Raw genomic sequence first — 56,759 nt, 5'->3', positions numbered from 1 at the left:
TATCCCACCCTTCCTCCCAAAAGGAGCAAGGTCTCTACTTTAAGGGCTTGTTGAAAGAGGAAAATCTTTACTAGGTGCCGAAAAGACAACAGAGACAGCACCTGTCTGATCTTTAAGGGGAGGGAATTCCAAAGGGTTGGTGCCACTACTCTAAAGGTCCGCTTCCTATGTTGTGCTAAATGGACCTCGTGATGAGATGGTACCTGCAGGAGCTCCTCACCTGCAGAGTGCAGTGACCAGCTGGGTATATTAAAGGGTGAGGCAATCTCAAGATATGATGCAGGTGGGGTGGAAGAAACATGGCCACTAGTCTGTGCTCCATGAGCAGCGTACAGCTGAAATGAAATAAAGGTCTAGAATGCCAGGGGCTGTTTAAATCACCGAGAAACAGTGCATTAGTACAAGAGGGGGTGAAAAAGGATATCCTCCCTTCAGAATGAGACAAGAGAACAATGTCACAATGAGTAGGGCTCACTTGTTTGCTGATAACAGCACTTGCTTCAGGGTGATTCCTCTTGCTCCTTTGACTTGGCCTTTTCATGAACACTAAATTAAGAGGCCTACATCACAATGGGTGGGAACTTTTGCTTCAGGTTATAGGCTTAGCATAACACAATTTTCAGTATCTCACATCAGCTGAGGTTTTGGTAACGCACAAATTTGCACTGATTATTTACTTGGTCGAAAGCTAGGTAGTTAATTTACCGAGAGGTGCATCTCTTAGCTGCCACTTTCCTTCATCCTCCCAGCTCCTCCCTTCACCGCCCCACCAGGGACAGTCACTCCAGTCAACACGGCAGGTATGTGGACATATTGAGATGGGGTCCATCACTCAAGAGTTGAGCCCACTGGGAGGTGAAGATGGGAGGGAGCTCTATCCTGCTCGAAACTGGACATCCCCTCAACCTGCTGAGGGATGGGCCATCTGTTGCCCGGGGAAAGGGGAATCTTCTTAACTGGGAGGTCTCCAGAGCAGCCGTATCCTCTTCCCAGGTGGGTCCATGCAGTCCAGAGGGAGGGGGCGGACAAGGGTCTTCTGCTGGCGGGAGGGGAGAGAGAAGCTTGCAGCAGGACAGAATGATGCAGAGGGGACCCCCTTCCTCCATGGCTTATGGGCTTCCCCTCCAGGGTTTGGCTGCCAGTGGCCCTCAAGCCTCTGATGATCAGGAGTGGTTCTTCAGCCCAGGGAAGGGTGCCACACAGACTGCCTTTGGCCCATTGCATGCAGCAGCTGGAACCCTCCTGGACCCACTGGAGTGAGCCTTCCAAGGATGCACACCAACCATTCCCGTTTTGCCTTCTCAGATCCCACTGGCCACTGTGATTTCTCTTGCTCCTTTGATGAGGACTTCTGCTCCTGGAGGCAGATGGCCTCTGACAAGTTTGACTGGACACGACAGAAAGGCCAGACCCCCTCACCGAACACAGGACCGTCGTACGACCACACCTCAGGAGGTGAGAAAGGGATCGAAGTGTCTCCACTAAGGGAAGGAGGGCAGAAAGTCATGTTGGCTCCTTGATCTCTCAATGAAACGCTTGACCCAAACAGCCTTAGAGATCCCTGGCTGTGGACCAGGGATTGCAGTGAGCAGCAGCCGTGGAAACTATTATTTATATATATTATAATAATAATAGTAGTAGTAGTAGTAATAATAATAATAGTAATAATAAAGTTATATTTCTTTGATTTAGGACATTTATATCCTGCTTCTATTTAAGTGAAACTCTAAGCGGTGTACAACAAGGTTAAACATCTGAACAGGAAATACAACCCTACACAATCTATAAAACAGAATTGATAACAGAACATCCTCTTTCGTATCAACATAATTTAAACATCGCATATAAAAATGAACTACAAAAAAATACAAGAAAAATCATAGCAAACATAGTAGGCAGAACAAAATATCCCCTAGGCCTCAACAAAAAATGAACAAAACTCACGTTAAGAAAGATCAACCTTATTTTTAAATATGGTAAATTGGAAAAGAAAATGAAATCATTTCTTAATGAATATATATTATTAAAATTGCCAGCCCGCCTTACAATAGCAAACAGAATTTCATCTAACTACAGTTGAAAGTAGATACTACTCAGTTTACTCAATCCTACGCTTACAAGATCAACACTCACATTAATCAAACATATAGACATTGTAAACCAGTGCACTCAAGCTTACTGTTTTAACAGGCCTCAAATCACACTCTGCAAGCACTCACATAAATTCAGCCTCACATCTTAAAAATAACATCCACAATCAACCCTTCATCAAGAGACCCCAGGGTGGTTTGTAGCATACAATATAACAAGCAATATATACCAATACTTAATATAATATCTATACCATACAAAAATTAAAGTAATTAAATAAGAGAAAATATATAATAAAATACAAAATCTTAGATACCACTGTAAAACACAGTACATATATGATAGCAACAACCTAAGGAATAAGGGAGGGGGAAATTAGGAGCAGGGTGCATCAATACCAAAAACTATGTGCAAATACGTAACCTATTCTCAGTCTAGACAAAGGCAGTGCTTGATTCCCTGTTCCTGCCCTCACAGAATATGTCAGATCCTCCCAGCTGTCCCAGGAATCTTTCCTTTCTGCTTCCAGTCTCTCGCCCTGGAGATCTCCACTTGCCTGCTTCTCACACATGGACCTTCCTCCCTCTATCTGCCACTTTCATGTGGCCCCCCAAGACACCTTCTAGGCACCTTATTCTACATGCAATGATGGCAGCCGGCCAGATTAGGGTGCTGGTGGCCTGTTTCCTGCTGCAGATGGCCCAAGGATGGCATTGCAAACACCAGCTCGCAGCGATCAGGTGACAGAAAAGTCCGTCACTAACACACACGTTTCTCTTTTGCAGAGGGCTATTACATCTACCTAGACGGCAATGCTGCCAATAGAGGGGATGCAACACACCTGGCCAGCCCCATCTGCACCTCCCCCACACCCCACTGTTTCCGCTTCTGGTATCACATGTACGGCGTGGCCCAAACAATGGCGCTGCGTGTATATGCGGTCTTTGATCGTGCATCCCCTGAGCTGATCTGGACTCAGTCCGGGAACAAGGGAAACAAGTGGCTCAGAGCTGAAGTCAGCGTGCCTCACAGAGAAGACGTGCAGGTAATGGAGACCAGTCGGGCGACACACCTGCAGGTGTGGACAGCAGCGCCTGAGTCTTGTCCAGCCATGAAACTGACTGGAGATGCTTCTTCTCCCTAGATAATCCTTGAAGGCGTGCGGGGGGAAGACTTCCGCAGCGACGTGGCTGTGGATGACATCACCATAGAAGAGGGATATTGCCCAGGTAAGGACCCACCACCACCACCAATAAAGCTTCTCAGTGAGACCTGCGTGGGATGGCGTGGGAACCAGGGAGATCATCAACAGAACCTTGAGTTTTCCCAGAGTGGCTTATATTTTTGATGGTGCTGTGGTATTTGTCTGCGAGAGAGAAACACCCGTGGTAATTTAATTGTGAATGTTTATATTTTAATGGTTGCATAACTGGTTTTTATATTTGTACTCAGGGCTGCAACCCCTGCTCCCTTTGCTCGCCAGCCCTGCCTACACCCCACTCTACAGCACCCCCAAGGTCTCCACCCACCTCCTCTGCCAAGGCCCTTAGCCATCTCTCCATCCCCTCTTCCATGCTACCCCCTACCATTTGACCCACTTCCTCTGCCAGGTGCCCCTAGCCATTCCCCACCCCCTCACCAACCCCACCCCAATCCCACCACACATGGGTTGCCAGAGCCACCCTGCGCATGCATACTGGTCTCCGAAGCCCCGTCCCCCTCCCTGGATCGCCAAACTTCCCCCTTCCCAGGGTCTCCAAATCTATCCTATCTATGGGTTCCCAAGCCTCCCCTACCCGCCACAGGACTCCAAAACTCCCCTTGCCCCTTCCAAGTGTCTGCAGACCTCCCCCTTCAAGGGTCTCCAAATCAACCCCATGTACGGGTCTCCAAACCTTTCTCCTCCTCTTCCAAGGCTCCCCTCCCCCTCCAGAGGTCTCCAAACCTACCCCTTTGAATCCATCTCCAAGGGTCCCCCACACCCCACAGGTCTGAAAACCTCCCCCTAGGTCTCCGAACCTCCCCTGTCTGCCACGGGTCTCCAAACCTCCCCCCTCCCTCTTCATGGGTCTCCAAACCACCCCCACCACCCCCACAGGTCTCCAAACCACCCCTTCCTCTCCAGGGGTCTCCAACCCCCCTCCATTTACCTTATGGCCTTGCTGCTGCTGCTGCTGCTGCTGCTGCCTCACTTGCTCACTCACTTGCCTGCTAGGCCCGCCCACTAGGCCTGCTGCCCCTCTTGTCATTGTCGCTGCCTCCTCCTCCTTGCCTCACCATTGCAGGCAAGGTTTGCCTCTCCTGGCTGGTAAGAAACATGCTACCTGCGAACACTTCAGTGCAGGCAGAAGTATTCACAGGTAGCATGACACTTACAAAAATATAGTACAGAAAGAAACTACTTAGAAGCCTATTTTGGCATTAAGTCATATATATAAATTAGTAGATGCTGATGCTGATGATGCTGATGATGCTGTCAGTTCTTCAGAGCCCGCCCTGGGTTGTGATGTGGTGTCCATCTCCCAAAGATGCCTCCACCTCTTCCTCCTCCTTCGTCCCATCATGCATGACCAGCCATGTACAAGACTGAGAATTGGGGCATCTCACAAGGCATAGGGTGCTGGCTTCTCTTACAAGCCTCCCACATCCCTCACCTGAACATGTTTGGAAACTAAGGGTTGCATTCGATCCAGAGTAGTGCGGAGGTGAATGTTCTCCCCCTCTCCTCCCCTGCACTCCCAATCTCTTCTAGGGATTGCCCTCAACCTCCAGAGCAGATGTGGGGGTGGGGCGCATCCAGGGGGGAAAGAAGGGGGAAGCCTGTTGTGCGAGTGTGAATATTTTATTGAATACTACCCTAAGCGTCTTCAGTCTGGCTGTGTGCGTGCAAATGCAACATGTATCTCTGAGGTTCAGATGAGTAATGATTCATTCTCCCCTGAACCTCAGACTAGTATGGGATTTAAGCTTAAAGAATGACTGCTGTTTCTCATCACAGGGTATACTCCTCCACCACCCACAACTGTGAGCTCTGCTGCCACCACTAGCACAAGCAGCCCAACCCCTCCCAGCAAAGGTGAGAATAAAGAGGCTTTTAGGGGACTACCCCTTCTCCTGGAGATCTGCTATGTGTCTAGTCTGAACGCCTTTGGGAAAAAAGTGGTATAAAACTAAGGTCATCCGGAGATTTGAGGCGAGGTGTCAGCAGTATGCTGATGATACCCAGCTCTATTTCTCTGTAACATCTGAATCGGGAGAGGCCGTGCAACCAAGGGACCTCTGCCTGGACTTGGTGGTGGACTGGATGAGGGCCAATAAACTGTCTGAATCCTAGCAAGACAGAGGTGATATGAGTTGGTGGGTCCTGAGTTTGGATAATTGGTCAGTTGCCTGCTTTGGATGGGGTCATACTCCCTCTGGGAGATCAGGTCCATAGTCTGGGGATGCTCCTGGATCCATCTTTGTCGCTAGAAGGCCAGGTGACCTCAGTGGCTAGGAGTGCCTTTTACCAGGTTCGGCTCTTAAGACAGCTGTGACCATTTGTAGACAGGGATAGCCTGACCACTGTTATCAGTGCACTGGTAACCTCCAGGCTTGATTACTGTAATGTGCTCTATATTGGGCTGCCCTTGAGTTTGGTCCAGATCCTGCAGCTGGTGCAAAATGCAGCAGCGAGACTGCTCACTGGGAAAGGGTATTGCTCATCCCTGCAGCCAAAGATTAAATGCCGTTTCTCATCATAGAAGAAACAACAGCATCATCCACACTGCTGAGCTCCATCCCCACCACCATCCCCACCAGCAGCCCAGCCCCTCCCACCACAGGTGAGTTTCCGAGAATCAAGATCTCCTTGATTTAGCTGAGTGCCTTTTGCTGGCATTTCAGTTCTCTGCTGCATCTCCTGAAGTTTCAAATGCACAGAAATAACTGGTCTGTTACGACTGGTAGTTGAAAGAATCAGGAAACGTAAGGTTTATTGTTACAAAGAGGTAAAGTCAGACATGCTGAAAGAGCCATGAGGCCAGTACTCAGGAAGGCATTATTTATTTGTTTATTAATTAATTTAATTTAATTTATATGCCACCTTTCCTCCCAGAAGGAGCCCAGGACGGCAAACAAAACATTAAAAGCACTTTAAAACATCTTAAAAACAAAAGACTTTAAAACATATTAAAACAAGACATCTTTGAAAACATATTTTTTTTAAAAAACAGTCTTAAAAACATTTTGAAAAGCAATTCCAGCACAGATGCAGACTGGGATAAGGTCTTTACTTAAAAGGCTTGTTGAAAGAGGAAAGCATTCACTAGGCGCCGAAAAGATAACAGAGATGGTGCCTGTCTAATATGAGGGGAGGGAATTTCACAGGGTAGGTGCCGCTACACTAAAGGTCTGCTTCCTATGTTGTGTGGAATGGACCTCCTGCTAAGATGATATGTGCAGGAGCCCCTCATCTGCAGAGCACAGTGATCTACTGTGTATATAAGGGGTAAGACAATCTTTGTGGTATCCTGGTCCTGAGCTCTTTAGGGCTTTGTATACCAAAACTAGAACCTTGAACTTAGCCTTACTAACTGAGAAGAAAGACAGGAAGAGAAAGGAGGAAGGGGAGGAGCAAAGCCCACAAATACAACAAACACTTTAGAGGAGGAATCATCAGAGGGAAGAATAGATCGCCTTTCTAGCTGTCTCCCCCCCCCCTCGCGGTTCAGGTCACTTGTAACGTAATATCCTTGATATATAACATGGGCTGTGAGTATTGCTTGTTAAGGGGAGTGTCCTGAGTCCCCAGATAGTATGTGATATAAGCATAGAGTAAAGATTAAATGCCGTTTCTCATCATAGAAGAAACAACAGCATCATCCACACTGCTGAGCTCCATCCCCACCACCATCCGCACCAGCAGCCCAGCCCCTCCCACCACAGGTGAGTTTCCGAGAATCAAGATCTCCTTGATTTAGCTGAGTGCCTTTTGCTGGCATTTCAGTTCTCTGCTGCATCTCCTGAAGTTTCAAATGCACAGAAATAACTGGTCTGTTACGACTGGTAGTTGAAAGAATCAGGAAACGTAAGGTTTATTGTTACAAAGAGGTAAAGTCAGACATGCTGAAAGAGCCATGAGGCCAGTACTCAGGAAGGCATTATTTATTTGTTTATTAATTAATTTAATTTAATTTATATGCCATCTTTCCTCCCAGAAGGAGCCCAGGACGGCAAACAAAACATTAAAAGCACTTTAAAACATCTTAAAAACAAAAGACAATTCCAGCACAGATGCAGATTGGGATAAGGTCTCTACTTAAAAGGCTTGTTGAAAGAGGAAGGTCTTCAGTTGGTGCCAAAAAGATAACAGAGATGGCGCCTGTCTACTATTTAAGGGGAGGGAATTCCACAGGGTAGTTGCCGCCTGTTGCGTGTGCATGTATAGATCATACAAGGATGGAATCCAAGAGTCGCATAGAACAGGAATAAGACAGGCCAGGCAAGTTTCTTGTAAGAGTCTTTACTAGGCAAAGACATTAGACACAGTTCTCTTCACAGACAGCTTTTCCCCCCACACTGAGCTTTTCCAAACATCCCACCTTATCAGGCTTCCCAGCCAGCTACTGACCTTGGCAAACCTGGCGCTCTGTTCTCACAGCTTAACCCTTCTGCTTCAGGTTTCACTCTCCTTGCTAAAAACCCTGTCTGTGAGTCTCACAGCCTGCTTCACTGACCAACAGCCCCCACCTGAGACTCACAGATTACAAAACTTCATTGTTCATTATTACATTTCTACAATATTAACTTTTCATTACAATACATATCAGTACATGGTTTGTTTTCTTACAGTTTCTATTTACATTTTTCAATTCAGTTCTTGTTTCTTTATTTCTTTATTCACACAAGTTTTACAGAGTCATTTTTGTTCACTTTTATTTGATAATACATTTATATTTTATTCCTCAACACAAAACTTCCACATGAGATCCATTGTTTCTTTATCTATTGGTCCTTCTTTTTCCCATTCTACTGGATATTCATCTGTTTCATTATTCTGTTGTGTTACATTAAATGTGAATCTCTGAGGTGGTTGACCTTTCGTTTTTCTTTCTGATCTCCTAACATTATCTATTTCCATTTCTTCCTCACTTTCAATTTTACTTGGACCTGCACCTGTGTCTGCACTTGTACTTGGCATTTCTGTATCTTGCATTGCCATGTCTTCACTTCTCAGCCTTTTTACAGTACGTTTGCCACCGTGTATTAGATCAGTCAATGCAGTTCTTAATGGAATTTGCTGCCCAAAAGAAACATTTGCTGCTTCCTGCTTGCTTGCACTATCTAGGATAACTGTTTGACTGTCTCTCCAAGGTTTATCTATCACCTTTATGCTTCTGCTTAACACTACTTGTTGTTTCTCAGGCAACCAAACTCTATAATATGAATTCTGAAATCCCAAAATGCGTCCTGCCTGAGCTCTTGAGCCTAATTTACCATGCCTTTTCTGTTTTTCAACATGTACCCAGCATTTTGCCCCAAAACGTTCTATGTGTTTCACCCTGGGCTTTCTTCCAGTCAGTTTCTCATAGGGAGACATGCCTATTGTTCTGTGCATGAGACGGTTCTGAATATAAACAGTGTACAGAATACATTCACCCCAATAAGTGTTATTCATATCAGCATCTGCTAGCATGGCTCTCATTGAATCCTGCAATGACCGGTTCCTCCTCTCTGCAGTTCCGTTGGAGGATGGGCTGAAGGGAGCAGTGAGACTCTGTATTATTCCCTTCTTTTCCAAATATGTTTTAAATGAATTACTGGTAAATTCCCCACCTTGATCTGATTTGATATTTTTGATAACAACCCCATATTGTGTCTCTGTCCTCTGTATAAATGCCTTCAATTTCTCTTCTGCTTCACTTTTCTTTTTCAATAAGAACACATGTGTAAATCTGGAGAAGTCATCCACAATCACTAAATAAAACCTTGCTCCACCTTTTGAGCACTGGAAAGGTCCAGCCAAATCCACATGTATGAGCTGATAGGGTTCAGTGGTCGTGCTTTCACAGCTCTTATTTACCGGAGTCACAGTCATTTTTGTTTTATAGCATACTTCACACTCATCCACATGCTCACAATGTGTTAATTTCAAATCTTGACTATGCTTTGGGGTGTTTTGTACCTTTTCGAAATGTGCGTGTGCTAATTTTCTGTGCCATTCATGTAAACAATTATCATGTTTATCTTTATTAACTCCTATCCAAGCACACGTGGGTTTATCAAGATTGCACTCAACCATAAACATCTGGTTCTGTAATTTCCCTTGCATGCATATTTCACCATCCTTTCTCACAAAACATCTATCCCCTTCAAATGTAACTTTACAACCTATTTGAGCCAATTTTCTTACTGATAGAATGTTATATTTTAAACCAGAAACCAATAACACATCTGTTAATATAGTTCCCAAATTACTCAACCTGAGCGTGCCTTTTGCAATCGCGTCCTGAGTCGATCCGTCAGCCAGATAAATCTTCTCCTGCGCCAGCTTTGAAGTGTAAAATAAACTAGAGTCTGTGATTAGGCAATTAGACGCTCCACTGTCGAGAAGCCACTTAGAGTTAATGAGTTTATTGTCCTCCTTAGTAACAAAGTTCACGCTTGTTCTCTGACTTCCAAAGTCCCCTGTTATTCCTCTTCTTTAAACAATGTCTCTGTATATGTCCACGGGACCCACAAAAGTAACATATTTTATTCTCTTGCCTGCTTCTTTGATTTTGTTGTTGTTGTACAGCCACAGTCTCTTTTAACTCTGTTTTCTTATTCTCTTGTCTTCTATTCCACTCTTGTTGAAGTTTCTGTTCTACAAAGTCCAAATTCAGATGTCCGTCGGGTAAAGTTTCCAGACTAGAGACCATGACCTCCCATTTTTGATCAAATGAAGATAACAGTATATAGACCATCTGAATGTCACTATGATGCACTCCTCTATCTTGCAGCTCAGCATTTAATCTACGAAATTCAGCCAGATGCTCTGTCATAGTCACTTCATCTGTAAAACGCATCTGATAAAGTTTCCGTGCTAAACACAGCCTGCTCCCAGCAGTTTGCTGCACATGAGCGGCTCTTAGCTTCTCCCACATCTGATTAGCTGTCGGCTCATTACTCACCAGCAACAGTTGAGAATCAGACAGCCCCAGAGTAATAAAAGCCTTCGCTTTCTCATCTTTCTTCAACCACGCTGCTGAAGGAGCTGCCGGAGGGGGGTTTTCTACGACATCATTAAAATCTTCTTTAATCAGAACTGCTCTCATTCTCCATTTCCAGCTGGAGTAGTTTACAGCATTCAGCCTCTCCATCGGCATCCCGGATGACAGGTTTACAGCCATGTTGCCCACTCTTACTTGCCTCTTACTTGCACTTTGTTTCTCTCTGCACCAACGTCACGTCAACTGCTCTCGAACCCGCTACCTTGTATGATAAGCTGGGCCCATAACCCCTGTTGCGTGTGCGTGTATAGATCATACAAGGATGGAATCCAAGAGTCGCATAGAACAGGAATAAGACAGGCCAGGCAAGTTTCTTGTAAGAGTCTTTACTAGGCAAAGACATTAGACACAGTTCTCTTCACAGACAGCTTTTCCCCCACACTGAGCTTTTCCAAGCATCCCACCTTATCAGGCTTCCCAGCCAGCTGCTGACCTTGGCAAACCTGGCGCTCTGTTCTCACAGCTTAACCCTTCTGCTTCAGGTTTCACTCTCTTTGCTAAAAACCCTGTCTGTGAGTCTCACAGCCTGCTTCACTGACCAACATTATAAGTCCGCTTCCTATGTTGTGCGGAACGGACCTCCTGATAAGATGGTATGTGCAGGAGGTCCTCACCTGCAGAGGTCAGTGCTCAACTGGGTATATAAGTGGTAAGACGGTCTTTCAGGTATTGTGGTCCCAAGCTCTATAGGGCTTTGTACACCAAAACCAGAACCTTGAACTTAGCATTACTAACTGAGAAGAAAGACAGGAAGAGAAAGGAGGAAGGGGAGGAGCAAAGCCCACAAATACAACAAACACTTTAGAGGAGGAATCATCAGAGGGAAGAATAGATCGCCTTTCTGTCTCCCCCCCCCCCGGTTCAGGTCACTTGTAACGTAATATCCTTGGCATATAACATTGGCTGCGAGTATTGCTTGTTAAGGGGAGTGTCCTGAGTCCCCAGATAGTATGTGATATAAGCATAGAGTAAAGATTAAATGCCGTTTCTCATCATAGAAGAAACAACAGCATCACCCACACTGCTGAGCTCCATCCCCACCACCATCCCCACCAGCAGCCCAGCCCCTCCCACCACAGGTGAGTTTCCGAGAATCAAGATCTCCTTGATTTAGCTGAGTGCCTTTTGCTGGCATTTCAGTTCTCTGCTGCATCTCCTGAAGTTTCAAATGCACAGAAATAACTGGTCTGTTACGACTGGTAGTTGAAAGAATCAAGAAACGTAAGGTTTATTGTTACAAAGAGGTAAAGTCAGACATGCTGAAAGAGCCATGAGGCCAGTACTCAGGAAGGCATTATTTATTTGTTTATTAATTAATTAAATTTAATTTATATCCCACCTTTCCACCCAGAAGGAGCCCAGGACGGCAAACAAAACATTAAAAGCACTTTAAAACATCTTAAAAACAAAAGACAATTCCAGCACAGATGCAGATTGGGATAAGGTCTCTACTTAAAAGGCTTGTTGAAAGAGGAAGGTCTTCAGTTGGTGCCAAAAAGATAACAGAGATGGTGCCTGTCTACTATTTAAGGGGAGGGAATTCCACAGGGTAGGTGCCGCCACATTATAAGTCCGCTTCCTATGTTGTGTGGAACGGACCTCCTGATAAGATGGTATGTGCAGGAGGTCCTCACCTGCAGAGGTCAGTGCTCAACTGGGTATATAAGTGGTAAGACGGTCTTTCAGGTATTGTGGTCCCAAGCTCTATAGGGCTTTGTACACCAAAACCAGAACCTTGCACTTAGCATTACTAACTGAGAAGAAAGACAGGAAGAGAAAGGAGGAAGGGGAGGAGCAAAGCCCACAAATACAACAAACACTTTAGAGGAGGAATCATCAGAGGGAAGAATAGATCGCCTTTCTTGCTGTCTCCCCCCCCCCTCGCGGTTCAGGTCACTTGTAACATAATTTCCTTGGCATATAACATTGGCTGCGAGTATTGCTTCTTAAGGGGAGTGTCCTGAGTCCCCAGATAGTATGTGATATAAGCATAGAGTAAAGATTAAATGCCGTTTCTCATCATAGAAGAAACAACAGCATCATCCACACTGCTGAGCTCCATCCCCACCACCATCCCCACCAGCAGCCCAGCCCCTCCCACCACAGGTGAGTTTCCGAGAATCAAGATCTCCTTGATTTAGCTGAGTGCCTTTTGCTGGCATTTCAGTTCTCTGCTGCATCTCCTGAAGTTTCAAATGCACAGAAATAACTGGTCTGTTACGACTGGTAGTTGAAAGAATCAGGAAACGTAAGGTTTATTGTTACAAAGAGGTAAAGTCCTGAGGTTTCCCCTGCACATTAGATTGGCTTCAAGTATTGATTGTTAAGAGGGGTGCAATTGGGGTGGGGGGTGGAGGTGAGGATGCGGAGAGGTCCAGGGGTTTGTCTCTGACATCAAGAGATGAGGAGCACAAAGGTGGGAGGAGGGCTGTAACCTGCTCGAAACCGGACATCCTCTCAACCTGCTTGTCATGCTGAGGGATGGGCCATCAGTTGCCTGGGGAAATGGGAATCTTCCTAACTGGGAGGTCCCCAGAGCAGCCCTATCCCCTTCCCAGGTGGGTCCATACAGTCCAGAGGGAGATGGAGATGGACAAGGGGTCTTCTGCTGGTGGGAGGGGAGAGAGAAGCTTGCAGCAGGACAGAATGATGCAGAGGGGACCCCCCCTCCCTCCTCGGCTCATGGGCTTCTCCTCCAGGGTTTGGCTACCAGTGGCCCTCAAGCCTGTGATGGATCAGGAGTGGCCCTTCAGTCTCAGGAAGGCTCAGGAATGGGTCTTGGCCCGTTACATCCCCCCAACCCTGGTCCCACTTGAGTGAGCCTTCCAAGGATGCCCATCAACCTTTCCCCTCTTGCTTTCTCAGATTCCTCTGGTCACTGCGATTTCTCTTGCTCCTTTGACGTGGACTTCTGCTCCTGGACACAATCGATCTTCGACAGATTTGACTGGATACGACACAAAGGCCCGACATCCACGTCGGAAACGGGACCATCCTCTGACCACACCTCAGGAGGTGATGTAGGGACCAAATCATCTCCACCAAGGGAAGCTGGGCAGATAGGAGACCTACCTGCCCTCACTGAAATGTGTGAACCAGCCAGCCTAAGGCATTCCAAGGGCTTCCGCCAGGGATTGCCGCCACACTGGTGGAAACTCTAGCCTTGTTCTCCATGCAGCGATAGGAACTGGCCAGATGAGGGCGCTGATGGCCTGTTTCCTCCTGCACTGCAGCACCACCACTGCAGACGGCCCAGGGGTAGCATTGCACCTGCCAACTCTGCAGGGATGGCGGGATGCTCACTTACACATGTGTCTCTGTTTTTCAGAGGGCTACTACATCTACGTGGAAGGTGACAGCAGCACCCCAGGGGAGGTGGCACACCTGGTCAGCCCCTCGTGCAACGCCACTGGGCCCCAATGCTTCCACTTCTGGTATCACATGTACGGTGTAGCCAAGAGAATGGCACTGCGTGTTTACGTGGTCTCAAAGGGTACACCACCTGCAGTGGTCTGGACTCAGACGGGAAATAAGGGCAACCAGTGGCACCGAGCTGATGTGAACATGGATTATAAAGGAAAACTGCAGGTAATGGAGGCACTGCTGGGTGATGCACCTGCAAGCGTGGACAGCAGCACCTGCGCCTTCTCCATCTGGGACGCTCACTGTGAAATGCTTCTTCTCCCTAGATAATCTTCGAAGGCGTGAGGGGGGAAGACTTCCGCAATGACCTGGCTGTGGATGACGTCTCCATAGAACAGGGACGCTGTCCAGGTAAACTCCCCAGTCAAGATGTCTCAGAGCTTATCAGTTTGGCTGCACCAAAATGGATGACAATCCGTTGCTTTTCAGGCCATGGGGTGGGGAAAGGGAGAAGGAAATGCCCATGTCTTATTATGGCTTCATTTAGCTTCAATTAGTGCCGAATGTTGCTGTCCTGCTGTTGATGGGTTCAAGGCGAACAGATCATATAACATCAGTATGTTTACAATTACACTGGCTGCTGCTAAGCTTCTGAGCCCATTTCAAAGTGCTGGGTTTGACCTATAAAGCTCTTTATGGCTCCACAACATCTTCTGGAACACCTCTCCTCATATGAACCTACTCAGACCCTTAGATCTTCTTTTTGAGGCCCTTCTCTGCCCCCCTGAGGGTGGCTCAGCAGGTAGTGACAAGGGAGAGGGCCTTTTCAGTTGTGGCTCTCCATCTGTTGAATGTGCTTTCCAGTGAGCTCCACCTGGTGCCCTTTGTTGACCTCTGTTAATGGCAAGGCCGGCCTCCTTGCCAGTGTATGCACAGGGTGGACGGTTCTTGCTTTCTCCCTTCCCCCGTATCAACACAGAGTCCTTGCATGTTGAACGTTAGGCCACCTAAGTGCACAGGTTATCAACAGCAGTCGTCTAGTGCAGGTTCAAGATAGAGGAGACCCCACTCAAGAATTCTTGACACTTGGGAGGTACCAGACATTTTCTATTTGGAAATCAGACTTCAGATAGCAGAACAGTCTTTATAACATATGTTACTTATTCTGGCACACTACAACTAATAAGATGCATCCTAGGTGGCCTTAGCCATCATTGCAGAAACAGAAAACAAAAACAGAAATATATATATATATATCTGCACAAAAGAAATTGCTGGATATCCATTTAACACCAAAGTATAAAACTCTGAAGGCACATCTTAATTAAAACAAGTAACAATAGTTGAAGGACTGAGTTAAACTCAAAGTCATATCACGGAGCCAAACTACAAAGGAATGCCTGTCATGATACATCACCCACCAGATGTTATGGATGGAACAGATGGATGGGTCTCCTGCTTTCTTTAGTTAGTTAGAATTTATTTCGATCAAAGATCAGTACATAAAAGAGCAAGGTTAAACAAGATCATATAGGATACATAAAACCATAAATGAGTAGAAAGTATAAAATTAAAATCCGTATCAAATTTCCTATATAAGATCATTTATCCTTGTTTTCCGACATGTGATAGGAGCAGCACAAAAACTAGCCACTCTTACTGCAACCTGTGGACTCCTGCCTGCTTTCTTTGACCCCCCCTCCACTCTAGCAGAGCTGAGGGGCCCTGAGTGCTATGAGACCTGGCTTTTATACACTTTCTTTTTATGGGAAGGGGTTTCCCATGGTCTTTTTTCATAAATTCGTTCCTACAGATTTGTCATAAACATTCTCATGGGACAATCTTACAAACAAAACCCTTTCCATTCTCATAGATTTCTGTTTTATAAACATAGGATTTCTCAGAGATTCATATCAGTTCATAGGTGAATTAGCCAGGTTACTGCTGGCCATTCAGAAAATCTTACTAAGACACTTGAGGACCTGTTCTCTTCATTGTTTACGTTCTAACACAGACTTCTCAGACTTATTGATGTTAGAACTACTATCTTGGCTGTATGCCCAGACTTGGGTACAGAAACACTTGTCTTTTTAAAAATGTTTTTTCTCCAACTCTGAAGGGGGGTAATTTCAGACTGCTCCTGTTTTACTGTTTGGCTTTTGTACCTATAGCAAACTTTATACACTAGTTCAATCAGGGTTAAGCATCTTCTAAGCAAATCTAAGGATATGTAAATGATTTCAGAACATTATATGTATATTTTAAACCATTATCTGGATCTTCCCATTACACATCTTTTCAGCACCAGGTAAAAATTTATCTTTTTTCTCCAGGCTTTTGGTAGACTAAGATGATACTGCTTGTTATTAGTGTGCTGCCCAAGCTTCCTGTGGATGTTATGGGGGTTGTTTTGTTCTGTTTTTAGGTATAATGTGTTTATGTTTATATTCTGTTTAAGATCTGTTTTTATGATGTTTTAAAGTGTTTTAGTGCTTTGTTTGCCGCCCTGGGCTCCTGCTGGGAGGAAGGGCGGGATACAAATTAATTAATTAAATAATAAATAAATAAATTCTTATGTGTTGCCAGTCACCTGGAGACCTTCAGGTAACAATCGACTAACAAACCTTAGAAATAATAAAATAAATAATAATAAATGTCTGTACTTCAGAGTGTACTCTGGGTTGTAAAATGTGACTTTGTCATCGTACAAGATCAGTTGGGCCCTTGTGTGAGCATGAAAGACGCATAAAAGGCTTTAGGGAATGGGCTTCTCCTGGGAGTGTACTTCATCAGCCTGAAGAGGAACACATCTGGAAGCCAAGTATTATTTATTTATTTATTATTTGATTTATATCCTGCCCTTCCTCCCAGCAGGAGCCCAGGGCGGCAAACAAAAGCACCAAAAACACTTTAGAACATCATAAAAACAGACCTTAAAATACTGTCGCGGAGTGGTGAGATTTCAGGGGTCCCTGCACTCATCCAGGGTTTGGTTTCCTTTGGGAAGAAGGTCAGTGGAGCCTGCAGTGTCTTTATGAAATATGTTTTATTTACACACATTCCAACCTGAGCTTAGGATGGAGGGGTTCAAGGCATCAGCAGTCCAGTATCCAGCTTTTCCATCAGTGTTACAGGAGGCATCCTATAGCCATGATGCAGAGAGCCAGCCTCTCTGCCTGGCTCCAGTCCCCAGCAATTCTCCTCAGACAACTCTCTACACACACTCCAAGCACAAACTTCTGCTAGCTGCCAGGAGGGAGGGGGAGGCTCTCCTGCAGAGTTTAAAATGAGAAAAGGATCTTCCTGGCTCATTCACCAGTTACTGGGCACCTGAAAGACCCATTAGCAACTTGGCCATGCTATTAGCTTAACAAAAGAAATTCTGGCAGAGCCAGCCGTAAGGCACAGGATTCCAAATCAGAAGCTGAAAGGGGATGCACAGGAACCATCCATTCCAACCCCCATGCTCATAACAATACATTAAAATCAAACAATGCTAAAAACATTTTTTTTAAGAAAAGCTTTAAAAACATCTTTTAAAAGGGGTTAAAAACATATTCTTTTTTAAAAAACAAAACATTAAAAAGCAAATCCAACACAGACACAGATTGGGATAAGATCTCAACTTAAAAGGCTTGTTGAAAGAGGAAAGTCTTCAAAAGGCGCCAAAAAGATAACAGAGATGGCGCCTGCCTAATATTTAAGGGGAGGGAGTTCCACAGGGTAGGTGCCGCCACACTAAAGGTCCGCTTCCTATGTTGCGCGGAATGGACCTCCTGATAAGATGGCATCTGCAGGAGGCCCTCACCTGCAGAGCACAGTGATTGACTGGGTATATAAGTATTACAAACTACTTACTTTGAGCCCAAGTATATATATAAGTTTTAGTTTTAAATGTTATTATATATGCTATAAGTTTTGTAAAAGATTGGTTTTAGATATTACTTCTGTACATAAGTGTTTTATTTGGCTAAAACCTTTATTTGGTTGCCTGCAATAAACTGTCTGTCTACAGTTCTGTATATATAAGGGCATTTTATGTCATTGTGCCTGTTTCTGGTCATTTTACTCTCTGCCATTTTTCATCATAGAAGAAACATCATTATCACCCACAGCAGTGAGCTCCATCACTACCACCATCCACACCAGTAGAAACAACCCAAGCTCTCCCTCCACAGGTGAGTTTGCCAGAATCAAGACTGGACCCTTGGAGGACAAGGGAGTCAAAGAAATGCTAAAGCAGGATGAGGAGATTGCAGAGAAACTAAATTATTATTATTATTTATTATTTTAGTATTACTATTTTATTTATTTTATTTGTATCCCGCCCTTCCTCCCAGCAGCATCTGTCTTCGCAGTGGAGGACATAGGGCAGATCCCTGAACCTGAACTAACATTTGCAGAAAGGGAGCCTGAGGATCCGAGGCAAATGGTGGTAACGAGAGATGGAAGTTTAGGCTTCATAGACACAATAAAAGCTGACAAATCACCAGGTCCAGATGGCATCCACCCGAGAGTTCTCCAAGAACTCAAATGTGAGATTGCTGACCTTCCAACAAAAATATGTAACTTGTCCCTCAGATCCACCTCCATACCTGAGAACTGGAAAGTTGCCAATATAACATCAATCTTTAAAAAGGCGCCGGGGGGATGGATCCTGGAAATCATAGGCCGGTTAGCTTAATGTCTGTCCCAGGAAAACTGGTAGAAAGCATTGTTAAAGATAAAATAACCAAGCATATAGAAGAGCGAGCCTCACTGAAGCAGAACCAGTATTTTGAAAGGGTAAGTCCTGCCTCACTAACCTATTAGAGTTCTTTGAGAGTGTCAACAAGCATGTAGAAGAGGTGATCTGGTTGTGTAGTTGGACCTTCAAAAAGCTTTTGACAAGGTATCTCACCAAAACCTCCTGAGTAAGCTTAGCAGTCATGGAATAAGAGGAGGGGTCCTCTTGTGGATCAGAAATGGATTAATTAGCAGGAAGCAGAGAGTAGGAATAAATGGGCAGTTCTGCCCATGGAGGGCTGTGGAAAGTGGAGTCCCCCCCCCAAGATTGCTACTGAGACCTGTGCTTTTTAACTTTTTCGTAAATGGTCTACAGTTATGGCCATGTTTTTGTTCAGGGTTGTTAAAAAGGGATTGCTAAGAGCTCCAAAAGAACTTCTCTACTGAGTGAATGTGCGGTAAAAAGGCAAACGCAAACGCAATTCAATGTAAAAAAGTGTAAATTTATGCATATGGCAAATTCCATGCTAGGGATCATTAGGAAAGGTACGGAAAATAAAACTGCTGATATCATAATACCATTATATACATTTTTTTAAATGGTGCAGCCGCTTTGGAATAGTGTGTACATTTCTGGTCACCTCCTCTCAAAAAGGATATTACAGAGCTGGAAAGGGTTCAGGAAAGGGCAACCAGAATGTTCAAGGGAATGGAACGATTCCCCTCTGAGGAAAGGTTGCAGCATTTGGGGGTCTTTAGTTTAGAGAAAAGGAGGGTAAGAGGCGACATCACAGAAGTGTATAAAACTGCATAGCATGGAAAAAGTGGTTGGAGAAAAGCTTTTATCCCGCTTGTGTAACGCTAGAACTCAGGGACATCCAATGAAGCGGAATGTTGGAGAATTCAGGACAGACAAAAGGAAGTGCTTCTTCATGCAATTCATAGTTAAACTATGGAATTTAATTCCACAAGAGGCAGGGATGGCCACCAACTGGGATGGCTTTAAAATAGGATTAGACAGATAAGATAAGGCTATCAATGCCTACTAGACATAATGGCTCTTCTCTGCCTCCATAGGTGGAGGCTGTATGCTTCCAAATACCAGTTGCCGGAAGCCTCAGGAGGGGAGAGTGCTCTTGCACTCAGGTCCTGTTTGTGGGCTTCCCATGGGCATCTAGTTGGCCACTGTGAGAATAGGCTGCTGGCCCGGATGGGCCACTGATCTGATCCAGCAGGCTTTTCCTATGTTCATATGATCTTAAGAGCTCTTTGATTTAGCCAATTGCTGGCATTTCAGTTCTCCTCTTCATTTCCTGAGGTTTCCCCTGCACATTAGATTGGCGTCAAGTACTGATTGTTAAGGGAAGTACAATTGGGGTAGGGTGGGGCTTGCCTCTGGCATCAAATTCTTCTGCTGCACTCCTTGTTTGGGCATGCATTGCTCTGGGAACCCAGGGAGTGACAGCCGTGTTGGCAGAGGCAAGGGGTAGATTGTGGACCTCACCTCGGCTCCGGGAACCTTGGAAATGTCCTTTCCCTTAACAATGAGTTCAGAGAACTATGCAAGTATGAGTGTGAGCCTTTGCTGACAACCTGGTGAGCTTATCTTAACACATCTTCATAGAATCATGGAGTTGGAAGGGGCCTATAAGGCCATCAAGTCCAACCCCCTGCTCAATGCAGGAATCCAAATTAAAGCATACCTGACAGGTAGCTATCCAGCTGCCTCTTGAAGGCCTCCAGTGTTGGAGAACCCACCCCCTCCCTAGGTTATTGGTTCCATTGTCATAGCGCTCTAACAGTTAGGAAATTTTTCCTGATGTTCAGCCAGAATCTGGTTTCCTGCAACTTGAACCCGTCATTCCGTGTCCTGCACTCTGGGACGATCAAGAAGAGATCCTGGTCCTCCTCTGTGTGGCAACCTTTGACGTACTTGAAGAGTACTATCAGTCTTCTCAAGCCTTCTCAGTTTCTCTGTATCTTTCAATATACCCCATCGATTAAGGTTTTGGTAAACAGCAAATTGCACTGATTAATTACTTAGGCAGGTGATTAATTAACTGAGAAGTGCATCTCTTAATTGCCATTTTCCTTCATCCTCCCAGCTCTTCCGTTCACCACCCCACCAGGGACAATCACTCCAGTCAACACGGCAGGTTTGTGGACATGATGTGGGACAGGCTCCATCATTGGGAGGGTGAGCCCACTGGGAGGTGAGGCGCACAAAGATGGGAGGGGGCTCTATCCTACTAGAGACCCCACATCTCAACCTACTTGTCATTGCTGAGGGATGGGCCATTTGTTCCCTGGGGAAAGGGAAATCTTCCTTTCCTGGCTGGCTCTAACTGGGAGGTCTCCTGAGCAATTCTCAGGCCTCTGATGGATCAGGAGTGGCCCTTCAGTCTCAGGAAGGGTATCACACAGACTGCCTTTGGCCCATTGCATGCTGCAGTTGGAACCCTCCTGGTCCCACTGGAGTGAGCCTTCCAAGGATGCCCATCAACCTTTCCCCTCTTGCTTTCTCAGATCCCACTGGGCACTGCGATTTCTCTTGCTCCTTTGATGTGGACTTCTGCTCCTGGAAACAGCTGGCCTCTGACAAGTTTCACTGGAGACGACACAAAGGCTCAACGCCTTCGCCAAACACAGGACCATCCTATGACCACACCTCAGGAGGTGAGAGAATGATCAGATCATCGCCACTAAGGGAAGCTGGGCACATAGGAGACCCTTCTGCTCTCATTGACATGTGTGATCCAACCAGCCTAAGGCAGTCCAGCGACGTCTGCCAGGGACTGCTGCCCCAGCACTGGGTGCTCAAACTGTGTTCTCCATGCACTGATAGCAACCGACCAGATGAGGGCGCTGCTGGCCTGCAGTGCAGTTCCACCACTGCAGAACGCCCAAAGGTGGCATTGCATCTGCCAACTCTGCAAGGATGAGGTAATGGAGAGTTCTGTCACTTTCACACATGCTTCTCTTTTGCAGAGGGCTATTACATCTACCTGGAAGGCAATGATGCCAACAGAGGGGAGGTAGCACACCTGGTCAGCCCCTCATGCAGCTCACCCAGGCCCCACTGCTTCCGCTTCTGGTATCACATGTACGGCGTGGCCCAAACAATGGCGCTGCGTGTGTATGCGGTCTTTGATCGTGCATCCCCTGAGCTGATCTGGACTCAGTCCGGGAACAAGGGAAACAAGTGGCTCAGAGCTGAAGTCAGCGTGCCTCACAGAGAAGACGTGCAGGTAATGGAGACCAGTCGGGCGACACACCTGCAGGTGTGGACAGCAGCGCCTGAGTCTTGTCCAGCCATGAAACTGACTGGAGATACTTCTTCTCCCTAGATAATCCTTGAAGGAGTGTGTGGGGAAGACTTCCGCAGCGACGTGGCTGTGGATGACATCACCATAGAAGAGGGATATTGCCCAGGTAAGGACCCCCCCTGCCAATCAAGGGCTTTCAGAGTTTATCAGTGAGGCTGCAACTAAGTAGACAAGAGTGGGTGTTTTCTGGCCAGTTTGGGGTCTCTGTGTTTGTTGTTTTCTTGCCCCATGCCAGATCCCACGAAGAAAATGGCAAGGCTGTTCAAAGTATGCCAGAGCACAGGTAGCTCTGAATGAGGAACTCTCTGCAACAAAATTTGGGAGCAGCCTGAGCACCTTTAATCTTCTGTCTCTAGGCTACATCCTCCAGGCTCCGGCCCCTTGTAGAGCCTTAAAGGGCCACACTTTGCTATTAGGGATGCGCTAGAATTCCACCCAATTCGGATTTAGTACTGAATTTTCCATTGATTGCTTATTCACTATTGTTGCAGATCGGATTTTTATGTAGTGATTTTCCATGACTATTTTTGGAAACGGGTTTTTGAAAGCAAATTCCATGTCTAATATATTGATAGTAATATCAATATTTTTATTGATATTTCCTTCAATTTATCAATAGTTCCTTTAATGTATGGGCATTTCCTATCAAAATATCACTATTTCCTTTAAACATATTGATATTAAGATCAATAATTTTTCTGAAGGGGGAAAAAACCTGATCGGTAGTTGCAGCGGCTAGCAGACAAATAACAAACTCAAATCGATACCAGCATGTTCGTTTGATGGATTGCTTTTGAACTGGACTGGCCAACAGATCCCATCCCTATTCATCCTACGGTTTTTGGCAAATACTAAAGATGCACCTCTTTACCCTGGCCTTTGGCACTTGAGATATATGTTTTCAAGATCCACCCTATTCCTCTGAATGTAATGTATTTTAGTGGTTTTTAATACTGTAATTTAAATTTCTGTAACCTGCCATTGTATCTAATGGTGAAGGGTGGGTAATAATAATAATAATAATAATAATAATAATCCCTCTGGACTTCTGACAATCACTCCTCCTACATTCCATAGCCTCCTTCCTTCCTGATGCGCCCCCTGCGCTGCCAGACTGGTGATGGGTGGTGGGAGGCATCCAGTTCATCAGGGGTATGTGCCCAAGTGGGTCCGGGCGCTGGCCCTGCTGGCCTGGTGGTCTGGGAGGTTCCTCTGGAGGCTCCTGCCCAATACTCTCAGGTGCAGTGGTCTCCCTATTTTCAGCAGTGAGCCTCGAGCCCTGGGCCTGATCCGGTTTCCAGTCTGGTGCCCTTTCAGGCTCCAACTCTATGTGCCAATCCTTGCTTGATTCCGGGCTCATGACTGTCAGGGGCGGCGGGAGGGAGAAACATCCATGGCTTCTTTTGTCAGTTGTTCAGTGTTCACCCTGGATTGTAAAGCGTGAGCCTGAGACCAGGCAAGAGCACCCATGCTCAGTCTCAGCTCAGCCTTGAGCACGAAGGGCCCATAAAGAGGTTTTAGTAAACTGGCTTCTCGTGGTCTGCTACACGTTCGGCCTGAATATATTTGAAAGCTAAGTATCTTCAGCTGGGTTGTGTGTATTTAAAGGTGCTGTTTATGTCTTTGTTGCTGGTTTTAGTCATTTTACTTCCTGCTCTGATCCACCAGATAGCATGGGATGTAAGCTTGAATTAAAGAATAAATGCCATTTCTCAAACTAGGAGGAACACCCGCGGCACCCGCACCAATGAGATCCACTGCCGTGAACCTCTGATGATTGACCCACTGCGCTAACACCCTGATTCACCTCTTACCTAATGAGCCTCTAACCAATGAGCATCTGCTGATCTTCAATTAATGGCCAGAACGACTGAATTTATGACAAATTAATGATTTTCAACTAATGATTATTGCCAATGAACTTTTGATGAAGTACAAAAATCACTAATCTGATAACTGATTGATTGTTCAAGATAGTAAAAAAGATTGCTGGGCTGACTACGCTCATAGAGAACTATTTTTTTTTAATTGCATTGTTAAACAACTCATTATGTCAGAATTTGAGTTTTTCTTTTTAAATTAATTTAATTGTTCACTTATGAACACTTTTGTCAAAATCTGTTATGATGAACTCTTCTTATTTTCTTTCTGAAATACTTAATTTGACTTATCTAATGACTTCTTTCTTTGTGAACTGGTAACATTAACTGATCACATTAGATATGTATTGTATGTCTCTTCAGATAAGATTCTTAAACTGATTATTACTAATGAATGACTGATAATTTTACTGCCTGTTAGAGTAAGCATATGTTGGATTTATTCATAAGTAATTTTAGCTGTTAAAGAATACTGAAATATCAAGTTAAGTATAATAACAGATTTAAACAGATTCTAAAGCTGGGAAAATTACACATTACTATACAATGAGTGGAAAAAACAAAGAAGAGATCAGAGCAAGAAAAGGAGGGTGCCTCATCTCAAGTGGACATCAGGGTCTATAGTGGACAGATTGAAAGTCTCCTTAGCTAAGTTTTTAAATAATTTGAGGTCTGGAAGTTAGAAAAATCTCTGGACACAAAACAAACATTATTAAGGAGTATAATAATAATAATAATAATAATAATAATAATAAATTTAATTTCTGTGTCGCCTATCTGGCCAATGGCCACTCTAGGCGACGTACAAAGCAGTTAAAACACAATATGATAAAATACAATGGTACAATATAAAAACAGTGTAAAAACAATACAGCAGCAGACAATAATATTAAAACAGGGTAGGAGGCAATTCAATCTCAGTAATTAACCCTCCCCGGAAATCCCAAAGGCCTGTTGAAAGAGCCAGGTCTTTAAAGCTTTATGGAATACATTTAGGGAAGAGGCGTGCCGTAGATCTTGTGGGAGGGAGTTCCAAAGGGTGGGGGCCGCCACTGAGAAAGCCCTCTCTCTAGTTCCCGCCAATCTAGCTGTTTTTGTCGGCGGGATTGAGAGAAGGCCCTGTGTGGCTGATCTTGTCGGGCGGCATAATTGGTGGTGTTGAAGGCGCTCCGTAAGATAAACTGGGCTGATATCGTATAGGGATTTAAAGGTTAATACCAACACCTTGAATTGGGCCCGGAAAACAACTGGAAGCCAGTGTAGATCGAACAACACTGGTGTGATGTGATCCCGGCGGCGACTGTTCATAAGTAGTCGAGCCACCGCATTTTGTATAAGTTGTAGTTTCCGGACCGTTTTCAGGGGTAACCCCACGTAGAGCGCATTACAGTAATCCAAACGAGAGGTGACCAGGGCGTGTACTACCAGTGGGAGCTGGTGAACAGGAAGGTAGGGTTGCAGCCTTTGTATGAGGTGTAGTTGATACCAGGCTGCCCTGGTGAAATGAAACACGGAGGAGGCCTCAAGTAGTATCAGGTAGAAACAGATAAGGAGTTCTTAGACAAAATAAACGAATTATCAACTTCTGTAAAGAATTTCTCATAACACTAGAATTCGTGGACATCCAATGAAACTGAACGTTGGAAGATTCAGGACAGACAAAAGTCCTTCACACAGCACATAGTTGAACTATGGAATCTGATCCCACAAGAGACAGGGATGGCCACCTGCTTGGATGGCTTTAAAAGAGGATTAGAGACATACATGGAGGAAGATAAGGCTATCAATGGCTACTAGCCATGATGGCTATGCTCAGCCTCCACAGCCAGAGGCTGTATGCTTCCAAATACCAGTTATTAGAAACTGCAGGAGGGAAGAGTGCTCTTGCGCTCAGCTCCTCTTTGCAGGCTTCCTGTTGGAAACCGGATGGCCGCTGTGAGGACAGGATGCTGGACTAGATGGGCCACTGGCCTGATCCAGGAGGCTCTTCTTATGTTGTTAAATTAACTGAATTAACTATCTAGGAAGTTTCAAAATCTGTCATGAGACGATTGCTGATACAGAACACAACATCTTTAAAGAAAGAGAAGGAGAAGACCTTAACAAATCTTACAAAATCTAATAGGCTCCTTTTCCACCCTGGTGCTGTGCTGGATGTGGCTGAGGGCAGCTATAGTCAAAAACATATGGAGCGCACCAGATTGGAGAAGGCTGAGCTCCATTGTAAGCAGAAACTCATTCCCCGTGTTCTGTCAACAGCAAACTCAGAAGGTGGGTAGCAGCAAAATGGAATGCATGTCGCAAAAGGAAGTGAGGCCATAACAGGTTCTGTACTGCAACTAGTGACTGTGTTTAGATATGTTAAAGCAACCCCTGCTCCAGCACTGGGACAGGTAGGGCACTGGCCAAGGACCCAGGAGCTCAGAGAGGCCCCGCACTGGCCCCAGCCAAACTCTGCTGGCTACCCTTCAGAGGTGGAAGAACCTGGATGACAGCCCAGGCTTTATACTTTGGGAAACCCCTGCTAATCTGCACATGTTCAGAAATGTAGTCTAAACCAGCTCCCCATGTGTAGCATTGGATCAGACAAGAGAATAGATCATTGGTTTACAAATTCACTAATAGACAAAAAAAACACCTTGCAGTTTAAGAATGTACTTATACCCCACAGAGATTTCTATCAAACTTTAAAAAGCAGGGAAATTGGACAGCTATATTGAATGCACCAGGGGAGCAGGAGACCAGACCTCCTCTCTGAGAGATTGCACTGGGTTGGTCCTTTGAATCCATTTCCTGTGTAGCTTGGAAGAATTTGGTAGCATGTACCTCTGAACATATGGTGAGCGATGGCAACACCTGCAATCAGAACTGCATCTCCAAAGATGGAGAATTACATTTTTTGTATGATTTTTTTGTGTTCTTCTTAGTTTGCTTCTTTCCTGTGTTACTCCTGTTTCTACAGAGAATCTAACCTGGAAAATTATATTTCTCTCATTATTCATACTAGAAATCTGTGTCAAATTTATTTTTATTGATTTGGTGCATTAACAGTTGAATCTGAAACTGGTTTGATGTAAAATCAGATTGATTACAATATGTTGCTACTTAAACAATGAATCTAGCTGTTAAAAAAACAAACTTGGCCTGCCCAAGATGCATGTGTTCAGCCTGCTATGCTTAAACCATTCCATTTAAGGAAAGGTGGGCATGGTCAATTAAAAATATAGAGCACACCTAGAAATTTGCTAGAATATATTTCACCTCCCACTGTTTTATCTTGTGCAAACTGAGTCTCTCCTCTTCTCCACTGGAGTCTATTCTGCAGAACAGTCAGTGCCATTATGCCACAATTGGTTTTGGAGTTTTTTTAGTGTAAATTTTGCAAAGTGTTGCTATACTTCACATATTCACAGAAACAGAAGCAAAGGAAAAATGATTTACTATTGGAAACTTCACTAAAATTGCAAAATAAATCAAACATATTTAAAGTGACTATCTGAACGCTATCAACTGTTTTAATATTGTTGCTTCCTCCCTGATAAATCAAGATCAGTACAGCACATATCTTGTTTCTGTTATTTGGGCTGATTGCAGGTGTTGCCACCACTCACCATATGCTCAGAGGCACATGTTACCAAATTCTTCCAAGCTACACAGGAAGTGGATTGGACTGTGAAAGACCAACCCAAATAGTGTTTGCATTTTGACAAATTTGTAGGGCAGTACAGTATCTCAGAGAGGAGGTCAGGTCTCCTACTCCCCTGGTGCATTCACTATAGCTGCGTTTTAGTTTGATAGAAATATCTGTTGGCTATAGGTACGTTCTTAAACCGCAAGGTTTTTTGCCTATTAGTGAATTTCTTTGCTTTTTAATCCAGGAGGTAAGAAATGGGATCCTGTGTAAATTTGCTGAGAAAGGATTGAACATTTACATGCTTATGGAATTCAGTGGGATTTACTCCCATGTAATCATGCTTAAGATAGGTGAAATTGACCATAGGAGAAGAGGGAGGGCAGGAGGGCTGAAGTGAGCAGCGGAGGAGGAAGGAAGGAAGGAAGGAAGGAAGGAAGGAAGGAAGGAGGGGAGAGCAGAGGAGAGGGGAAGGAGAAAGGGGGAAAGACAGGTGCAGGGGAAAGGCAGGTCTGATCATTTGCATGCTTATTGTGTTATGTGGGATTTACCCCCATGCAATCATGCTTAGAATAGGTAAAACTGACCTTGGAGGAGGAAGGAAAGAGGACAGGAGGGGGAGGGGATTTGGAAAGGGAGAGGATGGAGGGGCAAAGGAAGAGGATAGGAGGAGGGGAGGGCAGGTTTGATCATTTGCATGCTCACTGAGTTCAGTGGCATTTACTCTACAATCATGCTTAGGAAAAGTGAAACTGACCTGGGGGAGGGGGAGGAGGGGAAAGTTGGAGAGAAGGGGAGGAAGGGGAGGGGTAGGGAGGAAGGTGGAGGAAGGAGGGGAGGAGATTGGGTGGGCAGGCACTGGGGAGAGGGAAAGCCCCTTTCCAAAAGGAAAACATTGTGAACAGTATCATTCTTTTTCAGGGTTTCCCCGCCCTTTTTATTCTACAGCAGGCACATGTAGCCTCCCACCCAAATTTAAACCAAAGCTGTTCCTGGACAGTAATGGCTTCTCCCAAAGAATCATGGGAAGTGTAGTTTGTGAAGGGTTCTGAGAGTTGCTAGGAGAGGCCCTGTTCCCCTCACAGAGCTTCAAACAGAGCGGCTGACTGTTCAACCCCTCTGGCCACTGGAACTCTGTCAGTGGAATAGCAGTCTCCTCTCAGCACCCTTCACAAAGTACACTTCCCAGGATGCTTTGCGGAAAGCCATGACTGTCTAAAGTGGAATAAAGATCTGGTGTGGGTGTGGCCCACTGATTAGGGAAGCCCAGCAGCTGTGAGTCTGGCTTTTAGAACACTGACAGTTTATTTTATTTATTTATTTATTTATTATACCTGTATACCGCCCCATAGCCGAAGCTCTCTGGGCGGTTTACAGTAACTAAAAACAAAGTTGGTTCTTACTGTGCATGCCTGGACATATCATTGACTCCAACGCTAAATTTCTTAAATGAATTAAAAATGAGCCAGGAATTTTTTTTTTAACTTTTACATAGCAGAAGAAGGTCAAAGTATGGGGCAAGGTCAGTAATAGGATGACAGGTACTCTGTGAACATGGCTGATTTTTAATTAATATCAACCAATTATGAGACCACTGACAGAAAAAAGATTGAAATTCTCAAAAACCACCAGAGCCAAGTGGTCATCGTGTGTCTGCAGGAAATGTTGGTGAGAAATTTGGCATGTGTTCTCCTTTCGTGGAGAACTACATCTAGTTGGGAAAACTACACTTTGCCAAGCATAATGCATCTGGAATACAAGCAGGTTGTTCCCCCCCTTACACACACCTTCACCCTTCCTAATGGTGCTACTCAACGTGCGTTTTCTGAGTGGATGAACCACTGCATTCCTTTACAACAGCCTTGCTCGTAGCCATTGATAGCCATTGTTGTTATGTGCCTCCAAGTCGACTACGACTTATGGTGACCCTATAAATCAGTGACCTCCAAGAGCATCTGTCATGAACCACCCTGCGCAGATCTTGTAAGTTCAGGTCTGTGCCTTCCTTGATGGAATCAATCCACCTCTGGTTTGGCCTTCCTCTTTTTCTACTTCCTTCTGTTTTTCCCAGCATTATTGTCTTTTCTAGTGAATCATGTCTTCTCATTATGTGTCCAAAGTATGATAACCTCAGTTTCATCATTTTAGCTTCTAGTGATAGCTCTGGTTTAATTTGTTCTAACACCCAATTATTTGTCTTTTTCACAGTCCATGGTATCTGCAAAGCTCTCCTCCAACACCACATTACAAACGAGTCGATTTTTCTCTTATCAGCTTTTTTCACTGTCCAACTTTCACATTCATCCATAGAGATCGGAAATACCATGGCCTGAATGATCCTGACTTCAGTGTTCAGTGATACATCTTTACATTTGAGGACCTTTTCTAGTTCTCTCACAGCTGCTCTCCCCAGTCCTAGCCTTCTTCTGATTTCTTGACTATTGTCTCCATTTTGGTTAATGATTGTGCCAAGGTATTGATAATCCTTGACAAGTTCAATGTCCTCATTGTCAACTTTAAAGTTACATAAATCTTCTGTTGTCATTACTTTAGTCTTTTTGACGTTCAGCTGTAGTCCTGCTTTTGTGCTTCCCTCTTTAACTTTCATCAGCATTCGTTTCAAATCATTACTGGTTTCTGCTAGTAGTATGGTATCGTCTGCATATCTTAAATTATTGATACTTCTCCCTCCAATTTTCACACCTCCTTCTTCTTGGTCCAATCCTGCTTTCCGTATATGTTCTACGTATAGATTAAATAAATAGGGTGATAAAATACACCCCTGTCTCACACCCTTTCCGATTGGGAACCAATCAGTTTCCCCATATTCTGTCCTTACAGTAGCCTCTTGTCCAGAGTATAGGTTGCACATCAGGACAATCAGATGCTGTGGCACCCCCATTTCTTTTAAAGCATTCCATAGTTTTTCATGATCTACGCAGTCAAAGGCTTTGCTGTAATCTATAAAGCACAGGGTGATTTTCTTCTGAAGTTCCTTGCTCCGTTCCATTATCCAACGTATGTTTGTGATATGATCTCTGGTACCTCTTTCCCTTTCTAAATCCAGCTTGGACATCTGGCATTTCTCGCTCCATATATGGCAAGAGCCTTTGTTGTAGAATCTTGAGCATTACTTTACTTGCATGGGACTGTGAAAGACCAACCCAAGTTGTTTTTTTTATTTTGACAAATTTGTAGGGCAGTACAATATCTCAGAAAGGAGATCAGGTCTCCTGCTCCCCTGGTGCATTCACTATAGCTGCCCAATTTCCCTGCTTTTTAAAGTTTGATAGAAATATCTGTTGGCTATAGGTACATTCTTAAATCGCAAGGTTTTTTGCCTATTAGTGAATTTCCCTGCTTTTTAGTCTGGGAGGTAAGAAATGGGATCCTATTTCAAGTTTGCTGAGAAAGGATTGATCATTTGCATGCTTATTGAGTTCAGTGGGATTTATTCCCCTGCAATCATGCTTAGGATAGGTAAAACTGACCATGGAGAGGGAACCTGGAATGGGCAGGAGAGGAGGAAGGAGGAAGGGGGGAGGAGTGGAAGAAGGAAGGAGGAAGGGAGAGGAGAGAGGAAGGAGGGGAAAGACAGGTCTGATCATTTGCATGCTTATTGGGTTTAATGGGATGTACTCCTGTGCAATCATGGCTAGGATAGGTAAAACTGATCATGGGGGGGGGAGGGAGAGGGGAGAGTAGAAGGAAGGAAGAAGGGGGAGAGGGGAGCAGAAGGAGTGGGAGGGGGGAGGCAGGGATGGAAGGGGAGGGGGAGAGGTAAAGGAAGGGGGAGGAAATGGGCAAAAGGGAGGTGATGGGTGGAAGAGGAGGGGAGGGCAGTTTTGATTATTTGCATACTTATTGAGTTCAACTGGATTTACTCCCGTGCAATCATGCTTGAAAACGAAATGGACTGCCTTTGAGTCGATTCCGACTTATGGCGATACTATGAATAGGGTTTTCATGGTCAGAGGTGGCTTATCATTGCCTCCCTCTGAGGCTGAGAGGCAGTGACTGGCCCAAGGTCACCCAGTGAGCTTCATGGCTGTGTGGGGATTTGAACCCAGGTCTCCCGTGGGTGGGCACTGGGCAGAGGGAAAGCCCCTCTCCTTTCCAAAAGGAAACATTGTGACTAGTATCATTCTTTTTCAGGGTTTCCCCCACTTTTTTTATTCCACAGCACGCACATGTAGCCTCCCACCCAAATTTAAACCAAAGCTGTCACTGGCCACATCCACACCAGACTGTTATTTCATTTCAGGCAGTCATGGCTTCTCCCAAAGTATCCTGGGAAGTGTAGTTAGTGAAGGGTGCTGAGAGTTGCTAGGAGAGGCCCTGTTCCCCTCACAGAGCTTCAAACAGAGCGGCTGACTGTTAAACCAGTCTGGCCACTGGAGCTCTGTCAGGGGAATAGGAGTCTCCTCTCAGCACCCATCACAAATTACACTTCCCAGGATTCTTTGGGGGAAGCCATGACTGTCTAAATGTGCAGCTTGGGTGTGGCCCCCTGATTAGGCAAGTCAAGCAGCTGGGAGTCTGGCTTTTAGAACTCTGGCAGTTGGTTCTTACTGAGCATGCCAGACATTATCATTCAGTTCAATGCAAAATTTCTTAAATTAATTAAAAATCAACCAGGCATTTTTTTAAACTTTTAAACTTCAGAAGTATGGAGCAAGGTCAGTTTGGGATTACAGGTACTCTTGTGAATTTGGCTGCTTTTTAATTAATTTCATCCGATTATGAGAACTCTGACAGAAAAAAGTCCAAAAGGGGTTTGGGTTTTTTTTCTCTCTTTTTATATTTTGAACTCTAAATTCTCTCTGACTGTTTTGTGCATCACCATGAAGATTTAGAGGGTTGTTAAGCAAGTGTTTCTGAGTTCAAGTTTTGTAAGGTTTTGGTTTGAAATGAGCTTATGGGAAGGATCAGAAAGGCATACGTCTCCTCACTTCAAGAAGGATGCAGACAAACTGGAACAAGTTCAGAGGAGGGCAACAAGGATGATCAGGGGACTAGAAACCAAGCCCTATGAGGACAGACTGAAAGAACTGGGCATGTTTAGCCTGGAGAAGAGAAGACTGAGGGGAGATATGATAGCACTCTTCAAGTACATGAAAGGTTGTCACACAGAGGAGGGCCAGGATCTCTTCTCAATTATCCCAGAGTGCAGGACACAGAATAATGGGCTCAAGTTACAGGAAGCCAGATTTCGACTGGACATCAGGAAAAACTTCCTAAATATTAGAGTGAAACGACAATGGAACCAATGACCCAGGGAGGTGGTGGGCTCTCCGACAGTGAAGGCATTCAGGAGGCAGCTGGACAGCCATCTGTCGGTAATGCGTTGATTTGGATTCCTGCATTGAGCAGGGAGTTGGACTTGATGGCCTTATAGGCCCCTTCCGACTCTACTATTCTATGATTCTGTGGGGGGTATTTTCAATTTAACATTGCAGAATGCGAAAAATTCGTGCTGACTAAAGTATACAACAACTCTTGTGGCTGTATAGTAATTGGGTGTGGGGTGGGGAATAAGAACTCTGACTTAGAGGATTGGATATCAAACGTATGGGACGTAATACATATGGTGAAATTAACCAGTATCGTCAGAGTTAAGGTAGAAAGGAAGCCCAACAACATTTCTGTTGGAAAATCGAGTGCTTTCATTATGTGCTGGTGTAATAAAGAACAAGAAAAAATGAAGATCCATAGAAGAAATGCCATTTCTCACCATAGGAGACACACCAGCAGTACCCACAACAAGCAGCTCCCCCACCACCGCTGCCCCCATGACCACCGCTGTCATCACAGCAAGCAGCCCAGCCCCTCCCACCACAGGTTAGTTTCCTAGAATCGAGAGCTCGTTGCCACTGCAGTGCACTTCTGAATTATATGGGTGTCCGATACTTGATGGAGGTGGTACTCGTCCTGTATCCAGTCATTCTCCTGCACTGGGCAGGCATTGCTCTGGAAGCCCAGGGAATGGCGGCCCATTTGGCAGAGGCCTAGGGCTAGATTGGGGGCCTCCCCTGAGCTCTGGGGGCTGAAGGGAGAGCCAAGTAGTGCATTTCCGCTGATGGACGGATGCCCAGCCCCAATGACCTTGGGTTCTTCCTGCTCCCAATGTCCCCGGCGTGAACCTCCTGTGCTTCTGATGTCCTTCTCCTCCTCGCAGATTCTTGTCTGGTGTCAGGAGACCCTCATTACTACACTTTCGACAGGCAAACCCATCACTTCATGGGCAACTGCACCTACACCCTCTCCCAGCTCTGTGACCCAAAGAGTTCCCTGCCCTATTTCAACGTGGAAGCAGCGAACGAACACAGATGGGGCAACACGCAGGTGTCCTACGTTCAGAGCGTGGACGTTGATGTCCTTGGCATCCGGGTGACGCTGGAGAAAGGAGGAGGAGCAAAGGTGCGTGGTGGCGCATGCGTTTGTTCTACTGAAGAGGGGATGTGTGCGTATCCATAACATCCCTCCAATGCCAGTCTCTGATGGCTGTGTCTGACTCTGCCTCCAGGTCAATGGGAAGCAAGCCATCGTCCCCTCCACACCGACGGCTGGAGTGCAGATTTTGCCCAGTGGCTTCTACACGGTGGTCTCCACGGACTTTGGGGTGAGAGTCAAGTTTGACGGAGACCATCAAGTGGAAGTCTCGCTCCCAAGTCCTTACAGGGGCCGGGTTTGCGGCATGTGCGGAAACTACAACGGGGACCCCACTGACGATTTCCTGAACCCGCGTGGGGAACCTGAGACAGACTCCACAAGTCTGGGGAACAGCTGGCAGGTCTCCAACCACACCAGGTTCGTGGCCCACATGGCAGAAGTCTGAATGTTTTTCCAAAGGTGAAACGTCAGGTACCTAATGCAGGTGGTGCTTTTGTCTCCCAGGTGTTCCTCAGGGCCCGATCCTGTCTGCACGGAGGCTGAGAAGGAAGCTGCCCAGAGCAGCAGCTTCTGTGGACTCATCACGGATGTGACTGGGCCGTTTAGACATTGCCACAGCGCCTTAGACCCAACAGGGCCCTTCACCGGCTGCCTTTATGATCAATGCGCCCTGCACCTGGATCCGGGATCCCTTTGCAAGAGCCTGCAATCCTATGCAGATGCCTGTCGGTCCCTGGGGGTTGCTGTGCAGCCCTGGAGGAATGCCACCTTCTGCCGTAAGTTCTGTGGAATAGACTGCTCCGCAGCCTCGGGTGCAAAAGATCAGCTGAGGAAGGTTTTTGTGAGGGATGAACTACACGGGGGTCATGGTTTGCTTTTCACAAGAGTGAGAAAAGTGCTCCCGCGTCACTGCCTTTTCCAGGGACAGTGTTCAAGGCTGGGGGATCCCCTTTGGGTTGATGCAGTCTATCCCGCCAGCATCGTGTGATTCCCTCAGCAACAGAAATCCCCCTCCGTACATCAAATGTGCATCTAAACGGGCATATAAAGAAGGGAGGGGGGATGTCCCCTTTCCTAAGGCCAGCCGCTTGCACTGCGTTGCTCTCAGCCCAACGTAGGGAGGGGCGAGAAATTTGGTTCAGTTCCCATTTGCAGCTGAATTTATCAAGTCCGCACTTTCTGAAGCAATAGGAGAAGCAAACATCCCTCTAAATTCGCCCTGATTCAAATTTTGCAACGTGCCTCGCCAACCAACGGATGGTTACAAAAATGCCTGTCAGGGGAAAGCATGCCTAACAATTAATCTGTGAGCAAAGATGTGTACATTAGTCAAAACGGCCTTCAGAAATGTGTTTATCAGGAGACATTCACACTAAACTCCTGGAGAATTTCCATGAGGATATATATAAGATTTGAAAAATAAGAAAGTGGAAAACCCGAAACTGACAGGATTTTCCACCCCTAACCCGATTGCCTTGGAGATGGGGATGTTCATTCCTCTGCCCCCCACTACCACCTTTTTCAATGAGCATCATTGCTTCATTTGCCCTCAGTGATGTTATAGTCCAAGTCCAATTTGACTGACTATCTATCCTCTGGATGCCACTGGTACAGGACCGGCCCTGATCCACCTGCACAGAATTTTGTGTGGGAGTTCTTGGGATACGGTTTAAAAAATGTTCAAAATGGTTGTACCCCACATGATTGTATGGCTACATGTGAACATTTGCCAAGAGTCCCAGAAAAGGCTTTGGAGGGGTGGGGGTCGCTTCTGTGACCGGCGAACCACAACGGCGTTGGTGTAATCAGGACAAGTTCAAACTATGTTGGCCTGTCATGATGACCATTGTGACAGCTGACTGTCTCTCACCCAACCTGCCATTGCAGCAGAGGGTCCGTAGACCAAGGCTGGAGAGCATACTTTTCATGCAAGACGCCCTATTTAGAACTCCAGAGAGCTGCTGCCAGTCAGAGCATGTAATGCTGGGCTGGATAGACAATAGTCTGAGCCAGCATAATATCATACATTCCTATAAATCTAAACAGTTTTAGGATACTGGATTCTGTAGCAATAAGGGTTATTTCTGACGTTTTGCCCGATAACGTAACGTATGTCTCATGGGGACTGTTCTTGTGAGAAAGGCTGGATATTTGGGATTGAGGCCTTACGAAGATCTGCTCTCTTTCTGCAGCCATTTCCTGCCCGCCCAACAGCCACTACGAGCCTTGCGTCAGTGCCTGCCCAGCTTCCTGCGCGGACCCAGTGGCTCCTGCCACCTGTAGCCTGCCGTGTACCGAGGCCTGTGCCTGTGACAGTGGCTTCCTCCTCTACAACGGCGCCTGCGTGCCCAGCCAGCAGTGCGGATGCTGGCACCAGGGCAAGCACTACCCCGTGGGCTCCGAGTTCTGGACCGATGACACCTGCTCCTCCAAATGCACGTGCCCCAGCCGAGGCAGCCAACTGATCTGCTCCGGCGCTTCCTGCCCAGAGGATCACTACTGCGGGGTCCAGCAGGGTGTCCCCGGCTGCTACGCTTATACGTACGGGGTCTGCCGCGTCCACAACGACCCCCATTACAACACCTTTGACAAACAGACACACCACTTCATGGGGAACTGCACCTACACCCTGGCCAAGGTGTGTGCCAATGCCACAGGACTGCCGTCCTTCCGCATCGAGGCCAAGAATGAGCACCGTTGGGGGAACCCCTCCGTGTCTTACGTCCAGAGGGTCCTGGTGCAGGTTTTCGGGCAGAAGATTGAAATCCTCAAAAACCACCCGAGCCAAGTCCTGGTAAGTGTCCATCGTGCCTCTGCCAGGAAATGCTTGTAAGAAAATGGGGCATGTGTTCTCCTTTCACGGAGAACTACATCTAGTTGGGAAAGCTACACTTTGTCAAGCATGACGCACCTGGAATACAAGCAGGCTGCTCCCCCCTCACACACCCCTTCACCCTTCCTAATGGTGCTACTCAAGGTGCCTTTTCTGAGTGGACGAATCACTGCGTTCCTTTACAACAGCCTTGCTTGTAGCCACTGGTAGCCATATCCTCCAAGAGTTTGTCTAATCTTTTTAAGCCATCCGAGTTGGTGGCCATGAGTGCCTCTTGTGGGACCTATGACCCCAAGGTCAGTCCCCACAGGTTCAGACCCTGGGAGCGTATATGTGAAATTAAGATGTTTTGCTCCAATGCGCATAACTTTACTTTCCCCATCTGATCCACGAGGTGTATTTCCTGTGTTCATAGATAGTTTTATGGGCTGAAATTTGGCATGACGGTGTGTGTGCTCTCCTTGAGGACATCACCCTTTTGATCTTCAAGAATTCCAACCCTCTGCTGGACTCTCTGTTCCTTTCTGCAGGTCAATAAAATTTGGACGACTCTTCCGGTGCAGAGGCTTAACGGCTCCGTGAGCGTGGGGAGGAACGGACGGTACGTGACCCTGGAGACGAATTTCCGGCTGAGTGTCTCCTACGACACCGACCACTCAGTGGAAATCAGGGTGCCCAGTGCCTACTTCAACAGGACCTGCGGCATGTGTGGGAACTTCAACAACCGCTGGCAGGATGACTACATGATGCCCAATGGACATCAGGCCAAGGATTCCAATGAGCTAGGAACAAGCTGGCAAGTGCAAGGTGCAGAGTATGACCTCCCTGGTTGTGGTGTAGTACTACCACCCCAGCCCTGCACCCCAGAGCAGATGGATCTCTACGGGACAGATGCCTTCTGTGGGCTATTAACCAGCAGCCAGGGGCCCTTTGCAGTCTGCCTGTCGGTTATCAACCCTCTGAGCTTCTTCGAGAGCTGCGTCTTTGACCTGTGTGCCCTGAATGGAAACCAGGAGCTCTTGTGCAATGCTCTGGAGACCTACGCTGATGCCTGCCAAAGAGCTGGTGTGGACCTGCCTGGCTGGAGGAATGCCACTTTCTGCCGTGAGTAGGCGCCAGAAGTTATGCTCAAGGATGGTTCTGGAAAGATACCCTCCACATTGCTTCCAATGGCTGAGGCCCATAAAGAGCAGGGTCAACTGACATCTTCCTGCTAGTTTAGGGACAGGAACTTTGCTCCTCTAGCGTATGCAAGTAAGACCCGGTTGACAACTCAGCTTAATTTTATGTATATACTTATTTAAGGGTCTCATATCCCACCTTTCCCCCAAGATAAACTGAGAGCAGCCTGCGACCCTTGAGGGCAGTGGTGGGGAATGATTGGCCCTGCAGTGTTGCTGACATACAACTCCCATCAGCCCCAGCAAGCCTGGCCAGTGGAGGATGTGACAGTCTAGTCCAGCCTTCCCCAACCTGGTGTTTGGCATCACCCACAGCCAGCTGCAGAAAAGGCTGATCTACATCGAGGTCCCACAGTGCAGGGATACAGCCCATGGCTTTGCATGTGTTAAGGGCCAGGTCGGTCCTGGCATCGCCCAGTTCACAGCTAGCCAAACTGGGGAAGGCCCTCCTTTGCCTTGAGTCTCGGAGAGCCGCTGGCACTCAGAGTAGAGTGGGGTGGGCCGGATGCCCTGACGTGTCCCACTTTCCTTCGCAGCGCTCCCTTGCCCTCCCAATAGCCACTACAAGCTATGCACCAGCCCCTGCCCAGCCACTTGTTCCAAGCCGCTGGCCCCAGAGCACTGCAGCGAGCATTGCGTGGAGGGCTGCGAGTGCAAGGAAGGGTTTGTCCTGAGCGGCGGACAGTGCGTGTCGGCGGAGGACTGCGGCTGCCTTGCGGGAGATGACTACTATGAGGTTGGTTGCCAGGGAGTGTCCAAGCCTTTTGGCCGCTGCAGAGTCTGCTGCAGCTGGCAGCCACCGTAGCCCTTTCTAACTGTTCTTCTCTGCCCGTCTCCAACAGAAAGGGGAAAACTTCTGGCAGTCGGACTGCCTCGGCCGATGTCACTGCGCGGGAAATGGCAGCTTAGTTTGCAACGCGGAGACGTGCCAAAGGGGCCAGATCTGCAAGGTGCAGAATGGGATCCTCGGCTGCCACGTTCCAGACACAGCCACCTGCCACATTTATGGGGACCCACACTACACCACCTTTGATGGGAGGCTGTACCATTTCCAGGGGGCGTGCAACTACACAGCAGTGGAGACCTGCACAAACGCCTCCGAGCAGTTCTCTGTGACGACGAGGAACGAACATCGCGGGAGCGAGGCCTGGACAGCTCTCAACTCAGTGGCTGTGTCCTTCCAAAACCTGCACGTGGCCTTGAGGAAAAACAAAGAGGTCTATGTGAGTATTATCGGGCACCTAAGCAAGAGCCACACGGCATTGGGGTGCCTCTCTGGGGATTTCCAGCTACGCTGTCCTCCGGAGGATGTGTTTATTCAGCAGCATTCATCCTGATTTGCTTCCACAAAGTATTTATTTATTATTTATTTATTTGAAATATTTCTATCCCGCCCTTCTACCCTACAATAGGGCACTCAGGGCGGCTACAATAAAATCGCACACATACATAATAAAATACACAATAAAAACACAAAACATTCCGGTAAATTAAAATGCATAAAATACTATTAAAATACATAACAGGCATTATGCATTATGCAGACACACAGAAACATACAGACACGTATATATGTGCATGAAGTATGTCCACTCTTTAGCGAGCATTCGTTCGCATGTGTTTGGGGGCCAGTTATAGGCCAAGGAACACTCACCCTTCGTTCATCCTGATTTCCTTGTGGGGGGTTTACACGTTTTCACATCAATCATTTATTTATCCCACACTTTTCAACGCATTTCCACCATCACTCTCCAAACCTCAAAAAGTCTGGTGGTGGTGGTGTTGTTTAAGTGGTTTCGTTGTGCTAAGGGCGACAGAGTCCTTGAATCCAGTTTAATATCACAATCCTTAAATATCCTGTACGGTCATGAATCTCTCCCTCAGGATAGTGATAATCTGGGGGCACTCTACGAGTGTGTGCCATCCACACGTCAGACCATCATAACCCTCATCACGAAATGGGTGCAGATATGTCAAAAAAAAGAAGGAGATGGCCCTTAAGTGCTCACCAAGGTTGCGGAGGAAAAAGGAAATTGGGTCTTACCTGTCCATGCCCAACAGAGAGCTCTGGGAGGCAGTGATGATGACGAAGTTTGAGGTTTCACATGTCCTAAACTGAGAAACAGCTGGAATTGAACAAACGTGAAATATTGTGGGGCAGCTAACCAGTTGACAGGAAGGTAGTTCATGTCTTAGCAATTTTTGGTCACTAGCACAGACTATTCCAAAATATCTGTCTACGGCTATTGGATGCAGTTACTATAAACAGAGCCTCCACATCAAGTGGCAGTGTAGCTTTGATTTCCAGATGCTGGGCATGATCAGGGGATGGCATGATCTGCAAGCTCTGCTTGTGAGCTTACCAGGGGCATCTAGCTGACCACTGCTTAGAAAAAGGGTGGTAAGACACAGGGATGGTTGGACTACTCTAGAACTCACGGTTTAAGCTGGGCTCAGCTCTGGTTGTTGTAATTAGGTGGAATGATGATTGCTCTTCTCCTCTCCTAAGGTGAACGGAGCCAGAGTTGATCTTCCCATGGATCTGCGCTTGGGGATCAGAGTGGAAGAGAGACCTCCCTATGTGGTCGTTGCCAGCCCTTTTGGCTTTCTGGCCAAGTTCGACGGTGACCAGGAACTGTTTGTCCAGGTGGACGAGAGATACAAAGGGCATCTCTGTGGGCTGTGTGGCACCTACTCTGGCAGCCAGCTGGATGACTTCCAACGGCCAGACAAAATCCTGGAACATGACCCCAATGAATTTGGCAACAGCTGGGCCGTCACGGATGACCTCTGGACGTGAGTGCTGAAGCGCAGCAGGCCTTTGCAGAGTCCGGTTGCGAAGCACCACCTGCCACCCTCGATGCTTCTCTCAAGCCCAAACTGGGGTGGGGGTTGCTGCTTTGTTATCTTAGGGCAGGTTCTTGTTTTTTAGGTGGGGGGGGGGATCTCTCCCAGTGTCCAGTCCTTTGATTTCCCTTGCAGTAGAAAGGGAGAGAAATTTGATTCAGCCAGCATTTAAGGGCAATTCTTACCAATTTGTGTTTTCTTAAACAATGTGCAAAGCATCTTGGCTGTCCAGCCACCTCTTGAAGGCCTCCATTGTTGGAGAGCCCACCTCCTCCCTGGGTCATGGGTTCCATTCTCGTACCGCTCTAACAGTTGGGAAGTTTCTCCTGAGGTTCAGTCGAAATCTGGCTTCCTGCCACTTGAGCCCATTATTTATTTATTTATTTATTTATTTATTTATTTATTTATTTATTTATTGCACTTGTATACCACCCCATAGCCAAAGCTCTCTGGGCGGTTTACAGCAATCAAAAACATTAAAACAAATATACAATTTAAAACACATATTTCAAAAACAATGTAAAACAATTATTCCGTGTCCTGCACTCTGAGATGATCCTCTGTGTGACAACCTTTCAAGCACTTGGAGAGTACTATCATACCTCCCCTCAGTCCTTTCTCAAGGCTGAACATGCCCAGTCCTTTCAGTCTCTCCTCAAAGGGCTTTGTTTCCAGATCATCCTTGTTGCCCCCCTCTGAACCTGTTCCAGTACTTTGCATGGTTGTGATCTCAAGGGGAATTCTCTGCATGTGAAAGCCCCTTATACCAATCTATACACCAATCTATAAGAAGGGCTCTATTGGGTCAGACCTCAAACACAGTCTTGCTTTCCACTTTCTGCACATGAATCTGACTATCTTCTGCTGAATATCCAGTGGGAAATTGCTAGGAGTTCATCAAGTCACCCTCCTCCCTCCATCCTAAGGCAGACTTATTCATCTGACACAACTAACCCCACCCCACCCTGCCAGCTCCACAAGTGCCCCCCATTCCACTGCAGGCGCCACCCCAGCAGAGAGCACGAGTGGAGAAGGTTCTCTGCACTGTCAAGAAAGCAAAGAATGCGCTACAGAAGAAAGTGACTCCAGAAACACACCTGTGAGACCAAAACAAACTCCTCCTGGCCACTAGCCAGTCCATCATTTGCTTCTTTATTTTACCACGGCAAGGGCTGTGAGGCACAGAATTGCCATGGAAGGGTTCCCAGTGCTGTTCAGATGGCCCTTTATTGGTACCCTCTTTCCGGTCTGCAGGTGTGAACCCTCAACCGTTCCGCCGCCCTGTGACCCTGCGCTGGAGGCTGGTTTCGAAGACCTCTGCAAAGTGGTTCTGGCCACCGGGGGCCCATGTGAAGCTTGCCACAGGAGCATCCCACCTCAGCTCTACTTCGAAAGCTGCGTGTACGACCAGTGCGCCACCGGCGGAGACACAGGGCAGTTCTGCAAAAGTCTGGAAGCGTATGCCGCGGCATGCACAATGGCTGGCGTAGACCTTGGGGACTGGACGAAGGATACTGCCTGTGGTGAGTGGACCTTGAGTGGGAGGCGGGAGGGGTCTTCTCTTCTGTTCTGACCAACATGAAGTTGCCAACATGCAAAGGGAATCAGACCTTAGCAAGATGCACAGAAGACTTTCTGCTAGAAAGTTCTCCCATGCAGGGTTGTTGTTGGTAAGCTCAGAGTGTCGAAATGAGGAAACCAGACTCAGGATCACGGTTCTGCGTTCAGATTACGAAGTGTGAGATTCCGAAGCATCAGGGTTTCTCCCGCTTCCTTTTCTGTGTTGGGATCTGACCACCTTAATGTCCATCTTCCTGTTTTTTCCAAGCATTTTTGTTCTCAAACATCAAAAGTTTAAGGTCGTGTGTAATTGAACAAATCTTTTCAGTTTGCAGCTCTAATAAGATACCGGAATATAGGCAGTTGTTGTGCACTTCTGCAAAAGTGTTGAATCAGTTTGTAACGACAACGCAAAAGCTAGGCTGGCAATGATATCTGTGAACTATTCTGTCAGACACGTTCTCCTTCACGTGAGCCACGTTCTCCCGTAGTGCAAGGGGCCAGACGTTGTTCTTCTGTGTGGTCTCTAAAGAAAACCTCCATAGCTGTACACAATCTGACAGTAGGGTCCTTGAGCCGTAGTTTCGCGTGGAGGTGTAAGAACTGGCAAGACATCTTGGGCAAGTCCATTTCTTCTTCTACCAGTGTGTAAATTATTTCTTTGTTCTGAGAGTTGCCTCCAGTTCCACACTCCGCAGAAGCAAGTAAAAGCAACAGGTTTCTGTATGGATTTAAAGAGACTTGTAGAAGAATTTACTCAAAGACTGCACCCTGTTGTGGTCCTTCTTCCCCAGACCCAACCAAGCCCACACTCCCTCCTTCTCCAGTTCCTCCAGCTTCAACCAGTTCATTGCCTTCAGACTCAGAGGCAACCTCTAGACCACTGACAACACCGGGAACCCAGCCTCTGCCCACAGGTGAGCCACAACACAAGAGTCCCCAAGGGTAGAGGTGGGAAGAGGGCTGGGGGCAGCAGACTTTATTTTAGGGAGACTGTATCTTCTCCCGGCCCTTGTGCGGAGAGGGAGGCTGGGAGGCTGGGAGGGGGCACACCGCTCTCTGTCAAATGCATGCAGCAAGAGGATTCTAGGGGGAAGCTGCCCTTTGTCTCTGACCTCCATATATGATCTCTCTCTGTCTCTTTTAGGTCAGGTCACCAGTGAAGAACCCCCTCCTGAGACAAAGTCAACTCCTCTCCCGGAAACAACTGCTGCCACCGCAGAAACGACTGCCGGTAAGCATGGAACTGCCTGCCACAAGACGTGGTGCTGACTCCAGGCTTAGCTCTCTTCACTCCTCTGAAACTGAAACTGCACCTGAGTTCCTGATGCAAAGAGGGATGTGGGGAGGGGCCCGATGACATGGCTTGACTTCCCTGATGTTTGTGGCTCTTCTTCCCAGGCCCAGCCGAGCCCACGCTCCCTCCTTCTCCAGTTCCTCCAGCTTCAACCACTTCATTGCCTACAAAGTCAGAGGCAACGTCCAGGCCCGAGACAACACCTGGAAACCACCCTCTGCCCTCAGGTGAGTTATTTCAGTTGGGTGCATCCAGACTGTTCCTGGCTCCCCCCCACTTGACAGGGAGAAGGAAAAGCATGGAAAATGAGCCGTGCCAGTCATGCAGAGAGGCGGCTTGCAGGAGCCACAGGAGCAGAGCCCTGCCAGATTGTTCCAAAGGGACACAAAGTGCACTACCCCTGCTTCCAGCTGTGCCCAGCCAGATGTGGCTAGGAAGCCAGCAAGCAAAGTATGAAAGGGCAACATCCTGCCTCTTTCCTTGTCCCCAAGCAAGAGATATTCAGAGGTATACTGCCTCCAAACATGGAGGTTTCATTTAACTCATGGAGAAAGGGGTCTTAGAATCATAGGATCATAGCATAGTAGAGTTGGAAGGGGCCTACAAGGCCATCCAGTCCAACCCCCTGCTGAATGCAGGGATCCAAATCAAAGCATTCCCGACAGATGGCTGCCCAGCTGCCTCTTGAAGGCCTCCAGTATTGGAGAGCCCACTACCTCTCTAGGTCATTGGTTCCATTGTCATATGGCTCTAACAGTTGGGAAGTTTTTCCTGATGTCCAGTCGAAATCTGGCTTCCTGCAACTTGAGCCCATTATTCCATGTCCTGCACTCTGGGATGATCGAGAAGAGATCCCGATCCTTCTCTGTGTGGCAACCTTTCATGTACTTGAAGAGTGCTATCATATCTCCCCTCAGTCTTCTCTTCTCCAGGCTAAGCATGCCCAGTTCTTTCAGTCTCTCCTCATAGGGCTTTGTTTCCAGTCCCCTGATCATCTTTGTTGCCCTCCTCTGAACCTGTTCCAGTAGGTCTGCATCCTTCTTCAAGTGCGGAGACCAGAACTGGATGCAGTATTCAATATGAGGCCTAACTAGTGCTGAACAGAGGGGAACTAGTACTTCACGCAATTTGGAAACTATTCTTCTGTTAATGCAGCCTAATATAGCATTTGCCTTTTTTGCAGCCACATCACACTGTTGGCTCATATTCAGCTTGTGTTCAATGACAATTCCAAGATCCTTCTCACATGTTGTACGGCTGAGCCGAGTATCCCCCATCTTAAAACTGTGCATTTGGTTTCTTTTTCCTAAATGTAGAACTTTGCATTTGTGCCTGTTGAATTTCATTCTGTTGTTTTCAGTCCAATGCTCCAGCTTATCAAGGTACCTCGTATATTGGTGTTCAAGGGTTTATATAGGTTTACCCCGAAGTGTACAATATCGGGTTCACGTCATAAAATACAAAAGAAACAATTGCTAACCGTCATAGCTTTGGGGCATATGTAAGGAGGTAAAGGGGAAGGACAAAGTGGAAACATCAAGACTATCTCTCAGACTCCATGTCTGCATATTTCGCATGCCCTTGAGATAAGCACTATGCAGGAACAGACAAAGGCAACTATTGAGGGGAGGCCCAGCTGCAACTGGGCGCCCCCTAAACTAGAGACAGACATGATATTATTCTGCTTACATATCAAAGGAGTATTACAAGTCAAGGATATGAGGGGCATTGGAATAGCGTTTGACATTTCTATGCAAGGCACATTAGTAACAATAAGCAAGGCCATAAGCATAAATGTGATACAGAAATGCATAGTAGGGAAGTTTCCAGCTTAAACCGGCTTTTATTATGCGAGCCACTGGAATGTAGGTAAGGGTCAGGTCACCAGGAAATAAACCGACATTTTATATCAAAAGTCAAATAAAGGCCAGTTTGGTTCTATTTCCCGTGAAGCCCAAGCTGGTTTAGGCAAGACAAGTGAATTATAGTTTTACAAGCACATGGGTTTTCAATTTATCCCTAACACATCTTACCATATTTTGAGGGGGGGGGGGAGGAGGGAGAACATTTCTGCAAAGCTGTTTGTCCAACATTTTCTAAAACAGTGTTGCAGATTAATGCAAAAGGAATACATTATGCACAAACTAAGCAAATCTCTGCATAATGTATTCAAATGGCAGAACTTGCTTCTCTGGTGGAGAGAGGTGATGGATTGTTTGGTCCAGAACAGGAGCCACCCTCAGGATTAGCCTGGTTTCCTTTTGGGAGCCCAGAGTGTCCAGTCTATAAAGAAACAAACTGCAGGATTTCTTAACGCTGTGATCCTGCACCTTTCAGCCTAAGCCCTGCTGATGTCAATGGAATTTACGTGTGCATAACTAGGAGGAGCTGGACTGAGAATTTAGGGTGCAGCCAGTGGCTTCTGGGCCATCCGAGATTCCTAACAAAGCCCTAGTGACATGTGGGGTGGTGAAGGAGAAGTAGCAGTTAGTGCATTATACCTTTCATAACCCACATTTGCCCTCCCAACCCCCCCCCCGAAGTCTTCAAGTAATTAAAAAAAATCCTTGCTGTTGAATAAACTGGTTAATCAGTCAGGGTTATAACATCTTGCTTGCTTAAGTCATAATCAGCTATACTCATCAGCGATACCAGCTGGATTTTGCCCCCACAGGGAAAAGGTGAAGGCCTTGCAGGGGAGAGATGGAGTTCAATGACTTTTGGCTTCCCGGATGAGCTTAGAAATTCCAAAGGTGGAGGGTTCCTGGTCTCCAGCAGAATCAGCCGTATCTTGTGCCATCTACGGCAGGACCATGGCTGTATTTTTGCCAAACAGAAGCAGGTGATTGAAGTGTCCTGACTATATCAGGACATGCCTGGAAATTACCCTCTGTTCTCATTTTAAAAAAACCAAACCCTTAGAGTAGAACGCAGAGTTCCTTTGTCTCCAGATCACAGAGAGCAAGTGGTGTGGAAGACCCGAACAGCCAGTCCTGTGATGTCACTTAAATCTAGTTGCAGTAAAAACTCAGAGTTTCAAATACATTTTAAAGGAGAGTGGGATTCATGTGTGAGATGAAAAACTGAAATCAGGTATTGGTTGCCGCAAAGCATGCAGCCATTTCCTGAGATAGCTGCAGCAACACCTTAACAATATCACTTGGCCTTGTATAAACTATCCTGTAGTAGAGGCAGAGATTCACGAACAGAGCTAATCACTCAAGTGTACCTCAACTCGCCTCTGGGTTTGCAACTCTGACAAGACATCCAAATATGCACATCTATTTGGCCGCTTCTCACAGAGGCCTTCAATCAGTTTGCAGTGATTATATCACACTCGTGTTGCTACTAATGTCCAGCAATGCCTGGCCCCTCACTCTTCTTCACATAAACTGTGTTCTGCTGTGCCATAGGTGGGAGCTTCATGAAATAAACTGGCACAGCTACGCAGAGGTAGTCAAAGCTATCCTTTTGATTTCCGCAGGCACAAAAGAACTGGCAAGTCATCTTGACCAGCTCTCAATGTGTAATAATTTTGTTTATTTCCCTAGATGCCTACACCGCATCATCTCCCCCTACAGCAACCCCAGAACCAAGTAAGCCATGGATTTGTGGACAAACTTGCATAACTGTTAGTTCAAAGGCTGCCAGAGGGAACAGACTTAAATCCTACTGTCATGTAGTGGCCAGCATAGTGGTCAGTGCCAATCTGGAAAGAGCAGGGTTGGAGTATCCACTCAGCTATAAAGCTGATTGGGTGCTCGTGAGGCCACCATTCTCCATTTCAGCCTAAGCAGCCTCCAAGGGCTATTGTGAGGATATTAATTTCTATTTTATGTATTTATTATTAAATTTATATCCCACCCTTCCTCCCAAAAGGAGCAAGGTCTCTACTTTAAGGGCTTGTTGAAAGAGGAAAATCTTTACTAGGTGCCGAAAAGACAACAGAGACAGCACCTGTCTGATCTTTAAGGGGAGGGAATTCCAAAGGGTTGGTGCCACTACTCTAAAGGTCCGCTTCCTATGTTGTGCTAAATGGACCTCGTGATGAGATGGTACCTGCAGGAGCTCCTCACCTGCAGAGTGCAGTGACCAGCTGGGTATATTAAAGGGTGAGGCAATCTCAAGATATGATGCAGGTGGGGTGGAAGAAACATGGCCACTAGTCTGTGCTCCATGAGCAGCGTACAGCTGAAATGAAATAAAGGTCTAGAATGCCAGGGGCTGTTTAAATCACCGAGAAACAGTGCATTAGTACAAGAGGGGGTGAAAAAGGATATCCTCCCTTCAGAATGAGACAAGAGAACAATGTCACAATGAGTAGGGCTCACTTGTTTGCTGATAACAGCACTTGCTTCAGGGTGATTCCTCTTGCTCCTTTGACTTGGCCTTTTCATGAACACTAAATTAAGAGGCCTACATCACAATGGGTGGGAACTTTTGCTTCAGGTTATAGGCTTAGCATAACACAATTTTCAGTATCTCACATCAGCTGAGGTTTTGGTAACGCACAAATTTGCACTGATTATTTACTTGGTCGAAAGCTAGGTAGTTAATTTACCGAGAGGTGCATCTCTTAGCTGCCACTTTCCTTCATCCTCCCAGCTCCTCCCTTCACCGCCCCACCAGGGACAGTCACTCCAGTCAACACGGCAGGTATGTGGACATATTGAGATGGGGTCCATCACTCAAGAGTTGAGCCCACTGGGAGGTGAAGATGGGAGGGAGCTCTATCCTGCTCGAAACTGGACATCCCCTCAACCTGCTGAGGGATGGGCCATCTGTTGCCCGGGGAAAGGGGAATCTTCTTAACTGGGAGGTCTCCAGAGCAGCCGTATCCTCTTCCCAGGTGGGTCCATGCAGTCCAGAGGGAGGGGGCGGACAAGGGTCTTCTGCTGGCGGGAGGGGAGAGAGAAGCTTGCAGCAGGACAGAATGATGCAGAGGGGACCCCCTTCCTCCATGGCTTATGGGCTTCCCCTCCAGGGTTTGGCTGCCAGTGGCCCTCAAGCCTCTGATGATCAGGAGTGGTTCTTCAGCCCAGGGAAGGGTGCCACACAGACTGCCTTTGGCCCATTGCATGCAGCAGCTGGAACCCTCCTGGACCCACTGGAGTGAGCCTTCCAAGGATGCACACCAACCATTCCCGTTTTGCCTTCTCAGATCCCACTGGCCACTGTGATTTCTCTTGCTCCTTTGATGAGGACTTCTGCTCCTGGAGGCAGATGGCCTCTGACAAGTTTGACTGGACACGACAGAAAGGCCAGACCCCCTCACCGAACACAGGACCGTCGTACGACCACACCTCAGGAGGTGAGAAAGGGATCGAAGTGTCTCCACTAAGGGAAGGAGGGCAGAAAGTCATGTTGGCTCCTTGATCTCTCAATGAAACGCTTGACCCAAACAGCCTTAGAGATCCCTGGCTGTGGACCAGGGATTGCAGTGAGCAGCAGCCGTGGAAACTATTATTTATATATATTATAATAATAATAGTAGTAGTAGTAGTAATAATAATAATAGTAATAATAAAGTTATATTTCTTTGATTTAGGACATTTATATCCTGCTTCTATTTAAGTGAAACTCTAAGCGGTGTACAACAAGGTTAAACATCTGAACAGGAAATACAACCCTACACAATCTATAAAACAGAATTGATAACAGAACATCCTCTTTCGTATCAACATAATTTAAACATCGCATATAAAAATGAACTACAAAAAAATACAAGAAAAATCATAGCAAACATAGTAGGCAGAACAAAATATCCCCTAGGCCTCAACAAAAAATGAACAAAACTCACGTTAAGAAAGATCAACCTTATTTTTAAATATGGTAAATTGGAAAAGAAAATGAAATCATTTCTTAATGAATATATATTATTAAAATTGCCAGCCCGCCTTACAATAGCAAACAGAATTTCATCTAACTACAGTTGAAAGTAGATACTACTCAGTTTACTCAATCCTACGCTTACAAGATCAACACTCACATTAATCAAACATATAGACATTGTAAACCAGTGCACTCAAGCTTACTGTTTTAACAGGCCTCAAATCACACTCTGCAAGCACTCACATAAATTCAGCCTCACATCTTAAAAATAACATCCACAATCAACCCTTCATCAAGAGACCCCAGGGTGGTTTGTAGCATACAATATAACAAGCAATATATACCAATACTTAATATAATATCTATACCATACAAAAATTAAAGTAATTAAATAAGAGAAAATATATAATAAAATACAAAATCTTAGATACCACTGTAAAACACAGTACATATATGATAGCAACAACCTAAGGAATAAGGGAGGGGGAAATTAGGAGCAGGGTGCATCAATACCAAAAACTATGTGCAAATACGTAACCTATTCTCAGTCTAGACAAAGGCAGTGCTTGATTCCCTGTTCCTGCCCTCACAGAATATGTCAGATCCTCCCAGCTGTCCCAGGAATCTTTCCTTTCTGCTTCCAGTCTCTCGCCCTGGAGATCTCCACTTGCCTGCTTCTCACACATGGACCTTCCTCCCTCTATCTGCCACTTTCATGTGGCCCCCCAAGACACCTTCTAGGCACCTTATTCTACATGCAATGATGGCAGCCGGCCAGATTAGGGTGCTGGTGGCCTGTTTCCTGCTGCAGATGGCCCAAGGATGGCATTGCAAACACCAGCTCGCAGCGATCAGGTGACAGAAAAGTCCGTCACTAACACACACGTTTCTCTTTTGCAGAGGGCTATTACATCTACCTAGACGGCAATGCTGCCAATAGAGGGGATGCAACACACCTGGCCAGCCCCATCTGCACCTCCCCCACACCCCACTGTTTCCGCTTCTGGTATCACATGTACGGCGTGGCCCAAACAATGGCGCTGCGTGTATATGCGGTCTTTGATCGTGCATCCCCTGAGCTGATCTGGACTCAGTCCGGGAACAAGGGAAACAAGTGGCTCAGAGCTGAAGTCAGCGTGCCTCACAGAGAAGACGTGCAGGTAATGGAGACCAGTCGGGCGACACACCTGCAGGTGTGGACAGCAGCGCCTGAGTCTTGTCCAGCCATGAAACTGACTGGAGATGCTTCTTCTCCCTAGATAATCCTTGAAGGCGTGCGGGGGGAAGACTTCCGCAGCGACGTGGCTGTGGATGACATCACCATAGAAGAGGGATATTGCCCAGGTAAGGACCCACCACCACCACCAATAAAGCTTCTCAGTGAGACCTGCGTGGGATGGCGTGGGAACCAGGGAGATCATCAACAGAACCTTGAGTTTTCCCAGAGTGGCTTATATTTTTGATGGTGCTGTGGTATTTGTCTGCGAGAGAGAAACACCCGTGGTAATTTAATTGTGAATGTTTATATTTTAATGGTTGCATAACTGGTTTTTATATTTGTACTCAGGGCTGCAACCCCTGCTCCCTTTGCTCGCCAGCCCTGCCTACACCCCACTCTACAGCACCCCCAAGGTCTCCACCCACCTCCTCTGCCAAGGCCCTTAGCCATCTCTCCATCCCCTCTTCCATGCTACCCCCTACCATTTGACCCACTTCCTCTGCCAGGTGCCCCTAGCCATTCCCCACCCCCTCACCAACCCCACCCCAATCCCACCACACATGGGTTGCCAGAGCCACCCTGCGCATGCATACTGGTCTCCGAAGCCCCGTCCCCCTCCCTGGATCGCCAAACTTCCCCCTTCCCAGGGTCTCCAAATCTATCCTATCTATGGGTTCCCAAGCCTCCCCTACCCGCCACAGGACTCCAAAACTCCCCTTGCCCCTTCCAAGTGTCTGCAGACCTCCCCCTTCAAGGGTCTCCAAATCAACCCCATGTACGGGTCTCCAAACCTTTCTCCTCCTCTTCCAAGGCTCCCCTCCCCCTCCAGAGGTCTCCAAACCTACCCCTTTGAATCCATCTCCAAGGGTCCCCCACACCCCACAGGTCTGAAAACCTCCCCCTAGGTCTCCGAACCTCCCCTGTCTGCCACGGGTCTCCAAACCTCCCCCCTCCCTCTTCATGGGTCTCCAAACCACCCCCACCACCCCCACAGGTCTCCAAACCACCCCTTCCTCTCCAGGGGTCTCCAACCCCCCTCCATTTACCTTATGGCCTTGCTGCTGCTGCTGCTGCTGCTGCTGCCTCACTTGCTCACTCACTTGCCTGCTAGGCCCGCCCACTAGGCCTGCTGCCCCTCTTGTCATTGTCGCTGCCTCCTCCTCCTTGCCTCACCATTGCAGGCAAGGTTTGCCTCTCCTGGCTGGTAAGAAACATGCTACCTGCGAACACTTCAGTGCAGGCAGAAGTATTCACAGGTAGCATGACACTTACAAAAATATAGTACAGAAAGAAACTACTTAGAAGCCTATTTTGGCATTAAGTCATATATATAAATTAGTAGATGCTGATGCTGATGATGCTGATGATGCTGTCAGTTCTTCAGAGCCCGCCCTGGGTTGTGATGTGGTGTCCATCTCCCAAAGATGCCTCCACCTCTTCCTCCTCCTTCGTCCCATCATGCATGACCAGCCATGTACAAGACTGAGAATTGGGGCATCTCACAAGGCATAGGGTGCTGGCTTCTCTTACAAGCCTCCCACATCCCTCACCTGAACATGTTTGGAAACTAAGGGTTGCATTCGATCCAGAGTAGTGCGGAGGTGAATGTTCTCCCCCTCTCCTCCCCTGCACTCCCAATCTCTTCTAGGGATTGCCCTCAACCTCCAGAGCAGATGTGGGGGTGGGGCGCATCCAGGGGGGAAAGAAGGGGGAAGCCTGTTGTGCGAGTGTGAATATTTTATTGAATACTACCCTAAGCGTCTTCAGTCTGGCTGTGTGCGTGCAAATGCAACATGTATCTCTGAGGTTCAGATGAGTAATGATTCATTCTCCCCTGAACCTCAGACTAGTATGGGATTTAAGCTTAAAGAATGACTGCTGTTTCTCATCACAGGGTATACTCCTCCACCACCCACAACTGTGAGCTCTGCTGCCACCACTAGCACAAGCAGCCCAACCCCTCCCAGCAAAGGTGAGAATAAAGAGGCTTTTAGGGGACTACCCCTTCTCCTGGAGATCTGCTATGTGTCTAGTCTGAACGCCTTTGGGAAAAAAGTGGTATAAAACTAAGGTCATCCGGAGATTTGAGGCGAGGTGTCAGCAGTATGCTGATGATACCCAGCTCTATTTCTCTGTAACATCTGAATCGGGAGAGGCCGTGCAACCAAGGGACCTCTGCCTGGACTTGGTGGTGGACTGGATGAGGGCCAATAAACTGTCTGAATCCTAGCAAGACAGAGGTGATATGAGTTGGTGGGTCCTGAGTTTGGATAATTGGTCAGTTGCCTGCTTTGGATGGGGTCATACTCCCTCTGGGAGATCAGGTCCATAGTCTGGGGATGCTCCTGGATCCATCTTTGTCGCTAGAAGGCCAGGTGACCTCAGTGGCTAGGAGTGCCTTTTACCAGGTTCGGCTCTTAAGACAGCTGTGACCATTTGTAGACAGGGATAGCCTGACCACTGTTATCAGTGCACTGGTAACCTCCAGGCTTGATTACTGTAATGTGCTCTATATTGGGCTGCCCTTGAGTTTGGTCCAGATCCTGCAGCTGGTGCAAAATGCAGCAGCGAGACTGCTCACTGGGAAAGGGTATTGCTCATCCCTGCAGCCAAAGATTAAATGCCGTTTCTCATCATAGAAGAAACAACAGCATCATCCACACTGCTGAGCTCCATCCCCACCACCATCCCCACCAGCAGCCCAGCCCCTCCCACCACAGGTGAGTTTCCGAGAATCAAGATCTCCTTGATTTAGCTGAGTGCCTTTTGCTGGCATTTCAGTTCTCTGCTGCATCTCCTGAAGTTTCAAATGCACAGAAATAACTGGTCTGTTACGACTGGTAGTTGAAAGAATCAGGAAACGTAAGGTTTATTGTTACAAAGAGGTAAAGTCAGACATGCTGAAAGAGCCATGAGGCCAGTACTCAGGAAGGCATTATTTATTTGTTTATTAATTAATTTAATTTAATTTATATGCCACCTTTCCTCCCAGAAGGAGCCCAGGACGGCAAACAAAACATTAAAAGCACTTTAAAACATCTTAAAAACAAAAGACTTTAAAACATATTAAAACAAGACATCTTTGAAAACATATTTTTTTTAAAAAACAGTCTTAAAAACATTTTGAAAAGCAATTCCAGCACAGATGCAGACTGGGATAAGGTCTTTACTTAAAAGGCTTGTTGAAAGAGGAAAGCATTCACTAGGCGCCGAAAAGATAACAGAGATGGTGCCTGTCTAATATGAGGGGAGGGAATTTCACAGGGTAGGTGCCGCTACACTAAAGGTCTGCTTCCTATGTTGTGTGGAATGGACCTCCTGCTAAGATGATATGTGCAGGAGCCCCTCATCTGCAGAGCACAGTGATCTACTGTGTATATAAGGGGTAAGACAATCTTTGTGGTATCCTGGTCCTGAGCTCTTTAGGGCTTTGTATACCAAAACTAGAACCTTGAACTTAGCCTTACTAACTGAGAAGAAAGACAGGAAGAGAAAGGAGGAAGGGGAGGAGCAAAGCCCACAAATACAACAAACACTTTAGAGGAGGAATCATCAGAGGGAAGAATAGATCGCCTTTCTAGCTGTCTCCCCCCCCCCTCGCGGTTCAGGTCACTTGTAACGTAATATCCTTGATATATAACATGGGCTGTGAGTATTGCTTGTTAAGGGGAGTGTCCTGAGTCCCCAGATAGTATGTGATATAAGCATAGAGTAAAGATTAAATGCCGTTTCTCATCATAGAAGAAACAACAGCATCATCCACACTGCTGAGCTCCATCCCCACCACCATCCGCACCAGCAGCCCAGCCCCTCCCACCACAGGTGAGTTTCCGAGAATCAAGATCTCCTTGATTTAGCTGAGTGCCTTTTGCTGGCATTTCAGTTCTCTGCTGCATCTCCTGAAGTTTCAAATGCACAGAAATAACTGGTCTGTTACGACTGGTAGTTGAAAGAATCAGGAAACGTAAGGTTTATTGTTACAAAGAGGTAAAGTCAGACATGCTGAAAGAGCCATGAGGCCAGTACTCAGGAAGGCATTATTTATTTGTTTATTAATTAATTTAATTTAATTTATATGCCATCTTTCCTCCCAGAAGGAGCCCAGGACGGCAAACAAAACATTAAAAGCACTTTAAAACATCTTAAAAACAAAAGACAATTCCAGCACAGATGCAGATTGGGATAAGGTCTCTACTTAAAAGGCTTGTTGAAAGAGGAAGGTCTTCAGTTGGTGCCAAAAAGATAACAGAGATGGCGCCTGTCTACTATTTAAGGGGAGGGAATTCCACAGGGTAGTTGCCGCCTGTTGCGTGTGCATGTATAGATCATACAAGGATGGAATCCAAGAGTCGCATAGAACAGGAATAAGACAGGCCAGGCAAGTTTCTTGTAAGAGTCTTTACTAGGCAAAGACATTAGACACAGTTCTCTTCACAGACAGCTTTTCCCCCCACACTGAGCTTTTCCAAACATCCCACCTTATCAGGCTTCCCAGCCAGCTACTGACCTTGGCAAACCTGGCGCTCTGTTCTCACAGCTTAACCCTTCTGCTTCAGGTTTCACTCTCCTTGCTAAAAACCCTGTCTGTGAGTCTCACAGCCTGCTTCACTGACCAACAGCCCCCACCTGAGACTCACAGATTACAAAACTTCATTGTTCATTATTACATTTCTACAATATTAACTTTTCATTACAATACATATCAGTACATGGTTTGTTTTCTTACAGTTTCTATTTACATTTTTCAATTCAGTTCTTGTTTCTTTATTTCTTTATTCACACAAGTTTTACAGAGTCATTTTTGTTCACTTTTATTTGATAATACATTTATATTTTATTCCTCAACACAAAACTTCCACATGAGATCCATTGTTTCTTTATCTATTGGTCCTTCTTTTTCCCATTCTACTGGATATTCATCTGTTTCATTATTCTGTTGTGTTACATTAAATGTGAATCTCTGAGGTGGTTGACCTTTCGTTTTTCTTTCTGATCTCCTAACATTATCTATTTCCATTTCTTCCTCACTTTCAATTTTACTTGGACCTGCACCTGTGTCTGCACTTGTACTTGGCATTTCTGTATCTTGCATTGCCATGTCTTCACTTCTCAGCCTTTTTACAGTACGTTTGCCACCGTGTATTAGATCAGTCAATGCAGTTCTTAATGGAATTTGCTGCCCAAAAGAAACATTTGCTGCTTCCTGCTTGCTTGCACTATCTAGGATAACTGTTTGACTGTCTCTCCAAGGTTTATCTATCACCTTTATGCTTCTGCTTAACACTACTTGTTGTTTCTCAGGCAACCAAACTCTATAATATGAATTCTGAAATCCCAAAATGCGTCCTGCCTGAGCTCTTGAGCCTAATTTACCATGCCTTTTCTGTTTTTCAACATGTACCCAGCATTTTGCCCCAAAACGTTCTATGTGTTTCACCCTGGGCTTTCTTCCAGTCAGTTTCTCATAGGGAGACATGCCTATTGTTCTGTGCATGAGACGGTTCTGAATATAAACAGTGTACAGAATACATTCACCCCAATAAGTGTTATTCATATCAGCATCTGCTAGCATGGCTCTCATTGAATCCTGCAATGACCGGTTCCTCCTCTCTGCAGTTCCGTTGGAGGATGGGCTGAAGGGAGCAGTGAGACTCTGTATTATTCCCTTCTTTTCCAAATATGTTTTAAATGAATTACTGGTAAATTCCCCACCTTGATCTGATTTGATATTTTTGATAACAACCCCATATTGTGTCTCTGTCCTCTGTATAAATGCCTTCAATTTCTCTTCTGCTTCACTTTTCTTTTTCAATAAGAACACATGTGTAAATCTGGAGAAGTCATCCACAATCACTAAATAAAACCTTGCTCCACCTTTTGAGCACTGGAAAGGTCCAGCCAAATCCACATGTATGAGCTGATAGGGTTCAGTGGTCGTGCTTTCACAGCTCTTATTTACCGGAGTCACAGTCATTTTTGTTTTATAGCATACTTCACACTCATCCACATGCTCACAATGTGTTAATTTCAAATCTTGACTATGCTTTGGGGTGTTTTGTACCTTTTCGAAATGTGCGTGTGCTAATTTTCTGTGCCATTCATGTAAACAATTATCATGTTTATCTTTATTAACTCCTATCCAAGCACACGTGGGTTTATCAAGATTGCACTCAACCATAAACATCTGGTTCTGTAATTTCCCTTGCATGCATATTTCACCATCCTTTCTCACAAAACATCTATCCCCTTCAAATGTAACTTTACAACCTATTTGAGCCAATTTTCTTACTGATAGAATGTTATATTTTAAACCAGAAACCAATAACACA

The 56,759-nt window shown here is 46.2% G+C and overlaps 1 protein-coding gene across 1 annotated transcript; it reads left to right on the top strand.

Annotated features, from left to right (window-relative positions):
- Window positions 1-568: 568 nt before the first annotated feature.
- Window positions 569-54,252, top strand: LOC133375426 (IgGFc-binding protein-like; the record flags this gene model as incomplete). The annotated part of the gene is made up of 38 exons (XM_061607002.1): window positions 569-800; window positions 1,306-1,455; window positions 2,877-3,136; window positions 3,236-3,320; window positions 5,090-5,167; window positions 5,835-5,915; window positions 6,937-7,017; window positions 11,342-11,422; window positions 12,369-12,449; window positions 13,209-13,358; window positions 13,672-13,931; window positions 14,033-14,117; window positions 17,798-17,884; window positions 20,537-20,587; window positions 20,958-21,107; window positions 21,420-21,679; window positions 21,779-21,863; window positions 33,008-33,109; window positions 33,447-33,688; window positions 33,795-34,078; window positions 34,166-34,437; window positions 35,854-36,455; window positions 37,025-37,598; window positions 38,212-38,411; window positions 38,518-38,898; window positions 40,185-40,471; window positions 41,777-42,045; window positions 42,877-42,999; window positions 43,230-43,316; window positions 43,484-43,606; window positions 46,931-46,975; window positions 47,985-48,035; window positions 48,541-48,690; window positions 50,112-50,371; window positions 50,471-50,555; window positions 52,325-52,402; window positions 53,070-53,150; window positions 54,172-54,252. Coding segments are annotated over exons 2-38 (6,340 nt in total), but the record flags the coding sequence as incomplete, so codon positions are not given.
- Window positions 54,253-56,759: the final 2,507 nt, after the last annotated feature.

This window comes from Rhineura floridana, unplaced genomic scaffold (assembly GCF_030035675.1).
Source record: "Rhineura floridana isolate rRhiFlo1 unplaced genomic scaffold, rRhiFlo1.hap2 scaffold_38, whole genome shotgun sequence".
Taxonomy (NCBI): Eukaryota; Metazoa; Chordata; class Lepidosauria; order Squamata; family Rhineuridae; genus Rhineura; species Rhineura floridana.
Note: the sequence above shows the minus strand (reverse complement) of the source record. Positions and strands in the feature narration are given on the sequence as shown.